The sequence below is a fragment of the Morus notabilis genome, unplaced genomic scaffold, assembly GCF_000414095.1.
Source record: "Morus notabilis unplaced genomic scaffold, ASM41409v2 Scaffold245, whole genome shotgun sequence".
NCBI lineage: Eukaryota > Viridiplantae > Streptophyta > Magnoliopsida > Rosales > Moraceae > Morus > Morus notabilis.
Window position 1 is genome coordinate 169,793 of NW_010363297.1, and position 72,089 is coordinate 241,881.

At 34.4% G+C, this 72,089-nt stretch overlaps 6 protein-coding genes across 7 annotated transcripts; 3 read left to right on the forward strand and 3 right to left on the reverse strand.

The window, feature by feature from the left end:
* Positions 1-7,595: 7,595 nt before the first annotated feature.
* LOC21394004 (thioredoxin-related transmembrane protein 2) lies at positions 7,596-10,452 on the forward strand. 2 transcript variants are annotated; one of them, XM_010104101.2, is made up of 10 exons: positions 7,596-7,841; positions 7,946-7,990; positions 8,307-8,363; positions 8,703-8,772; positions 9,112-9,153; positions 9,266-9,339; positions 9,614-9,684; positions 9,821-9,906; positions 10,002-10,111; positions 10,185-10,452. In XM_010104101.2, the coding sequence occupies exons 1-10, from the start codon at positions 7,683-7,685 to the stop codon at positions 10,248-10,250; spliced, it is 780 nt and encodes a 259-aa protein (XP_010102403.1). In that variant the 5' UTR covers positions 7,596-7,682; the 3' UTR covers positions 10,251-10,452. The 2 variants fall into 2 exon arrangements, with proteins under 2 accessions (XP_010102403.1, XP_024025288.1); XM_024169520.1 differs by lacking the exon at positions 7,596-7,841 and having other exon boundaries at positions 8,251-8,363.
* Positions 10,453-26,534: 16,082 nt separating this feature from the next.
* Positions 26,535-33,569, forward strand: LOC21394007 (homeobox-leucine zipper protein ATHB-8). The gene is made up of 18 exons (XM_010104104.2): positions 26,535-26,807; positions 26,913-27,072; positions 27,594-27,694; positions 27,868-27,958; positions 28,898-28,993; positions 29,087-29,200; positions 29,319-29,402; positions 29,535-29,690; positions 29,791-29,865; positions 30,217-30,323; positions 30,410-30,602; positions 30,705-30,890; positions 31,021-31,101; positions 31,246-31,380; positions 31,496-31,821; positions 32,027-32,126; positions 32,660-32,809; positions 33,257-33,569. The coding sequence occupies exons 1-18, from the start codon at positions 26,572-26,574 to the stop codon at positions 33,401-33,403; spliced, it is 2,538 nt and encodes an 845-aa protein (XP_010102406.2). The 5' UTR covers positions 26,535-26,571; the 3' UTR covers positions 33,404-33,569.
* Positions 33,570-43,855: 10,286 nt separating this feature from the next.
* LOC21394008 (probably inactive leucine-rich repeat receptor-like protein kinase At2g25790) lies at positions 43,856-48,112 on the reverse strand. The gene is made up of 3 exons (XM_010104105.2): positions 48,020-48,112; positions 45,036-47,720; positions 43,856-44,214 (listed from the first exon to the last, which is right to left on the reverse strand). The coding sequence occupies exons 2-3, from the start codon at positions 47,602-47,604 to the stop codon at positions 43,856-43,858; spliced, it is 2,928 nt and encodes a 975-aa protein (XP_010102407.1). The 5' UTR covers positions 47,605-47,720; positions 48,020-48,112.
* Positions 48,113-58,515: 10,403 nt separating this feature from the next.
* LOC21394009 lies at positions 58,516-58,929 on the reverse strand. Its single transcript, XM_010104106.1, has one exon. The coding sequence runs from the start codon at positions 58,927-58,929 to the stop codon at positions 58,516-58,518; it is 414 nt and encodes a 137-aa protein (XP_010102408.1).
* A 6,227-nt stretch (positions 58,930-65,156) lies between these two features.
* Positions 65,157-65,974, reverse strand: LOC21394011. Its single transcript, XM_010104108.2, has one exon. It carries the CDS (start codon positions 65,903-65,905, stop codon positions 65,255-65,257), a length of 651 nt encoding a protein of 216 aa, XP_010102410.1. The 5' UTR covers positions 65,906-65,974; the 3' UTR covers positions 65,157-65,254.
* Positions 65,975-68,612: 2,638 nt separating this feature from the next.
* LOC112092707 lies at positions 68,613-69,902 on the forward strand. The gene has a single exon (XM_024169503.1). The coding sequence runs from the start codon at positions 68,613-68,615 to the stop codon at positions 69,900-69,902; it is 1,290 nt and encodes a 429-aa protein (XP_024025271.1).
* Positions 69,903-72,089: the final 2,187 nt, after the last annotated feature.

Sequence of the window (72,089 nt, forward strand, 5' to 3'; positions counted from 1 at the left end):
CAAGATCTCCCCAACGTGTTGCCCTCTTAATTCGGTTCTCACCTTTTACCCCACGTAGGACAAAGAGCGAGTCCAATGTAAAAATTAAAAAGGGTCCCATATATTATTTTAACCATGCACTCATTTAAACCTCATACATGGAAAAGAAAAAAGTATTACTAATATATTAATTCGTTAACTTTTAATTGGATTCGGTTCAATTGAAATAAGTTAAGAGATATTATCACTTTAAGTATTAGAAGCTATTATTGATTGGATAATCATAATGTTAACTTACGGAGTAACGGTTGAGTTAGACATGCAATATAATCGTACTAGCCATTTTAAAATATAACAAAAATTTTAGAATATATATTACAAATTAATAGTAAAAATTAAAATCAACATAATAATTACAATTTAATTTTGTAGCGTCAAACGTTATAAAGTTATTACATAAGTTTTTGTATTTTTCAAATATTTTAAAAATTAGAAATTACTAAAGCATGTCATGTATATTTAGTGAATCCATTATTTAATAGATGCGATTATTTATTGAGCAAGTTCAAATCCACTTAAAAAATACCCATTTAATTTATATCCTCAAATAGGTCACCTTAGCTAGCTAACGCGTTATGCTTGATATAAAAAATTAAAATCTTGACGTCCTTAGTAATATAATTTATACAAAATTAAGATTAACTAAAGAGAAATACACGCTGCCAATGAGTAAATACAACCATTTGATTTATAGGTTTAAACAGAAATTTTAATGTGAAAAAATATTATAGTAAAGATTTAAGTGTAGTTTAAACGGAAGAATCAAAGAGGGGCAAAGTTGACTTGAAACTTGTTGCCTCAAATAGATTGTAACGTTTGAAACTTGTTTTACAACCAATATAACGTAGAAACACGTTTTAAACTTGTTAATGAAGTTAGGGCTAATTTGCATACATATTTACATGCATGCATGAACGTAAGATAAAACCTACTGTTAAATGTCGGCTACACCACCACCACCACGTGGCAGACATCAAGTGGTGCAGACTGATCAAATGGGGCCATGTTGCCATGAATCAATCCCTAGGTGAGTGAGGGTCTTCTTCCAACAACGGATAAGGTGTTACTGTTCTTATTTATTGCCGATAGATACTTGTAATATCCTTCCTTCTTTTTTTATTTTTTTTCCCCCTATATATGTAATTCTTTACTTCATTTTATTTTTCTTTTTCTTTTCACTTTTTTGCTTGAATTAAAAGAAAAGCCTGAAAAAGAGAAGGTACCTGAGGCATTGCTTGGCTCAGAGGTTTTCATTTTCCAGAGATTTTTCTTTAAAAATGGGCTCTCTGATTTTTTTAGTGATATTTTAGTATAGTATATATTATAAGCTTTTGGGGATTATTATTTTAGTGAAACTTTCGCATTAGTGGGGTCCAATCTGCACGTGATGGAGTTGGGCTGTGGTGTCAGCATCCCATGTGAGTGCTTGGCTCGTGTCGAAAGCCAAAACTGACGGTGGTCAAATGCCACGTGGCGAGAATCTATGGCGCCATGATTTGTTTTTCGACCCTTTTCTGGGATGCTTCGACCGGGGAATGGAGAGTCTATGGGGGACTTTTTTGTAGTTGAATATAACGTGAGAGCACGTGCCGGAGAGTTGTCACGTGAGTCGTGGGTCGTGCACGTGCTTCCTGATCCAGTAAAACACTACTATGAGCAAGTCACGTGGAATGGGAGCTCCTTTTTTGCTTGATTGTTGGGTTGTATGTATGTATTTGTGGTTTGCTTCTCACTTCTCAGTTTTGTGTACTTAAAGCCCGTTTAATTCGTTGATTTGAGTTTTTAATTCGAGTTGATGTGTGATTTTATGTGAGAGTTTTTTACTGTAACAAAAAAGTTATATGTGATTGTTTGTGAGAGTTTTTTATTGTAAAAGAACTCGAATTATAAAGTCGAATCAGCGAAATGAACGTGGCCTTAAAGAAGCCCATTTTGGAGTCAGATAGGTCCACTGTCTACATATATATCTTTCTTCTTAGGTCAAAATGAGAGATGTTCATGTTATGATCCCGATAGAGCCCCACATTGTTAAAATATGAGCTTAGCATGTGGGTTTATAACCACTTGGGTACCCTCTCCCTACAAGCTAGCTTTTAGAGATTGGTTCTACCCAAGGGTTATAACAATTGGTATCAGAGCATGCTCCTCCTCAAGCCCACGTTGCGGAAGGGGCGACCTGGAAAGGCCAGAGTGGGCCATCCAAAGTGGGCCGCCGTGGACGTCGGTGTCGGAAGCGTGGTGGTATGTTAGGATCCTGGTTGAGTCCCACATTGCTAAAGTATGAGCTTAGCATATGGGTTTATAACCACTCGAGCACCCTCTCCCTACAAGTTAGCTTTTGGGGATGAGTTCTACCCAAGGGTTATAAAAAAAAAAAAAGAGATGATTAGAATTCTAATTGACAAACTAGTTTGAACAAGGAGAATTCCAAGGTAGACAGATTCTAAGTAGCAATTTGAAACCCTTTAATACTTTTCTTAATCTAAAATGATCCTGATAGTGTGATTTAGAATTTATGTGGTACCATTAAGTTAGGTAGAATTCTCACATTCCCAATTAAAATTCAATTATTTGATTTTTCTTACAGTAACGTTTAAGTAATGTCTTTTGATTTTACTTGTTTCAGCCTATACTTTATAAATTGTTTTGGCACAAAATAACAAGCAGTCTTTTTAACACATAAATGGCTGGGATATTCACGTATCTCATGATCATGTTTGGTAAAATCAAGTCCACTGTGAAGATATTCATAACTCATGCTCTATCGTAATTCTTACTGGATCATAACCCCAATTTAGGTTTAATAGTGCAACCATAGAGGCCTAGCCATACATATATATATATACAAAATTAAAATAAGCAAAGATGAAATATAAATAACAACTAAACTCAAAGTCTTCTTCCGGACAAAAAATAACCCTCAAACTTACAGTCATTAAATTAACTTGTTCAATATCTTGTATATTGAGGATTTCACGAAGGTATTTCAAAATAAAAATATCCCAACATAAACATTGAAAACTAATGTTTTAATATCTCACTAGCTACCATGATACTTAAGTTTCATCCATAATAAGTTAAAGAAACTAAAAGAAATGATTGCTAGTACTATAAGTAGGAAGCTTTCTTCATGGATGTATACTAGTACTATGGGTGTGTTTGAGATTATTTTTGAAACTTCCGAGAGCATTTTGCACAATAAACGATACAACTATAGTGTTTGCTAAAAGTGTACAAAAGCATTTTACATATAAATCAATGCACTTTTTAAGTTATTTTGAGAAGTTGGAATGCGTAGCTTTTAAATTCTATTTCTGCTTCTGCTTTTACTTTAAGTAAAAGTAGTGCTTCTATTAAAAGCACAACAATTATTTTAAAAGTACAGCAACCCCAAACTAGACCTATAACTAATTTGTGAATTGAAAGTGCTAATCCAGAAGCCTCATATGCCCTAAGCCCTCACGCCCCTGTCCTCTTTTAAATTAGTAAAAGAGATTGAACTCTAAACTCTAACACTTAAGTCGGAGTTATGAATTTACCATTAGATTGTACTTACAACCACATATGTTGTAGGTTTTTTTTTATGATGAATTCCTCCATAAAGAAAAGGGAGGAATGGGTTTACTCTGGTAATTATGGTGGTGTGGGACAATTTGAATTCTTGTGTTGCCGGTTTTGTTTTTAGGCGGTAGAACTTGCGTACTTGCCAGTTAGAAAGTAGGCAAAGGTGTAACAACAAAGGGAATAAAAGTTATAAGCTGCTTAACCACAAAGGGAAAGTGTAACTCAAGAATTCTTTTGGGAAACAAAAATAGAAAAGGAAAACAAGGAAATGGCGTTGAGCAATATAATAATCAAGTATAAACCTAAAACTTGGCCACCTTCCGGCCAATATTAATCATCTTCTAAGGACAAAGTTAATATTGCTAGTTTATAGGCCATTGAAACTATGAATCAAATTCTATTTTGATCCATAACCTTTAAAATGTTTGCCAACGAGTCTAATTTATAAAATTGTCAAATTTATTAATCTGTTTATTGGAATGTTTTAAAAGTATGGATCAAAATAAAATTTGACATATAATGAAAGACTAGAAATGAGTTCTACCTTATTTTCGCTAATTGTAGTTTTTAACTTTTTTTAGTTCTTAAGAATAACATAAAAAATTAATTGCGATATTGTTATAAATGGATCGTGATATTGTTATTTTATTTATAATATTATACATTATTTTATTATATTGTCATAATATAATTATCAATATAATTATAATACTAATCAATATTATGATAGATAATACAAAATATGTTACAATTAGATATTATAACTATAATATATTAATATTAGATATAGTGCTTTTATATATTATATATGTTGTAATTACAATAATGTTATATATTATGTATCATATTATATCATTTGCTATAATTACATAATATGTTATTTAATTATAACTATGATATAATATAACATATATATTATATGATATATAATATAATTAGAGTTTTATTTTGTAGTCATATTATTTACACAATTATTTTACACAATATAATATATATGATATAATATAACATATGATATAATATAACATATATATTATATGATATATAATATAATTACATAATATGTTATTTGAATAATTGTAATATTATTTTTTACACAATTATACTTTAATATAACAATAATAATATAACTACTAATTTTATTATAATATTATAACTAAATTAACCACTATTACAATATTTTATATAATAAATATATAAATATATATTATAATTATATGATATATAATATAATTAGAGTTTTATTTTATAGTCATATTATTTACCTTTTTAACATGAAATATTCATATTTCATTTCATAGTATTTACAAAATTATAACCAAATAAATGAATAAACTTTTTTTTTCATTCTATTCTATTTCCTCACTGCAACTTAACGTACCCTTAGTTCTTATCAACAGAAAAAAAAAAAAAAAAAAAAAAAAAAAAAAAAAAAAAAAAAAAAAAAAAAAAAAAAAAAAAAAAAAAAAAAAAAAACACTTCTTTTAGTTCTTGAGAGTGAGTAAATGCAAAGAGGAATATAAGTTTTGTTTTGTTTTGTTTTTGGGTTGAGAAATGAGGATTATATTACTGGCTCTCAGTGAGCAAAAGGGCCATCATAGAGGGCATGACCATCCTTGGAGATACAAACCCAGTAAAGCTAGAACTAAGGGCCCAAGCACACGAGCCACCCTGTTGTAACATCTAGGTACACTCTTATAAAATACAATTGTCTTCCAACCAAACTTATCGTGGTTTAGTAAATTATCCGTAAATTTTTAATTTTAAAAATTAACTGCCTAAATTTTAAAAATTATTATAATATATCCTATTTTACTAAATTTGTTCAATTTTTTTATTAGATTTAAGAGATTAAAAGTTGAAGAATTAAAATATTTGGGTTAAATTTGAATTGAGATGTTGAAATTCTTCATCGAACATGTCTTTTCGACACTAATTTAACACAATCATCGTTAAAATAGAGCACATTATAATAATTTTATAAATTAAGAAGGATAACTTGCTAAAATTAAAAATTCAGGATAAATATGTAAAATATCTAAAAAAAAATAAAGCAACTATTGACAGCAAGAAAACAGTTAGCCTCCAATCTGGACAACTCCCCTTGTTAGCTATGGCAGTCACTTTCAACTTTAATCAGGCGACAGTGAAAAGAGCTACTTTGAACAACCCAACAATTGGATTATTGGACAATTGACAATTCTACCAAAACTGAGGCTTGAGAGCAAGGAAAATAGGTTCAGAGTTTAATTCGGCCCTTGAATCATTCTGGATCGGAATGTTATGTCTTAAGGAGAAAGAGAAAATGAGATGAATTAAAATTAATAGGTTAATAGTTTACATAAGTTAATAAATATATTAAATTACTATTTTCGTCTAAAATTTGTCTGGTTATGAACTATGATCAGTTATTGTCTATAATTGTTCATAACTTGTCTTATTATGAACCATAACTTGACAAGTTTGTCCATAACTTATCTGATTATGAATCATAACTTGACAAGTTATGATCTATTAATTTCTATAACTAAAAATTAACCTATATATTTTTTTAAACTTTTCATATTGGTATATTTTCTACTATTTTCCTGTAGCTTATTACTCATACTGGATCCATTTCTAGCCCACGACCAAAAAAAACAAAAAAAACAAAAATAGAATTCCACTACAAGTACATTTCTTCGTTCCTTCCTTTCTTTCTCTTGATCGTGAATTCGTGATCTTTTTCTTTTTCCTTTTTTTTTATTTTAAGGATGCAAGTACAATTTTAAACCATTGCCATTAATATGTAATGACAATTTCCAAAATTCAGTCACTTCTATATTTAGTTGGACAAATCATTCTTATAATAATATTTCATCAAATTCTTCAACGAATCAGTTCAGGGATCATTCTATTTTAAAACTAAAATAATTAAAATTTTCTCTTCCCAAAATATTCCTCCCATTGTTCTAAAATATACATCAAATACTCTTTTTGCCATCTCAATATAACTCTACTGTAACTCATTCGTCAAAGTTAAAATTATTTGAATATTAGTCATATATCAAATATAATATTCACAACATCGAGAAAATATTAGATTTTGGTTTTAAAACATCATTAACAATTAGTTAAGGGGTATTTCAGTCAAAATATATACCATTCCATTTCATTCTAATGACTAACTAAACATAATAATTGTGTTTCTAATATTAGTTTTAATGCTCAACTAAACAAAGCGAAATTTAAATAAATCATTTAGTTTATTCTTATTCTCATTCCATTATATTTTTATTTCTATTTCGTTTTATTAAACTAAACGTCACTTTAAAATTTTAATAAGCTTTTAGTAGAGTGAGGAGAAAAAATTATACTAATAAGGATAATTTTAAACTATTAGAATTTTATTAAAATTTTCTTAATTAATATATCATTTTTAATTTGACATAATTGTGATATGATTTAACATTTATAAATTGTGATCTGGATACAAATTATTTAAATTTTATGTTTAAAGAGCTTTCTATAGTGTTTAGATGTATTAGAGCATCTATAGAAATAAAATACGAGAGACTTTACATTATGGTTAGTTATCCTAGTAATAAATTCGTTTTTTTTTCTTTTTGAAATGGTAAATTAACATTCTACTACACTATAAAATGAGGCATTTATTTTATTTATTCTAGAGCATCTATAGAAATAAAATACGAGAGATTTAGGCTCCTTTTTTTTCGCTGATTCGAGTTTAGAATTTGAGTTTTACTATAGTAAAAAGCTTTAAAAAACAGTCACATTTAACTTTTTTGTTACAGTAATCACACAACATCACATTTTAACTCGAATTAAAAACTCGAATTATCCCAGTGGTAATTTTTTTTTTTTTTTTTTTTTGTGTGTACGAGGCATTTATCTATTGATAACAGAAAAAAAAAAAAAAAAAAACCCAAATCAAGTGTAGTTATTCATGAAAAAGAATTAAAAAATAAATAAATAGAGTGTTGAGTGAAATATACAGAATTGATAGAATACAATTTTAACTGCATAATATTCGTTAAATTCAAACAGCTCCAGATCGAGATTCGAGAACGACAGCTGCCATGGAGTCGGAGCGCAGTAAGCCGGTGCAATGGCTGAACGCTATGGTATCTGAGCCCTATTACTTGTTCCATTTCCTCGCTTTCTTTTCCTACTTTGTCGTCCGTACACCCGCCGCCAAAGTTCTCGTCCCTGCCATCTCCGATCGCTTCCTTCACCGCGTAATTCTGATCTCCCTTTCTCTCTCTATCTCCAATTTTTATCTCTTTAACTCCATAATCAAGCTTGTCGTTATTAACATTCCTTCGATTTTGTTCGTGGTCAGGAAATTCAAGCGGTTTTAGCATTTGGAGTTTTGACTTCTATCAAGGTACTGGCTCTTTGCAGTGCTTGAATCATTTTGGCTAGATGTTTATCCCATGAGGAAAAGATTCGTAGATTGAAAACTTTCAATAATTTATCAATTTATGTCTAGTTTGATTCTATTAAATATGCTGAATTCTAGAGTGTGAATTGAGAATCAGTGACTTAATATATATATATATATATATATATATTTGTATGTTTGTTGTAATAAATGTTTTGGTCTGTCATTTTGGGTGATTTGATTTTACTATATCAAACATTTAGCTTGGGCATGGATTCTGCAAACTGGTTCATTCAAGCTTTCTCTCTCATTGCAACAGATGGTGAGAGAAGAAAATTGGGAAGCCTTTATTGGTGACACGCTGTTTTTTGCAAAGGTAAATCGCCTCGCCACTGGTTCCGGTTGTAGTTTGTTTTGTTCTTTCTGTGAATGATTTTTTAATCAACTATGAGCAAATTGATGTTGTTGTTAGTAGCATTAAGCGTCAATTTCATCATATATGTTTCCGATTTCGAGCAGATGATGATATACAAGTTATTTTTAATGATAATTTGAATGCTTCTAAGGAAAGATGAATCGCTAGGAATGATTTTTATTTTCCCTTTTTATATCAGGTTGCTTATCATGCATCACATTGTCTTTCTTAGCATGTATTTCATAAATTTGGCAATTCTTCTCTCTTGTGTCTGACTCATGGTATGTGTTTTTCATGTAGGTTTTTATTGTTGCCCTTGCTTTAATTATGGATTACTACCTCGCTCTATGGTACATTGTTGTTTTTTCAGGTAGATAATGTATCTTATCTCTTGTTTTCATTTTTTCTGTTAAGCAACATGTATGGTAGAAATCTTGGACTGCAAAATTATTCATAGTTTCATCCTAGTCTTAAGTTCCCGAGTTAATCTTTCTTTATATTCCGTAAGTACAATCCCTGGTAACTGGATCTCTTAGGAAAGCTCTCTTCCATCGTTGTCATACTACTTTTATTTGCCTGTTGGATATTTGACGTAGAAAAAGTTTGAGTGAGGTTTAAAGTTACTACAAAGACTTTTAATGTTGGACATTTGACATGGAAAAAGTTTGAGTGAGGTTAATGCAATCTGTTGTCATTTTTGTTTCTGCAGTTATATATATTTTAACACAACAACCGGCATTCCAAGGACTAGGTATGAAGTAATTATTATTATTATTTTTTTCTGCCATAAGTTTCTGTTTTATTACTGTTTTCTTTTACTTGTATCATGTGATCTGAAAATTTTACATTCACTAATCTCTCAGGTACTTGTAGTAAATTGACACCACTGCAGTTAGAAGCCTTGCTGACAGAAGGGAACACATCAAGATTCTGGCTGGTTGGTTTGATATGATAGACTTTCTCTTGAACTTCTTGTGATCAATTCAAAAATTAACTCTTCTTTAAGAAACTATTTCCTAGAAAATGGAATTAATAATGATGATAATAAGCCACCAAAATTACAAACAAGAGACACTGTACTTGGGCTCACGAACTCTTGCTCCAGAAAGTAAAGATTCAACATTTTGATGTATCGTTGCTTTATGTTTGATTCTTAAATTAAATTCTAATTTTATTTTACATTCTTTTGAGCACATACTGAAATTTGGCAGGTAGAATTTGGTTCCTCATATTTGTCTGCTTGCACACGCTCAAGCCGGTGCTTTCCTGAGCTCTCAATTACGTATGCTTCTTGTCTAATCAAAGGGCAAACCATTGCTTTTATTGTGATAACTTCCCCCTCTTGCTCTCGTTGATTCTTCTTGTTACAAAGTAATAACTCTCGTGATGTTTAAGCTCACTCGTGTTCTATTCTGCAGATACTCGAACAAAAGTTTGTCTTTCGGAATAGTTGACCTTGGACTGTTCCCAAATGCTGCAGAGAAGTTTGGAATCTATCTTGGTGGTAAATGATAGACTTATAAAGTTTGATATTTTCCAATTTCAGTGTCATATTCCTTCTTAGTAAAAGTAATTCATTGGAGGACTACGTACTTGCAGGTGGCATGGATCAACTCCCTGTATACATCTTATTCGAGAACGCGACTGGAATTGCACGTTTTCCAGGATTGGATCTTGAAGCGAAACCTTCTCATCCTGCCATTACAAAGGTATTGATACAAACTACATAATTAGACGACACTCAAGTCTCTTTTAGTAAAACTGATTTTGTTTATGCTGCAGAGACTTATTTCAAGATACTTTGAACTTGACCTGCGCCTTCTTGAATATGTAAATGGTAAATGGTAAATGGTAAATAGGTAATCGGCCCTAATGTTTGTCGCACAAGTTTAGTTTTCCTGCTTCCAATTTTACTTCTCCACTCTGTTTTAACGTTATTTGAGGTGTAAAGAATTTATATCCAATTTTTGTGATCGACTTGATTTAAGTGTAAGCTGCGTCTAGCTCAACTTGATGCTCCATTTCATGGTTCTCTTAAAACTAAACTCAAAATATTTTCTTATGTTTCCTTTTCCCCTTGTGATCAGATATTTACATCCTAATTTCATGTCTCATTATGGTATATAGTTTTCAGTTCTAACATTATTGGCTCCGTAAATTTTATGGATCATACTGACTGCCAACACAAAGTTTTAGGACCTCACTTTGGTCGTTTACATTTCGTGTTTGATGATCAAATACGGATGAAATTCATACTGCTTAAAGCATTTTCACACCATTTAAAAAAAACCCCGCAGAAATACTTTGAGAAAATTTCAAGTTTAACCATTGTTTTTTCCAACTGTATTATTTATGTTACTAAATAAAATTTTGATGCCACTATAAAAAATAACTTACAGGTTATGAAAGATAATCTCCAAATTACGTAAGATGACTTACAGGTTACAAAAGATAAGATGTAAGTTAAGAAATATAACCTGCATATTATGAAAAATAATCTATTAGTGACAGATAGATAAATTTATGAATAAAATAGTGTTGATGATATTTTTAGTTTTCTCTCAAATGCTTTTCAAGCAAAAAGCCCATTTGTTGGGGTCTCATTCAAGAGGCAACCATATAGGTTCGGAATTGGATGGCTTTTTTCGAGGCCCACGACAAACGAACCAGAAAGTGAAACTATGAGATTAGTGCCAATCCTATCCAAAAACTTGCCAAGATTTGTAAAGGTCATAACATGCCCGTCTCTTAAAGTGAGTTAATTTTGTCAAGAAACAAAAGAGATTCGAGTAAGAAGTAAGAACCAATTGAGTCTGTTGAGAGATATATCACAAGAATTATAAAGTAGGTTATAAAAACTTATCAATTATGTGGTTGCATAACATACTGGTACGACGTAGACTTTAACTTAAGATCTTTGTCAAATTCAATCATATTATCGTACTTTTAAAGTTTCAATATAATTTTGATAACGATCTGACGGTTAAAAATTGTGTTTTAACAAGTATCCCAACTGCAACCCTCGGGATGCTTTGATTACAGCTTCTCCAAAGGCATATGTCACTCTTGGTAATGGCTAATCGGATAGTGGCAAGTGACGAAAATGGGATATTGGCAAGTGACTTCTTTTGACTGATTGGGTCATGTTAGATCCACGCCAATCAATGTTTAATGTTGCAAGATCTTAGACACGGATCTGAAGATGAGATAGAAAGAAGGAAGTTGTCGTAACTACAGTTTAACTAGTTTTATGAATCACTTGTGATGCTCAACATGACAAAATTTTAATATTGAGTACATGATATGCATAATCTAAGATAAAAATTCGTGGAATGATATTGTTATCATGTTAGATTAGATAAATGATGATTCGCAATTTGCCCTTTATTAATGATGCTTAACATCAAAGGAAAGCTAAGAAAACCTTTGTTGTCTTGTTTCTGATGAGAACAAGAAAAGCTAGAAAACCTTGTGAGGGAAGGCATGATAGAGAGTCATTGTGTTGATTGAAGAGCATGTTCCTCAAAAATAAAAAGAGAGTAGAGAGGGAAAGGAAAGGAATTATGGTAGGTGTACCTCACGCGCTAGAAGAGAGCGCGTGATTATTCGCGAATCACCTACAAGTGCCACGTTAGAGAGGCAATGGGTCTCATACCTTAATATCATGGGAAAAAATATTTAATAATAATAAATAAATAAAAGAAGAACGTCATATTAAAGGTGGCGCCGCCGAATATTCTCTCCTTTGAAAATTTAAAAACCAAGAAGATAGTGATTAGTGAAAGGTGGGGTGGGAGTAACCAAATCATGATCGCCCAGCTGGGCCTCGGGCCGGGCCCCACGAGCCTCTGTTTCTACGCTGCACACGTGGGCCCCGCCATTTCCTTGTCGGCCCACGCTCGGGCCGTTCCACTGCCACTTTCCTCACTCCCATTAACTTGTGCTCTGCGATGCTGGCTTTGCCCGATTTTCCTTTTTTTTTTTTTTTTTTTTTTTTTTTTTTTTTTTTTTTAATAAAACTAAAAATGTGCTTGGCGTGCTTTCCTTTGCGTTTCTCAAAGGAAGATTTCCTCTCGTTCTCTTCTTTTTTCCCTTTCATTTTCCTTTTAATTATTATTTATCTGAACGTGGTTGCTGGAAAGTGGTTAATGGGTGGTGAATGTTGATGTATCAGGAAACGGCATTATACTTGCAAAAAACGAAACTTGTTTTCTACTAAAGACTACAAAAGTTGAGGTAAAAAAAAAAAAAAAAAAATCATGGACAAAATACAATAACTTGCTGTAATATTCACCGACACACTTTGCTTTATATATCTTTGTTCAATTCTGTCACCTTATCCAACACAAGATACACTATTGTCCATTGTCCAAACTAAAGATAAAACTAATGTAGTACAAGATTAAGGAATTATTGTCTAATGTGCTTTTGTTTTAGTAAGACATTCAATTACTTTTTTTCAATATTATACCTTTTTTTTTTTTTCGAAGTGTTTTTTCTGGTAGTAAATTCATAAATTTTTTGGATGATAAATGATTTAAAAAGAGGAGGGAGGAGGAGAGGGGAGTATGTGAGAGATCAGACAGACAGGAAAGGTACGTGGTGAGAGGGACAGACAGAGAGATTTTGGGTGTTGGAAGGAAAACAGTAGTAAATAAAAAAAGAGTAAAAATCCGTTACGTTGACGAAGGCGGAGGCAGAGGCAGTGCACAAATTTCGCGCTTTCCCATGAGAGAATGTCTCTGTCTGTCCCACGCCGAAAGATAGCGACACGCCTTCTGTTCCTAGCGGTCCCCACTTTCATTCTCCACTCAACCAACTAAAAAAAAAAATAAAAAAAAATAAAAAAATAAAACGAAAACAAAAAAACAAAAGCAAAAAAGACAATGGCGGTCCCCTAATTTCTTTTATGAGATTTTTAACATATGGTATTACATTGTATAACCAGTTTTGTCAATTTTTTATACATTTTTTTAAAAATTTATTTTGATGTGATTGTGATTAAATACGAGGTTTTGTACTCGTTTAGTGTATGGATTGATTGTGATCAAATATGAGGTTTTGTGTCGGTTTTGTTTATCCATTATTATGTTTTGAACTCATCAATAATATTTGGTCCTTGTTTGTGAACCTTAATTATGAATTTAGAGAACTTAACACCCTTCCCGGTAAGTTTTTGTGGTTTAAAATTATAAGTAAACATTAATTTAAACTTTATTCACATTCAGAATTACATTATCAAATGCCAATTGGGACTGCAGTTTAAACCATAAAAGTTTTTAATCACTAGCTGAAACTAAAAGGGTTCAAAACCACTCTATTTAAACCCACAAAGCGAAACGACACATCCACTATATTATAAACTTTGAACTTGAAAGCACCTTTGTTTCTAGATTTGGAAATCACTCATACTTGTTAGGGGTGCATAAAAAACTACCGAACCACCCCTATTTTTTGCCACATAACCAACTTTTTAAATAATGATTTCAAACTGCGCGCTCGGTCATGCATAACGAGCGATTCCAATTTGTGTCATGCATAATATAATTTTTTTTGGCGTTTTTCTTCTTAAAATTAACTTCTTTTTTTTTTCTTTTCAATTTTATGTATTTTGGGATTTTACGAAGTATTATTAACTAGGTTGCTTGTTGAGATTTTATTACATATCTGTGATGGGATTTTACTAACTATATACTTTACTAATTTATTGCATGTACTATTGTTGGGACTTCGTTAAATATTTATATTATTAATAACTATCATTATGTATGTTATTTTGTTGTTTGATATTGGCAATCTTTTTTTTAACCTTGGAAAAGAGTGAATAGATGATAATTTTTCTAAAAACATACTAACAAAATTACTTTTAAATATATTTCTTTAATCTTTTAAGCATTTTTCGAACAAAACATGATTAGGTCCAAACCGTCCAACCCGCCCGCAATCCATATGCCAATTGCACATCCTAAATTGTGCTCTTCAGTCCTCACCATTCAAAATGTGTGCTCTGGTTTATTTGAGTTTTTTTTTTCTTAAATCTTTTTTTTTTTGTAAAACCGCACTGTCTTGTTACAAACTATTAAACTGCTTGTTTGTGCTGTTGTGCGTCCTTAATATGTTTGTTTCATAACTCAAGTTAAGAATTTGAGTTGTGTATGAGAGAGAAAAATATTGTAGTAAAAAGTTGTATTTGAGTTTTTGTAAGAGAAAATACTGTAGCTGTGTAACATCCCGCTTTATATTTCAATAAATAAAGCACTTTTATAATGAGAAAATTACAATAAAGTACAATATAAAAGCCAATCTTGATGTTCCCGTACAACTCGATGTTTTTGTACATGTCGATCTCATGCTCTAGTGTCGTAGCGACATATAATTACAACTATAAGTAAGATGATGATGATAGCTAACATAATAAAGTTTATAGTTATTAAGAAACTATCATCATAAAAATTAAGAAGAAGGATATTGTTGAGGAATAATTTTAAAGAGTGAAATTTATGGATGAACACGAAGGTTAGAAAACTAAATTATTTATAAGGTAAAAACTAGCTGCTTTTTACCGTTGGAATAGTAATTGGACGATTTTACCCTTAGCCGTTGTGAACGGTATTTTAACCGTTGGAATAACCGTTGGGATCAATGATAGGGTGATTTTTGCCTTTATTATCTGTTAGGAATAATTTTCTGACTGTTTGAAGAAAATAACTGTCAGAATAATATTATCTTGTCACAATCCTCATTGGGGACTGAAAGCATGAAACGGGCTGCCGTTGAGGTGAATCAAGAAAGAAACTGATGAGACACAGTGCATGATCATGTCAACAAAATTATCTGCAAAACCGTTAGCACTAAGGACTCTCTCCAGAAAGCTCCACTCAATTCCATCATACACCTTTTACTTATCGAGCTTTACTCCTAATAAACCTTTCTTGCCTCTCTTTTGCTTAATAGTGTGCATCAGTTCTTGGGCGAGAACCGAATTCTCCGTGATATAATGAATTGGAACAAAAACATATTAAAAAGGCGAGACAAGTTTGTCAAGGACTTGTCTCAGTCGGTTAACAAGTAACTTAAAAACGATTTTATATGTAAAATTGCACAAGCTTATAGGTCAAAATCTATCAAAACAATTTGCATATCCCGATTTGAGAATCTAGCATATGAAGGTCTGATTCGTAGATTTAACGAAACACCTCGAGTGGAAGAATTCTTGGACGAAAGCCCCAATTTGAGGGCTTATAGTACTCCAGTGCTCCTTGAAGAAAGATCATGATGTTCCATTTGGGCCCGGTGCTTTGAAGGGGTGCATACTCCACACCACCTTCTTGACCTCCGCGGCACTTGAGATTCCAGAAGCTTGAGTTTGGTTCTGACAATGACCAAAATGCAGCTTGTTCCATTGCTTCAAAGATGATCGAACATTGCCAATCCAGACGGCTAATTTAAAACTTTCAAAACCTTGAACATCAGTCTCCCATGCCACCTTAACCACCTCTCTACACGTAGGATCTTGGTTTGAAACATCTAAGAACCTGAAAGGGCAAGAAAGGTTTTCCCACTCCATGTAGGAATCAAGGAGTAAGGGTGAGTGATCCGAACCTACCATATGAAGGCTTGTAACTCCACCTTAGGAAAAAATAGGCACCATTGTAGGCTAACAATAGCTCTGTATAAGCGTTCGCTGATATTACTCATCACACCTCTCTGATTTTCCCAGGAATGGAACACCTCGACACACACCCTAGATCAACACCTCTCATCGCTAAGCAAAAATCTCTGAGGATATTTCCATCTGCATCTCGAAATGCAGTACCTTCCACCTTCTCATGAGATTCAGCTATGACATTCAAATCACCCACACACATCCAACAATCACCGTGGTCTAGAATATTGGCTTCAAGGTTGTCCCAAAAAGCTCGTTTCTAAGATGCATAAGGAGGGCGATAAAAGAAATGCGTAATCCATTCTGGTTCCTTAAACCTAGCTTGGATCACTACTGAAATCCTATTTGGGCTGGAAAACGATATATGAAGATCAAACACAGACTTTCAAAGCAAAGAGATAACTCCAGCAAGCCCCCAGAAGAGACAATCTCGTTTCTATCAAAACCTAAGAACCGCACAACATCAAGTACTCTAACGTCTACCAATTTTGTTTCTATAATAAATAAATAATCCGGGTTTAATTTCTGAACAAGCACGAAGCTCTTGTGTCGCTGCCAGCCTAGCGAGACCCCGACAATTCCAAGAAATGCAACTCATTGCTTCGGTGGGGGCATGTTTCAGCCCGCCTCCTCGGCCACCCCAAAATCCTCAATCATTTGAACCGAAACATTCACTAAGTCAAAAGGAGTTAGTTCCAACTCTTGGATTACCATTCCTGACTCCGTCCATACACACGACTTCTAATCGATCCACCCCGCTCACGGGAACTCAACTTTCGCTGGTGTTTTGGCCTAGGAGGGTGCAGAGTTGCAGAAAAGCTGCCCATACCAAAAACTAAAGAACCCGCAGAGGAGAGAAAGTTGACACCATAGGGAGGGACTGGTCAAGAAGCGTGGTAGCTGGGGCTCTCGAAATAGATTGAGAGACCATCACCAGCAGGGTCTGGGCTTTTCTCTTCTTGGAACCAAGAGCTTGGTCGATCACAGTTCCTAGAGGAACTAGTTCTCCCAACAAAGACGGGCCAACCTGATAAACATTCCCAACCTCAAGAAGCAACAATTCCCTTATAACCTTGAATTTTAAAGGTTCATCAGGCCAAGGTATTACAACCCTTTCTAGGAAGACATGGGGGGTACGAGACTTGTAAACTGATTGGTGAGGGACTTCTAGACATTGCTGAATAATCGGGGTCAAACATGGTAGCTTGGCGGAGACATAAACTTCCCCTTTCTTATTAAGTTCTCCAATGGTACCTATGTCATTGACAAAGACCAGATTCCAAAGCATAATATATTTGATCTCACGACCATCCATGCTAAACACATTATCCCTCCTTAGCTCAACAACATTAGCCATTGGGGTTTGAGGAGATGGCTCATCAGCAGGATCCGCTCCCTTAGCTGCGGTAGGCTCTTCACTCGCATTACCATCAACCCGATTGCACTTGTTAGAAACACCATTATATTCACATTCATCACTCAAATGAAGCTCATTGAGTCTATTAGCCTGAGACTCCACATCCGACATCCTATGAGGGGAAGCAAAGCAAGACTCAATCACATTATTCGCATTCAGCCACGAACCATACATAGCTATCATGTTTCCCAGAGGAGAGAAGACCAGAGCTTCTGAATCCGCACACCTGTTACAGTTATGACCCAATCTCCCACATCATAAGTAGAACAAAGACAAATTTTCATACTTGAACTGAACCCAAAGCTCCTCTCCTGGGCCACATAGCTGAAAGAAGCACGTGGGAAGAGGACTATCGACATAGAGGTTTGCCTTGAAGCGTATATAACCCAATAGCTGAAAATGTTCCTTCCCCTTCTTCGGGACCCCCCCTAAATTTCCCCACCTTTTCTGCCACAACTTTTGCATTTTTCTCCGAAAGAAACGATGGGGGAAGGCCATAAGGTTGAACCCAAAGCAGAGCTTTCGAAAACTCAACCTTTTTCCAGTTTCCATCAATAGGTCATTCCTTAAAGTTAAGTAGAGTATTATTCACAGTCTAAGGCCTGCTAAGGAGAATCTTTTGGCAATCCTTTTCGAAATGAAAATGAAGCGCAAAGATACCCTGCCTAAGCTCCTCTATAGTCCAACTTGGTTCCACTCTCCAAATCCTATTCAAGACCCCACGAAGCGAAATTAGAGTGACCGATTTGGGAGAAATCAACTTACCCAAAATAGCAGTCTTTGAAAGCTCGTCAGCAATAGCCAAGTATGGTTGGAGGTTCAGAACCAGTGGCCCTTTTCCATCCAGGTTGGCGTGATTCCCTAAAATGTCCCACCGAGGTGCTTTATTCTGGTTCAGACTAGGACCATTAGCCATGGTAAGCAGAAAGAAGCCAAACACACACATGGGTGGTTGGTGGGATAGCCCCACGAGGACCCAGATTAGGTCAAGCCGAATAGATCATGGAAAGAAAAAATGTAGCAAACAACGTTAGCAGCAGAGGAGCGCTCGAATCAGTGATAGTGGCGGCTAGGGTTTCTAGAGAACGAAAGCAACGGGAGAAGAAAAAGTTAGCGAGAAGCGAGAGAAAAAAACCCTACAGCCTCAAGCTCCATTTCCTATATCATTTGAGTAATCTAACCTATAGCATTTGAGTAATCTAATATGCACTTGAGTATCAATAATTAGTACAGTTGCATGCATGTATGCTTACGAAGCATATAATTTAGAGAGAAATTAAAAATTAAATGTGTCCACGATAATTATAAGGAGATCTTTAAATAAATACATACGCCAACAAGGATGAATGATGTATATACAGTTCTCTTCTTTTAAAATGACAAGTATATTCGACTAATGGGAAATCATGATACTGAATGTCTAAACATATTATTACCATGATATTAGATTTTCTGACCACATTATAAATTCTTACTTAAGTGCTCTTTTCTATAATTTCAGTCACTTGATTTATGACTTGAGTTGTGTATGTGAGAAAAAAATATTGTAACAAAAAAATTAAATTTAAAATTTTATAAGAAAAAACACTGTGAAATAAACATATCTATTTTTAAATAATTGATGTCAACCTCTTTTTTTGGTAAGCATGTATTAAATCATAGGATAAGTATGTAGACAAAAAAATAGATTTGCCAGTGTTAAAAACAAAATTTTGTGGGAAAATAGTCATTGATTTTTTATGTGTGTTTTTTGTTTTGTTTTGTTTATGTTTCTGTTTTTGCGTTTTTGAGTTTTTGTAATTGTGGGTTGTTGTTTTTTTTTTTTTCTTTCGCTTGTCGGTATGTTGGTTTTCTCTAACATTGCAATTCAAACACATAAATGGAGATTCAGATTTTAGATTCTTGACGTGTCTTAATTTTGTTCAATATTTTAGTTATTTTGTGCATCTTTTTTGTTCCTATTTATTTGTGGGATAAAGAATGGAAGTTTTCTTCACGTTTCCTTTTAGAATATTCCTCCCTAGCGCTAGGAATGGGTGATCTAATCTTACGTCATTAGATCAAATGTCGCCAAAGAGTCTGGAATCAATGGCCATGAGTACATGCCATTTACGTAAAAATTGTATTCACCATACATCACAATTTTCGTTAAATTATAGAAATCTTACGAGTTCTATTAAGAATTATAATCTTATCTATCAAATTGTCATTGGAGATTTCAGCAAAATATATATATATATATATGTATGTATATCTTATTGGAGTCTCTTCTAGCTATGTTGTTAAAATCTCTTAACATTACTAGTATATAAGCTATATAATTGACATATTAATTTGAGTTTCATTTGTTTTCAAATTTAAAAATTAGGTTTAGGTGAATTAAAAAAAAAAAGAATTATTGTAGGAGTTATGAATGAAAAATATATATTAGAGTGTGCTTATAACTTCACATGAAGAAACCTGTCATCTTTTATTTCATATTTTTATTTAATATATTAGAAATGGTAGATTTGTGAGCTTTATATACAATATAGAGACGAGGAATCTTAGAAGGGACTCTCACTTCTTTTTCCTTAGTGTTGATTTTCTAAAGGAATGAATTTTAAATTTACTCATATAGCATTAATCAATGCATATATTATATTCATAATCTTAATAAACACTATAAAGAAATTAGATTGTTTCTTATTTCAAATTCTAATAGGTAAGTGTTTTTAGGAAGGAAATTGACGATCCCCTCTTATTCTTATATATATATATACTTTCTAAATAATTACTTTTCTCATTACATTTCATTACTGCAGTTTGGTAAGAAAATGAGTGAATGCATGCATGTATGTATGTGTTTATATATATTAGACACAAATATATATGTATCCCAATATGTAAAAATATAAATATGAGTGAACGAGACGATGTTTCATTATGAAGAAAAATGTCCTTGCAGACATCTATTTTACGTGCTCTGTTTAATTTTTTATGCTGAGACAGTTTGTCTTAGGGTACGTTTGGTTCATGGATTCAGAACTATGATTCAGAATCATTTTCGTTTTACGTGTATTTTTTATGAGAGAAAATACTGTAACAAATTATGAACTATAATTCGAATCATAACGCGAATCCCCATTCTAAACGTCCTCTTAGTCTTTTAAAATTGACCTGAACCAAGGAACATAAACTAACTAAAATCGATTTGTTGTAAGATTTCCCTTTCATGATTTGGTAGTCGATTTTAGAGTTTTTTTTATAAAACTGGTGGGTCGATTTTGATGACCTGCCCGGCGGAAAACCAACGATTTTCCACATGCGAACACCCCTAAATTGAAAAAGAGTTGGGGTTTGCATTTAGTAACTTTGTCTTGATTGTTAATCCCTCAGGAATCATTAATTAAAATCTAAATACGAAAAAGAAAAATAATTTTATTCTATTCTACCGGCGCGTGGCTATTTTACACACTCCTTTTTTTGGCCCTCGGAAAAAGGATAATATAATTTTTTCTTAATTAAATAAAAAAGAAAAATTTTAATTAATGGAAAAGAAAGAAAGAAAGAAAAAACCGGTATACATGGGGTTGGCTCATGGCTCATGGCTGGTGAGGAGCACGTTGTAAAGCTGAGAATGGAGTCTTCACGCGTGCCGGACCCACACCCTTTTTGGGCCCACACGTGTGGACCACACCCAGATATGGTCTGCTGGCGTCAATTATACGCTTCACTCCAATCGACACTTATCAAGCTGTCATCGGTCATTAAACAATTAAACTTCATAATTAACTAAGTAAAAGAAAATTATAATTATAATTAAAGAGATTATCTGATACGTTTAATGTGTCAATATATTAAGTTCTTTTAATCATTAGATCTACGTATTTTTTTAATTTTACGTGATTTTATACAACTGTGATAGATAGAAAACTTAGGTCTTATTTATTTTACCGATTCGAGTTTTCAATTTCAATTTTTTTACTAGTAAAAACTCTCACAAAAAGTTAAATCTAACATTTTTTACTATAGTTAAAAATTCTCACATAAAGTTACTTATCAGTTCGAATTGAAAACTCAAATTGGTGAACTGAACAAAATCTTAAGCCCTATTTATTTCACCGATTCGAGTTTAGAATTCAAGTTTTACTAAAGTAAAAAACTATCAGAAATAGTCTTATTTAACTTTTTATTATAATAAAATGAGTTTAGAATTCAAGTTTTACTACAGTAAAAAACTATCAGAAATAGTCTTATTTAACTTTTTATTATAATAAAAAAATTCTCATATAAAATTATATCTTAACTCGAATTAACGAATTAAATAGACTGTGAATTTACTGGTATATTGACGTATAAAAAAAAATCCCTTATAATTAATTAAAAAAAAAAGAATATCTTAAGCTCCATTCTTCGGTGGCACGCTTCTCTATAGTCTATTCTACTAAGCGCGAGTGGCGGGGTATGTTATCACTTTTACCAGCCCACATGCTGGTATTACAGCCGTTGACATATTGTAAGATAATTAAAAATAATGGCAATAATTGGACGAAATATACAACATATAAAATGGTAAAAATTTGCCATGATCACCCTTTTTCTTTCATCTTTTGATAAGTTGGCCCATTTGACGTTGGTTGATTATCTTTTGTGAGCCTAAGATTAGGACTTTGGTAAACTTTTTTTTAGGCCTTCTTGTAAAATAATGTATGATTAATTGGAGGGTGGGGGTAGGGGCAAAAAAAAAAAAAAAAGTAAACCATTAAAGGGGTAATTAAATTAAATTAAAAAAAAAACAAAGTGTTCAAGTCTTATCTTTGAGGTGTGGAACATTGGCTTATCAAACACCCACTTAAGTTGGTCTGCCATTGCTAATTCTTAACCAATTAACTTTTGTTTTTCTTCCCCTCCTTTTGATCTTATAATTTTTTTCCCCTTTTGGCGGCCAACTTTGAAGAGAGATGAGATTTGGAAGGCCATAGAAATGGATGGGAGGACCATCTATTGACTTTTGTGGTGTTGGGTAAAACGTTTTGACCCATTTATCATTGTGATATGAAAAATTGGCTACATGAGAGTAAAAAGGCGTATTCCTTTGTGAACAGTCTTAAAATGACCGAGTCTTTGGTAAAGTTGGGTGTGCCACTCCCCAACTTTTGCTTCTAATAAGTGTGCCTACGAATTTCAACCCTCTTATGACCATGTCATGAGAGCTCATAATCAAAACGACTTAATAATAAAAGTATTTTTTGTTTTTTACATTGTATGCGACCCGAACTTTTGGTGGATACACGCATATTTACTCAACTACTTGAGTTAGTCTGAGTGGTTAAAGGAGTTGTTCTTTTGGAGTGTAATTTGAGTGTAGTTTTTGAGTTAAATTTGAGTTATAACTTGAGTTGAAGTTGTAACTTGAATAAAGTTGAGTAAAGTTGAATAAAGTTGAAACTTAAAAGAACGTGAACTTGAATAAAGTTAGAACTCGAGTTGTTTTTTTTTTTTTTTGAGTTTTTTGGACAAAAAACATGCCGTAATTTTTGTTATTTATCTAGTTGTAATGAAATTTTAGACTCACTTTAAGGAGTACTAATGTACTATTCTAATTCTTAAAAGTCATGTATATTAGTCATTTATACCGACGGCAATGTATTGTTCTTTTCTAAGCCGGTTTTCAAATTTACAAACCGGTTTTATGCTTAACCAAGAATATTGCAAACTTGTTGGCTTTTGATACGCACACATTTTTTTAGGGATATACACGAACTATTGTTTTTTTGTTTTTTTTTTTTAAAGTCAATAATTAAGGCATAAAACTTGAAAAAAAAAGGTTAGCACGTGATACATTATACTGACTACATAGGTCGAAATTAACCAAGATTAATGTGCACGAGAGAGGAAGAATTAAGTTGGAACACGTAGACAACTTATAATTCTCATTTTACACGATTTTGGACAATTCATGAACGAGGACACGTTCTTTTGATGTGAGATCATGATATTGACAAACCCTACTCTAATTTATTAATTAAAAGGAAAAAAAAATCAGAATTCGACCACAATACTAAAACTAGCTAGTAATGTTTATATATATGTCAAATATATATATATATATATAAATAGTTAACTTAATAGGTTGAATCATATGAATATGGGTGGCAAATACTATTGATTAGAAGATTGCTAAGTAGTTTTACAACATGCAAAACACGTAAAAGCCACATAAACGTGCACATTTGCTAAATTTTGTAGTTCTATCTATATATACTTGTAATTGCTAGGGTTTTTTCAAAGGAGTATACAGAGGGATATCTAAATCGTGATAGTTCTATTCACACTTGAAATTTGACATTAATTAGTTCCGAGGTTGAATATATGTTTGTATTCACATAATTAACTGTTTGTTATATGCAAACAAAAAAATAATAATAAGAAAAGATCAGTTCTCTCGTAATTTTTTCTTTCCTTCTACAGTACTTCTACTATTTTTTAGAACCAAATACACCGTATGGATTCAATAATCCGTAGTTCCTTTATTAGTCAATATTTTTGTTTGACACGAAAAAATGAGTCAATATTGAAACAAAAAAAATCGTAATAAAACTCCAAAGTACCAATAGTAGTTGAATTTAGAAAATTTAAGCTGGCTGTTTCTTATGAAAAACGCAAAATTAATGAATATCTGTACTTTTTTTTTTTTGACCCGGAAGGAGATATTTCTAATTTACTAGTATTTGTGTCAATTTTTACGTATGTTAAGAATTCTGAGGATTGATAACAACATATATAGAGTCGGACTCGATATGCTAAGAGATGCTCATTCCAATACCGATAGTCTATTCTCTTAAGGATAAATTATATTAATGTACTCTGACCCGTTTATTTTACCGATTTGAATTTAAAATTTGAGTTTTGTTACAGTAAAAAGTTCTCAGAAACAGTCACATCTAATTTTTTTTGTTATAGTATAAAAGCTCTTATATAAAGTCACATCTCAACTCGAATTAAAGTTTTTGTCATTCTCATGTCACACCCTAAACTTTAGCATTTTATTTCTTAAATTTTACAATCTTTAATAATGCAGTCCAATTAATAATAGACGTCAATTATATTGTTAGACGACAATTAGATTTAAAATATCAAAATATAAGAAGTTCATTGTCCAACTTGCCAACTAACAAAAAGTTTGAGGGTGAATTTGTGTAGATATTTTGTGCAATTTCCGTCCAATAATCAACATATGTTAGCTATTGGAACATTATTGTAACAAATTTTTAAATTTAAGGTCCTATTTGATAAAAATAAAAATTCAGGATCCAAATTGCCAAACATTAATAGGTCGACATGCACCAATGAATTCATCCTTGCTTTATTGTTTTACAAGTAAGAAAAGAAATGCAAGGTAGAACTAATACGATACATACAAAAATTTTGAGATGTATATGCATCTTATTTTTCAGTTATCAGATGATTAAAAAAACAATCAAAATTATTAAATTGAGCTGTCAACTACTGCTTAATGAACGCTTCAAATATTTTAGTGAACAACTCATTTAATAATTGAGATTTAGATTGCATATGCATCCTGAAAACAAGATGTTTTTTTTTAATCCTTATTCTAATAGATATGCTCTAAAAATAAACAAATTTGGCTGTTAAATGTTGTTACCAAACTTATGATTTTATCCACTTAATATATCTTTTTAACTATTATTGTATCCAATGAAAATTGCCCATGTAATTTGCTGTTATTCTGGATTCAAGCTAAAAGACAAAGCTGAGTAACAGTGATCTTTTTAAGGCTTTGAAAAGCGCGTGATGGCACGCGCTGTTCAGAGGGTTCTGGATTTGCTTTCCTCATATTCTTAACCGGAACAGAAGAGAAATAAAATTCTAAAAAAAAAAAAAAAAAAGTGAGAGAAATAAAATTCTACCACAAAAAAGAAGAGAGATAAATAAAAGAAAAAGAGATTAATTTAAATTAAAATGTGATTTTATGTGAGAATTTTTTTATTATAATAAAAAAATTAAATATAATTTTTAATAAGAATTTTTAATTATATTAAAATTAAAATTAAAAATTTAAATCAGTAAAATAAACGAATTCTAAAAACATATTTAGTTTATCAATTTGAATTGAAATAATTTTTAATAATTTTTTATTATAATAAAATTTAAATTTTAAATTTAAAATCGATAAAATTAACGGAGTTACGTGTCGCGGTAAAAAAAACTACCCAGTGAAAAATAATAAAAGCAGCGACAGCAGCAAAAGCTACAGGGAGAGAGAGAGAGAGAGAGAGAGAGAGAGAGAGAGAGAGAGAGCGAGAGAGAGAGAGAGAGAGAGAGAGGGAGAGAGAGAGAGAGAGAGAGAGAGAGTGAGAGAGAGAGAGAGAGAGGAAAGTAAAAGGAAAAAGAGAAAATGATGTGAAAACGAGAAATGCTGGTTTTATACTTGAGGACTTCTGTTCCACTTTGTCGCTCGCCTTGTGTCTTGGTATTTTTGTAAGCTTTCCTCTAATAAGCAATTCCCATCCCAACAAACACAGCAATCAGCCAAAAAAGAAACAAAAAAAAACTTTCCCTTTGAGATCGTTTGTGTTTGTGTATACACATATATGTATATATGTATCTATCTTTATCTAGCATATTATCTTGTTTGATCGCCAACATCTCCTCAGAAGATCATCACAATTCAACATCTCCAGAATTCTTCACGTTCATGGCATGACTTATTAGCTTATCATTCTCCTCTCGTTGAGTTCTCCATTTTTCAATCGCAACACATCAACACAAAACAAAACCAAAAAAAAAAAAAAAACAGAAGGAAAGAAAGTTTTGCTCTTTCGGTTTTTCTAAGCTTGATGTGGTTATTATTATTGATCGCCACAAGGCTACTATCTTCTCCACTAGCAACCAAGACTTTCTAAGGGGGTAATGAAAATAATTAAACAAGCAAAATCTCTCTCTCAAGTTTTATTATTATTTTTCCATGGAAAAAATTTGAATATGTCTTAATGTTGTTTTTTTTTTTTTTTTTTTTTTTTTTTTTTTTTTTTGGAGGGGGGGGGTGGGGGGGCGGGTGAAAGTGAAAGAAAAAAATAATAATGATGGCGGTGACTGCTGGATCGGGGTGCAAGGAGGGAGGAAGCAAGAGTAGTAGTATAGCAATGGACAATGGAAAGTACGTAAGATATACGCCTGAGCAGGTGGAGGCATTAGAAAGGCTTTACCATGATTGTCCAAAGCCCAGTTCCATGCGCCGCCAGCAACTTATCAGGGAATGCCCCATCCTCTCCAATATCGAGCCTAAGCAGATCAAAGTCTGGTTCCAGAACCGAAGGTTCGAGTTTTTTAATGGTCATGTTTCTTAGTTTTGGAAAAAAGGGTCGTAATATTTTTTATTTTTGGTTAATAATAATTAAGATGGTTGGGGGTGTTTTTGCAGATGTAGAGAGAAGCAGAGGAAAGAGGCGTCGAGATTGCAGGCTGTGAACAGGAAACTGTCGGCCATGAATAAGCTTTTGATGGAGGAGAACGACAGGTTGCAGAAGCAAGTCTCGCAGCTTGTCTATGAGAACACCTACTTTCGTCAACAGACTCAGAATGTAATATATTCTATTCTACATTTTTTTTTATAATCTTTTTTCATTCATTTCTTCATCAAATTTCCTGTCTTTTGACCGGACCTTACTCCGCCAAAATGCATAGAGTTCAAATCATCCCACTCCGAGAAAAAAAAAAAAGTTCCAGTCATTTTGGTTAATTAAGTCATAATAAGTATTAACTACGAAATGGGTTAAATCAGCTTAACAAAATCAATCTTCTTCTGTGTAAAAAACAAATTATTTTTAAAACTGTCCGTTTTCATCAAATTTTTTATCACCGAATTATCCTTTTCAATGTTTCATCAAATTTAGTGTCACGTAGAGTTATTTAAATTGATCTATCAAAAGTAACTTCCGTTTTCATCAAATTTTTTATCACCGAATTACCCTTTTCAATGTTTCATCAAATTTAATGTCACATAGAGTTATTTAAATTGATCTATCAAAAGTAACTATGACATATATATATATATGTATATTGAGTTATGGGATATTGAGATAGTGGCTTTGTTGCATTGCAGGCGCCCCTTGCTACGACAGACACAAGTTGTGAATCGGTAGTGACAAGTGGTCAACACCATTTGACTCCTCAGCATCCACCAAGGGATGCCAGCCCTGCAGGGTTGGTGATTTTTTTTTTCTCTCTTTTTGGTTATACTTCTTGATGCGTCCTTTTCATTCCTTGTTGTGCATCAGAAATCAATTGCCATTGTCCTTGTTTTTGTCTTTTGATGTTGTCTTATTTTTACCAATGGCTAAACGAGATTGATTGCTCTCTTTGTTGTTTTTCTATAGACTTCTGTCCATTGCAGAGGAAACTTTAGCAGAGTTTCTTTCAAAGGCCACTGGAACTGCTGTGGAGTGGGTCCAAATGCCTGGGATGAAGGTCACTCCTCTCTCTCTCTCTCTCTCTCTCTCTCTCTCTCTCTCTCTCTCCCTCTCTCTCTCTCTCTCTCTCTCTCTCTCCCCCCTTGGCATTATTTCATTGTCTTGAAACACTATTCATTGCTCTTCGTTAATTTCATTGTCTTGAAACACTATTCACCCCCTTGGCATTATTTCATTGTCTTGAAACACTATTCATTGCTCTTCGTTAATTTCATTGTCTTGAAACACTATTCATTGCTCTTCGTTATTATCGAGACATTTATTGAAGGACAGTAACTTTGCTAATCTGCTAAGCAACATGCACAGACAAGATATCATTTCTATACAATTGTTTTTTCCTCCCCTAAATCGCAGCCACTTAAAAATTCTAATTGTTCTCTATTTTTTTATTTTTTTTTTGTGTGTGTGTGTATCATAATCTTATTTCTTGGTTTTGTTGGTGGCAATGAGAACTTGGATTAATCTCATCTTTACGTCCTGAATTATAAGCAAAATCCTTGCACCGCTGAGATTTTAATAGTCGAATGAATGAAACAACTAATTTGTCATAATTTGGTAAATCGAAGACTCGTTTTAAGACGTTTTAAAAGTTGAGATTTATCATAATTTGGTAAATTGAAGACTTGTTTTAAGACATTTTAAAAATTAAGGATCAAAATGAGATTTGACTTATATTAGCGACTAGAGACAAGATTATTACAACTTTGTTCTCTTCGCTTTATTTTACATCACTATTTATAATTTGTAACATTCCATCATGAAAGTACAAACATTCAAGCATCAGGATCTTTTTTCCTGGTACAGATCAAAACAATCATTTTATAGCTTCAGTTTGTTCCTTTTCTTGACATTCAATTTGAGAATTGTTCTGATACAAAGTAGTCTTGCAATTCTCTCTTATTATGCTGACATAAAAAGTACAAACATATATGTGCAGCCTGGTCCGGATTCCATAGGAATCGTTGCTATTTCTCACGGTTGCACTGGTGTGGCAGCACGTGCATGCGGCCTTGTGGGTTTAGAACCTACAAGAGTAAGTTCTATCAACTTGGTTATGATTTGTGCTACTTTTGGTTGAGTTCTTTTTTTTTTTTTTTTTTTTTTTAATCAATGATGTCCTCTGTAGGTCGCTGAAATCCTCAAAGATCGGCCTTCATGGTTCCGTGATTGCCGAGCTGTGGATGTCATAAACATGTTGTCCACCGGAAATGGTGGAACCATTGAACTGCTTTACATGCAGGTAAGCTATTATTTGTTCTATGGTGGTTACTCACACTCGAAAAAATTGCGATTAATAGTGTGTTGTGTTGAGTGTACCTTCTTACAAAGTTCTGCATTTTCCTTTTGGCTTGAATTAGCTCTATGCACCGACTACCTTGGCACCTGCTCGCGATTTCTGGTTGTTGCGCTACACTTCTGTTTTGGAAGATGGTAGTCTTGTGGTATGTAATATGCATAACTCATGAGTGTTTTGATTCTGTTGTCAATTTTTCTGCTGTAGTATCGTTTCCAGTCCTGCCTTGTTGCCTTTCAAGCTTATTTTTAGGACCATTGTGATTGTGATTTTGTGAAAGGTTTGTGAAAGATCATTGAACAACACTCAGAATGGTCCGAGCATGCCACCGGTGCAGAATTTCGTTAGAGCAGAGATGCTCTCAAGTGGGTATCTCATACGGCCTTGTGAAGGTGGTGGATCAATCATTCATGTAGTCGATCACATTGACTTGGAGGTACATGATTGCTTTTCTTTTTCTTTGTATATCCGAAACAAAATTAGCGCATTAGCTTGTTATATTTACTAGATTTGCTTGATCTGATTTCCCAAACTAGCCGTGGAGCGTGCCTGAAGTTTTGCGCCCACTTTACAAGTCGTCAACCTTGCTTGCCCAGAAGACAACTACAGCTGTAAGAATACTGTTCTCCACTCAATATTTTGTTAGTGACATTCTCTTATCTTCTTATTTGAAGCTCATTCATCAGAATGCTAATTTTGCAAGCTGCGAAAATTCCTCCCCTTGGAGCAAGCATTAGTTAAATCTTTATTATATGCTGACTAAAAGAGTAGTGCCCCGTGTCTGCGTTGCGTGGGAGGGAGAGGTCTTGTGTAAAAATATTTTGTGGAAAACAGAGAGGCAGTAATGCCAAAACATACCAACTATTAATTAAGAAAACTAAGCACGATATCTCAGCTATGATAGAATAAGGTTGGAATTTCAGGATTTTAAACTCTAATGCAGACTCATCTTTTGCAAACAGGCTTTACGCCATCTGAGGCAGATTTCTCAAGAAGTTTCTCAACCGAATGCCACTGGATGGGGAAGAAGACCTGCAGCCCTGCGTGCGCTGAGTCAGAAACTAAGCAAGTGCGTTCATATTAAACTTTCATATGGTTTCTTGAAACAATTTGTTGATTTTTTTTATGCTCAACTTTATACATTTCATGATGTAGGGGTTTCAATGAAGCGGTCAATGGATTTACAGACGAAGGATGGACTATGTTAGAAAGTGATGGCATTGATGATGTTACCCTTCTTGTAAACTCGTCGCCAAGCAAGATGATGGGAATGAATCTTCCTTATGCCAATGGATTCCCATCCGCAAGCAACTCGGTGTTATGTGCCAAAGCATCCATGTTGTTGCAGGTAAAGTTTAAACTTTAAAGTGTGTTTAGGCGAGTAAGGCCAGCCATACTACTTAAGTAAGTAAACATGTTCTTTATTCTTTCTGTTCTTTTGTTCTTGTAGAATGTGCCACCTGCAATACTTCTAAGATTCCTGCGAGAGCACCGGTCAGAGTGGGCGGACAGCAACATCGATGCTTACTCAGCTGCTGCCATTAAAGCTGTTCCGTGTAGCTTGCCGGTACCTAGAGCTGGAAGTTTTGGTGGTCAGGTTATTCTTCCACTGGCTTACACAATTGAGCATGAAGAGGTGAGAAAAATTATTAAGGGAATGTTGCCATCAAATTTCTGAATGTTATCTACCCTTTTCTTAAGCTCATTCAAGTAGGAAAAAACTTCCAATGCTGGCTTATCTTTAACAGTTCTGCTATTTGTAACAGTTCATGGAGGTCATTAAGCTTGAGAATATGGGCCACTATCAAGATGATATGATAATGCCAGTTGACATTTTCCTCTTGCAAGTAAGTTTATTCCTTCTTTGATCAGAGAATATACTTGAATCTTACATTTATTCTGAGCAGAAAATGTTATGTTCCTTTACAAATAGGCCTTTATTTTTTTCTAGTCATTTTAATCTCTTTTTCCTTATTATCTTTTCTCCACAGCTTTGTAGTGGAGTGGATGAGAATGCCGTTGGTACCTGTGCCGAACTCATCTTTGCTCCAATTGATGCTTCCTTTTCTGATGATGCACCTATTCTACCTTCGGGATTCCGCATCATTCCTCTAGATTCTGGGGTGGTAAGCCTTTAAACACATATGACACAACAACATAATCTGCTTTTCTCTTAAGGCTTTCCTTCCTGTCTTTGTTTGAGAAACGAATTTCTTGACTACAACATTAAATAACATGCAGGACGCCCCCAGTCCGAACCGCACACTCGATCTTGCGTCTGCTCTTGAAGTTGGCCACACAGGAAACAGGACATCTGGTGATAATGCTGGCAACTCTGGGAACAGAAAGTCTGTGATGACAATAGCATTCCAGTTTGCATTCGAAATGCACCTTCAAGAAAGTGTTGCTGCTATGGCTCGCCAGTATGTTCGGAGTATCATAGCCTCAGTTCAGAGAGTGGCACTCGCTCTCTCCCCTTCTGGCTTTGGCTCCAACGTCGGTCTCAGGCCGCCACCTGGCACTCCTGAAGCACAGACGCTCGCTCGTTGGATTTGTCAAAGCTATAGGTGAGTCACATGAGCTGTTCTCTCCTAAGTACCTATTTATTATTTTTGTGTATGCAATACACCGATGGTCTAAGAGTGTAGTAAGGTCATAACCAAGTTATGATAGTATAAATTTATGCATGAATAATATGAAACATATAGTCAGCTATTTGCTCCTGAAATTGAGCGACTGAGTTATGCCATTGTTTGCTTTTGATCTTTTTAGGTGCTATCTTGGGGTGGAACTACTTAAAAATGAAGGAAGCGAATCCATTCTCAAGTCCCTGTGGCATCACTCAGATGCAGTTCTGTGCTGCTCCTTGAAGGTATATGCTTAACCCCTTTCCTAAGAATTCCTTCATTTGCCCACGCTCATGGGCAGGGACGGAGCCAGCATGGTTCCGGGGAGCTATTTTCCTTTATCTTTATTTATTTATTTATTTATAATTTTGTTCCCCTAAATTTTCTAATTTTAAACTTTATGAGAGAATGTTTGAAAAGTTTCGTCTGCACTCTTAAATTTTACTTTTAGTTTTATCCTATTATTCTATTATTTGCTTGAATTCATTATCTCAAATTTTAAAACTCAAATAAAGAAAAAAATATATTATCATGAAGTTTTTAGTATTTATTATGTTGTTTTTTTTTTATTATAGGAAATAGTATTTATTACACTGTTAATTAAGTTCCACATTTTGTTTCATGTCATGATCCTGAAAAAAAAAAAAAATAAATAAATTCTAACTCTGTCGCTGCTCAAGAAAAAAAAAAGTTTAATTTAGTTCAAAATTTTGTTTCATGTCATGTACTTTCTTGCCAATGTTCTCACCTATAATCTATTACATTATGGCTTCTGCAGGCATTGCCCGTTTTTACATTTGCAAACCAAGCGGGACTGGACATGCTGGAGACGACCTTGGTCGCGCTTCAAGACATTACACTGGAGAAGATTTTCGACGACAATGGAAGAAAGACCCTTTGCTCTGAGTTCCCTCAGATAATGCAGCAGGTATATATATTAGTACAAATTTATAATCCGTCTAAAGACAGGATACATCATAGTAGATAAGGGAAAGTTCCATTGGTAGATAAACGGAATTCAAGCAATAGGGTATGATTTGTTTTACTCACAACAGCTAGAATTTAGAAGATTTGGAAAGCAATGTTAAAGAAAATATTACAATGCAGTTATCTGGAAGCACAAATGGAACTTAAAACTTCTATCTTAGAAAGATCAACCTGTTAAGTGGAGTGTCTTAAGATTTTTAGAAGTTACGATTTCCATTTATATTTAAACGATGTGGGACTCGGGTTTGTTTTACCTTTACCTACACAACTTAATAATGATATACAATGTCAAATTGAAGCAAGAGATGATAATGTATCAAGCAAGACAAATTAAAAAGACTTGCAAGTACGATACTGATCACACATGTTTTGCTTCTTTGTGGTTTAGGGTTTCATGTGTCTTCAAGGCGGAATCTGCATGTCGAGCATGGGAAGGCCGATTTCATATGAGAGAGCAGTGGCTTGGAAGGTCTTGAACGAAGAAGAAAGTGCTCACTGCATCTGCTTCATGTTCATTAACTGGTCTTTTGTATGAAATTACTAGAACTTAGCTTCAGTTACCAAAGTCTGCTAGGTTAGATTAGGCCAGTATTTTTTTTTCCACTTTTTTTTTTTTTTTTTTTGGGTTAATTTGGTATGGACAAACCTGTAGCACTTGGATATGCATCATTTGAATGCATTGGAGCCCCATTTTTTGTTCTTTTACTCGTTCCTTTCAGTTCTATTTATATATACATAGTTTATATGACTTGTTACTTGTTATGTTTTCTATTCTTAGAGGTCAACAAAATACAAATATGATTTTATACAAGGCACGTTTCTGACTCACTGGCCACGAAAAGCAGTATTATACTTTGAACTATAGGCTTTTTAACGTATAATTCTATTTGGTCTTCCTCAGAATGTATTCTACCCCAAGTTGTGGTAGTGGAAAATAATCCTTTTCTAAATGACTTATTCTTTGACGGTGACGTAGAAGGGAACAATGACATTTAGATAATTAAACGACGACGTAATTCCAATTTACGCAGAGCGCGAGTGTTAATAAGATCAAAGTACTTGAGGTCCTAGTGCATAGCGAATGATCATATCGATCGGAAAGAAATAATGAAAAGGTAGAACGACCAATAAACATCAGAAAGACTGGTTTTTAAATTAGCATGCGTTGCTAATTCTAATCTAAGGGCTAAGGTTGGGCCGTTTGTGAATCAACGGTCAAGGTTAATAGGTTTAACCCGTAATCCGTATTCCAAGAAAATTTTCACACTTCCTAGCAATTAAGGAAAGGAAAAAAAAAACCAACAAAAAACTTCATCATCTTATTCTCATGCTGAAAAACAGCCTCTTAAGTTTTTTATACTCACGGAAGTTCTTAAGCATTTGACAGATTGGATTATATATACATATATGTATGTATGCATTGATTAATCATAAATAAGAGGCTTTAGTACTTACACTTCTAAGTTGTTTGTACGTTTATATTTTGAAATGTCTCTCAATAGGTTATTAAAAATGAGACATGTTAAGGAGTTATTTATTATCACGACGTAAACATCATAAAATGCTCTCAATTGCTACGTGAAATTGCTTAAATTCTTCTATAGCATTGTGAGGTTTAGTGTGGGATAGGTTTCTCAAGCCTAAAAAAAAAAAAAAGAAAAAAAAATGAATGTGTAATAATGAGACCACATTAAAACATGCAGTGGTATTATATCCAATAAGCAGCGACATCTGAAGAACCTATTTACAGATTCAAATTCTTTTTCTATGTAGTATCTTAATATTTATGCAGTCTAATATCATCTTAAATTTCTAAAAATATAATTAGTCAACCAGTTTAATATTTCATAAGCTTATCAATATTACTCTCATAATTTAGAATTTTAGGATGGCGAAATTGAGACACAACATATATTTGAACTTGGAATTCGTAGGAGTCGAGACTTGGTTAACCTCCTTTGTCTGATTTTATCTGAATATGGTTTTTCACATTACTCAGTATATGTGCATATAGTGATAGAATCCGATAATTAAATTGCAAAGAAATTGTGTCTGGTTAATAGAATTAGTTGTGATATTGTTTGATGCATGCAATTTTTGAAACCTTGATAGTTTTTGGATTTGGCTTACAACAGTACTGTGCCTTTCGGGTCTCCTTTATAATATGTTGTCATCTCAATTACAATATTTTAAGTGGTATGATTTTAATTGATATTAACATAATTAATATTTCTATTAAAATGACATTTTATCAATTGACCTCACATGATATTATAAGAGAGATTTTAAAAAGTATGGAACACGAGAACACGATAGTCAAATTCATCAGTTCGATCGTGGCAAATGCCACCTAATTTTCCAACCAATTTTGGACTTTTGAAAATTCTATGGTGCAGATAATCATAATCCTCTCATTCACGACCTAAGTTTCACTATTCCAGTACTGCAGGCCCCTTATACCCACCACATAAATAAACATTGTCAATTTTAAGATTGGAACTCTTATTTGAAAGGACGTGGAAAATCGAACCTTGATCATAATTCTATCAGTTGAACAGGGAATTTAATGAGGAAATATAGACCCAGAGAAGACGGAAATGAGGAAAATGAAAAAGCATAAAAAGCTTTTGGACGTACAAATGTTTTGTTTTTGTGAAAATACGTACAAATGTTTTTCAGCGCTAGCCATTTTCTAGCTTTTGACTGGCTCTACGTACACGGTACATGCACCACCTTTCTTGAATCAATAAAGACAATCAATCAGTTCCAAGAATCAATTGGTTATTTCAACGAGTTTGTTGTTTTGTGTTACATCTTATATGTACTTCAGACGATCAGCCTTAAATTGATACATTCCACAAGGTTATTATGATCTATGTTACGTTTTTTCGCTCTTGGTTTATTGATCTTATGCAAATATACCTTATTTTCTTTTTCTAGAGCTAGCTAGCTATAACTAGATTAGGGGTGGCCGTACGTTAATTCGCTTTAATCATTGAATGATCACTTCATGAAATAGAATAATCTTGAAAAGTTATATTGAAATAATAAGCTAATTTGAGTAAACAAGGTTCAATTAATCAAGAAAAATTGGAAAAAATAAAATAAAATAAAAGCAATCTCATGAGCTTGATAATTAGATTTTAGAGTACTGTTTGGTATGGGTAGGGAATCTCATGATGAAGACAGAAGACCCATATTCCTCGCTAACCAAATTCTCATTTTCAATGGAATTCTATATATTATATCAGTCGTCATATATAAAGCCATATTTTAAATTTCTCTCTAAAGATCAGATCGAGGTGACCAATGACAAACATAACTTGTACTACACAAATGGAACCGGTTACAACATTGATCATTCCTTTTGTTTTCCTCTTTAATAAAGATAAAAGGGAATATTCTTCCTTATTCTGGTAAGCACATAGACCATCAGATTCAATAAATTTCTTTAAATGTCCATTCAGAAAATCGCTCATCTTTATCTTAAACCATGTTGATTTTTGTCTAATTCTCATCGATCCAGTAATGAAGCGAGCATATATATATATATATATGTGTGTGTGTGTGTATGTATGTATGTACGTACTTCTGTTATTTTAAAATTTTGGCATGCGTGATCTAATCACTAATGGGATAAAAATATGAAATAGAAATGATGTTCTCTCTCTCACACACAAATGTTATAACTCAAAATAACTGTACGTGCATGATTGTATAGTCGTATATTTCCTTTGGCAACTTTTTTTTTTTTTTTTAATTTTTTTATAAGGGGTTTTAGCACAATTGCCTTCTGAACTTAGCGTAGTTTAGCAAATTGCCTCTCAAACTTTCAATTTTGACAATAAACTCCCTGAACTTGTAAAATTATTGCAATGGGATAAAAATATGAAATAGAAATGATGTTCTCTCTCTCACACACAAATGTTATAACTCAAAATAACTGTACGTGCATGATTGTATAGTCGTATATTTCCTTTGGCAACTTTTTTTTTTTTTTTTAAATTTTTTTATAAGGGGTTTTAGCACAATTGCCTTCTGAACTTAGCGTAGTTTAGCAAATTGCCTCCCAAACTTTCAATTTTGACAATAAACTCCCTGAACTTGTAAAATTATTGCAATATGCTCTATTTTACTAAATTTGCTCAAATGTTTTATTAAATTTAAGAGACTAAAAGTTAAAGAATCAAAAAATTTATGTTATATTTGAATTGGGATGTTAGAATTTTTCGTCGGACATGTTTTTTCGACACTAATTTAACACAACCATTGTCAAAATAGTGCATATTATAACAATTTTACAACTTAATGAACAATGTGCCAAAATTAAAAGTTTAGTGGTCAAATTGCTAAAGTCATACAAGTTGAGAAAAGTAAATGTGTAAAATATCCTTTTAAAATTTAGGATGAAGAAAAAGTCACTTTTTCAGTAACAGTTGTTCCATATATTTAGGACATTAAGAAGCCTAACAATACAAACATAATGACTACTTGGGGAGATGTTTTACATGGCCCTCAACACATGTTTTTTCGACACTAATTTAACACAACCATTGTCAAAATAGTGCATATTATAACAATTTTACAACTTAATGAACAATGTGCCAAAATTAAAAGTTTAGTGGTCAAATTGCTAAAGTCATACAAGTTAAGAAGAGTAAATGTGTAAAATATCCTTTTAAAATTTAGGACGAAGAAAAAGTCACTTTTTCAGTAACAGTTGTTCCATATATTTAGGACATTAAGAAGCCTAACAATACAAACATAATGACTACTTGGGGAGATGTTTTACATGGCCCTCAACGAGCTACTACCAAAATTAATGATGGGATGTTTATATATTTATACCAGTTTTAGGTTTATTCAAAATTTATATTTTCAATTTTTAATCTTATTAAATGTATACCTTCGAATTAGATTTAATATACAAATATGTAGCTTATCTCAATCAATAATTGAGTTTGGCCTTTAAAATGACCAAAGTATCCTTAAGAAAAAAGAAAAAAGAAAACTAAAACTTTTCAATATTATAAAAAAATAAAAAATAAAAACACAAAAAAAACACGATTTCAATTATATTTTGCATATTTTTAAGGTTAAAACATAAGTTTATACTTTTTTTTAGTTTTCTCTTCTTTTACTATCTTTTTATTTAAGGGTATTTTAGGTATTTTTAAAGTTAAAATCGAGAGTTAATTGAGTAAAGGTACAAATTTAGATATTAAATTTAATTTGAAGATATACATTTGACGAGATAAAAAATTAAAGATATAATTTTTGAATAAATCAAAAAAATAAGATATAGAAAGGTAAATATCCCATTAATGATTGCTCTAGAATACTCTGCTACCCATCATTGAATAGTAAAGATCTTAACGGCGTTTTCTAAAAGTCCAAAAAAAAAAAAAAAATGGCCGGTCCTTTTTTTCTTTTTCTTTTTCTTTTTGTTAATTTCATATCAAATTCAACTTTATATTAGAGTGCCATGTTATGTCTTTTTGTTTGGAGGGGATGCCATGCCATTTGAAAATTTCTACATGAAAAGCCTATGTCAATTTTCATATTCATGACTTCCGTTATGATTATCATGCCAGATCCAGATTTTAGTATGTACATGCTCGAATCAACAGATATACAATAATTATTCTTCATATAAGCATTATAACATTATATCATTAGATTTCTAACAAATTTTTCTTTTTCTTTTTTCCTTAATATTAGTTTTTCGCGTATCAACAGTTTTACATCATATAATATATTACATACTATTTATACCCTAAATGCTAAAACTAGATTTATAAATTATATATATATATATATATATATATGCTACAGATTAATTTGTAAAAAAGTTACAAACTAATATAAAAGAAAAACATTTCATTAATAAAAAATTTGAAGCAAAATGTTATAAAAAAAAAAAAAGCTTTCTAGTTTCTGAATTCTGCATAAAGATCAGGATGTGTAGCAGTCCATAAACCATGTGATAATATGGATCGATATGTGTCTGAAATGGTCCAATTCATTCTCCACTCTACAAGACGGCCATATATATATACACACACATATATACTGATACTATCTTTGCACTTCCAATCCCATGCGTACCAGTGCATAGATGTGAAAATATAATTTAATGCAAAAGAAAAAAAAAAAAGTGAAAGAACTTTCTTTTACAAAGGCTAGGTTGTGCATCAGTCAACCAGAAAACTGGCTAGCTAAAAAGTCTTACCTTTTTTTTTTTTAATCTTCTTTTTTCTCCATACAAAACATCACCAATTGTGTTAAATTAGTGGGTTGTTGTTACGGTGAAATATGCTCTATGGAATGCACGTGTATCCAATTATTATTTTTCACATTAAAATTCGTAAACTTCAAACCCACTTGTTTCAACTCAAAGAAACAAACATATCTACATTGACAATTTTTAAAACGTTTTCTCATCTGCAACAGTAAACTCAGAAGATCAAAGGGAAATGGGGAAAATTTGAAGACATGATCAGAACCCTTTTTCATTAACCCCCCACACCCAAGATTCGAGAAGAACAAATATATATATATATATATATATATAAATGTATATATATGAGAGAAAAAAAAACGAAAAAAGGAGCTTTTTTGAATGGAAAAAGGAAGAAGCCAAAGAACCTTTTTGCATGGTCTCCAAGGACCATCATTGTAATATTCTCTTGAGGGTTTCAAGATCAATGAAACCCCACTTCTGACTGATATGATCATGATTTCCTTTGCCAGCAACACTTAGCTGGTTTGCTCCTTAAAATGTCAGCTAGTTTAGATTTATGCGTTTAGACTCATCTTTAGTGATGGAATCTTCTAACATTTGCTTTGCCTGTTCTGAATTCTGATAGAGTATAAAGGGAAAAGGGATTCCTGGACTCACTTTCCATCATTGCTTAGAGCTAATAATAGAATTATAATAGTATATATAGGAATTAAAATAGAAACTATATATATGAAAAACACTAAAAACAAACTTTATTACACCATAATTATGATCATAATATAGAAGGAAAAGTAAGTCTCGAGAAAGGTTGCGGTAAAAAAACCTGCAGGTTGGAAGCAATATTTACATAGAAATTGGGAATTAAAAGGGCAAAAAAAAAAAAAAGGACAAAATATGGTAATGTATAATATTGCTTTAGCTATGTATTAATTTGATTGTCACTCCTAGAATTTATAAGAAAAAATGTTGTTATAAAATAAAACCTAACGCGGACAATGTTAATTGGTATAGTACTTTTAATCATGAATATTATCTTTTTAATTAAAAGATTTAATCAGGTAAGGAAAAGTGTCGTTGTTTATTAACGTGAAGCCACAATTCAAACTTTTTTTTTTTTTTTAATGTGAAGCCACAATTCAAACTTTGCTTCCATATGATTCAAAAAGTTTAGTTACGAGCCTCCAGGAATGAACAAGTGCAATGATTTATCTTTGGTCGTGATCACGGCTGATCTGCTAGCCATTTGTAATGATTGTGCTTAGACATATATAAGTCTCCTTGTATCCGGTTTGTTATGGGAACACACATATATATATGATCAGCAGCATGATATGTATGTGTGCGTGTATATATATATATATATATGTATACATATATATATATATATGCTGATGTATATATGCATGCATGCTTGTATGTGTAGTATACATATATATATATATATATTTGGTAGCATCACTTTTTTATTATTATTTGCATTAGTTATTTGACACGTGAACTTCAGTATCTCATTTCTATTTAAATAATAATATCATTTTAGTAAAGTTCACGTGTCAAATAGTAAATATAAAAAAGTGATAAAAAATGTGAGAGAAAAACTGGTGTTGACATATTTTGTACATATATATAATGAGGTACAAAATACAAAGCCTTTTGACCTTTATTACTATTTTGCAGGACAATAAAAGTAAGACGAGATAGTACTCTTTTGAATCTGATTTATGTATAAAGTCTTTGCTTCTTCAGCATCTAATTTAACTTTTCTACACGCAACTTTGCCATTGTAAACTAGTTCTTGTCTCCTTTTGTTTTCTTTTTTTTTTTTTTCGCCAGAATAATAATTTTAAATGACTGACCGACAACGCTGGACAAAGAGAATCATCTAGCCATCAGATATTATTAGTACAGTGGTCCCGTATTTATAAAAAAAAAAAAAAAGAAAAAAAAAAGAGTGCTCATTGTGGCTGTCACTCTCTCTGAATTTTTACCCAACTCACATCCAAGGGCATTTGATCACTTGCCTGCCAATTGCGATGGTCTCTTCTTTATATATTATATGCAGACACACACACACACAGAGAAGAAAAAGTCGCTTCGTGTTGTGCTTATTAAGATGTCCAATTCCATGTGCTCTTGTTGGTGCTTTTGCACTGCTAATTAGCTCCTTTCCTTAAGCCTTTATTATTTATTTGTATTCACAATATTCTTGATTAAAAGCCTAGCTAATTGAGGTAAAATTTCTCACACCTATATTGGTTAAACAGAATTATATCTAACATTATGGAGATCCTAACATTCCATTAATTAAAATGCTATGATCAATGTATGACGAGCATTAGAAACAAATAGCGTTTGTTGTGGTTATTGTTTTATGGGCGCATATTATAGATATCTTATATATGTATATACATGGACAAGTACTTAATACGTTTTTGTGTTGAACAAATTATAAAAATAAATGTATATCTTAATTACATTTAATAATGTGCTGTTCTATATCACCTGCTATAACAAGTTAATAAACACTTTAACCTTAATTATTAATTAAAAAATTACTATAAGATCTGTAAATTTAATGCTCATTAATTGTCATAAATGTTTTTTTTTTTTTGGTAAGCTATTCAATTCATTACATAGGTCTTGTTCATATTACATGCAGGCTAAAACAACGATACTCATTAATGGATAAATATTGAGAAAACCATTTCTAAACTATGAATATTGTGAAACTAATTTGGCTGCTAAACTCTAAATTTTTGACAAAATATTACTTAAATTTTTGTTTTTTTTTTTTGTCAGTTTTGGTCCACAATACTAAAATTGATGAAGTATTTATGAAATTTAACATGAATAATCACATCTCTATAACATAATAACTAAATGTTTTACATAAACAGGTATATTGTGTGCAAACGGATCTAATTTTTGATGGATTCTTACAGCAAGGAACATTTTTCACATAATGTAACTATCTATGTTAAATTTCAAGTTATTACATGATGGACACATATGCCTCTAGGTTAAATTTCAATGCATGAGTTGACAGCCAAATTGATAGATTGACCTATCTAAGGGACGCCAAGAAAATACAAGTTTGATATCAAGTATTCTAAATGATATGTCTAATTTATGTCAAAATATTTAAGCTTTTGAAATTGTAAAAGTAACTTTTAATTTCTAACTAATTTGAAAATAAGATTTGTTGTAATTATTAAATGAAAAACATACCCAAAATTTGGCATATACTAGATTTGGTATCAAATTTGATATTTGGGATAATTTTTCTATCTAAATATTAAAATTTGATATACACATATTAATTAGCACTGCATTAGCTATGCTCTTATATATACTCCTCATAAAGTCAAATGTTATATTTTTTTTCCTTTTTTTTATGGTGGGATATAGTTAGATTTCTTAGCAAAAATAAGAAGAAATTAGCCTTGTAGACGTAATCCCTTAGCATGGATGACCATTTTTGACCACAAGTACGTAGTACTTAACATTCTTAAAGACTTCTTCTTGAAATTAGGGGATACAATACTAGTTGATCGGTTTGCTCTAGCTAAGTTATGCCCTCTAGTTGTCCTATACTTGGGCAACAGTAATAATTAAAAGATGGATGCATGTCGTTTTTTTTAATCATGATTAACGTACAAAAATATTGTAAAGACATAAAATTGGTAGGAAATGAAAATACGCTGATGAATCTCTATCTGATATCGTTTCAGTATTTGGAAGCCACATATTAGTCTACAAAACCAAGGAACCAAGTGTATATCCGCAATAAAAAGAGTAATTAAACGAGGAGTTATTTTCACTAATGTCTTTATGGATATTCATTAATTTGTCTCACTTTAGATCCCAAAATGCATTTTTAGAGGTCTTTTGACTCCTTCATTAACAACCTATCTATTTTCATACACAATATAGCCCCGGGATGGCACTTGAAGGCTTTAAAGAGGAAAAAATGCTGGGAAAAAAACTCACACAAAAAAAAAAAACAAATATGAAAAAAATAATTCTAGAAAAATAGATATGTGTTGTTCAACATAGTTTGTTTTTTTTTTTTTTTAAATTTATTTCAGACTTTTTTTTAACCTTATGCATCTCTTTTTTATTTTGTCTTTTTAACTTATGTCATTTTTCGTGTTATACTTTGTTGTGTGTATATATGAAACGTAAGGATAAATATTAGATCTTTGTAAATGTTTTGTGCCAAAATTAGATAAGCTTATATGATCGAGAGCCATTCGGTAACATGCATTTTAATTTAATTACATATATATCATATCATAATATATATATACATATATACTCTTACGTAGGATATGCCGTAGTATACTGTATATATCATAATAATCAATAATATAAATATTGCAGTACAATATACAATATGAATTGCAGGTAAAGGAGCATAGAGTACAAACGGCATTACTGGCCCAAAAAATTAAGATGTAAATGATGTATATTAAATAGCATTTAGTTTTTTTACATTTTTACACACGAAAGGCTAGGTCAAACATTATACCGTCAAACAAAACATTTGAGATGTTATAATCAATTAACGCCTTATGTCATAAAAACACAACATAAGGAGTTAATAAACACCTTATGTTATATAAACCAAAAGAAAAAAAAAGTTAAAAAAATATTGTAATTATATAATAACAAAAAAAAAAAAAAACAAGAAAGAAAGAAAACCTGAACAAAATTACCAAAATCCTTGAGGGAAAAACTAAATTAAGAAGTGAAGAAACTTTTGAGGCCCGAAGCACAAGAAGCTGTCCTCATAACAGAGTTGAGGGTTTTGCAAAGTTCAGTAGCGCATGGCCTGGCCGTGGGGTCACCTGCGGTGCAGTGCAGGGAAAGGTTCATGGTCTCGACGATCTCGTTCTGGTCGCTGGACACGTGTCCCCTGATGGCCTCATCTATCCACGTGTCGAGATGACAGTCGGAGTAGCAGTATCGGGCCCACTCAACGAAGCTCTCGTGCACGCCAAAATCAGTGTCGGCTGGGCTCTTTCCGGTGAGCAGCTCGATCAGGATGAGACCAAAAGCGTAGATGTCGCTCTTCTCTGTACTTATTCCTTTGCTTGCTTCTACAGAAAATAAACGTATATTTTTAGTATTTTGGTATACGTGCATGGACATGAATACTATGAGTTAATAAAATGGTAATTATGTTGAGGAATGTTAAACTTTTTCAATTAATAATCACAGCTAACCACGTGAGAAAAATTGGAAAGTGGTTTAATGCAAAAGCCATTGTGCTCTCCATAGGATACTATAATTTGGTTACATATTTAACTTAATTAAGTGATAAAAAGAAAACACATATTGACTATATAATAAATAAAAAAGGTCTTCAATTGATAAAAATATATAAATATTGTTTTCAAGTAAGTCCACTAATTTAAACGTACTAATTACTCATTTGTTATATTACTTTGTACTTTAAAACTTGATAAATAGATTACCTAATTACCATTCATAATTAATAATAAGATAACTAGTAATAAAGTTTAGGGAGAAAGATACATATAGGTTTGTTTTGTCGTAAACGAAGGTTGACTAATACACGCATTAGTTAATTATTTAATCGCACACTTCTGCATAACTATAACTAAGTACTAGCTAGTTCGAACCCAAAAACAAAAACCAAAAAAAAAAAAAAAAAAAAAAAAAAAAAAAAAAAAAAACAGAAAAACAAAACAAAACAAAAAAAAAAAACAAAACAAAACACGTACTAGCTAGTAATTCTTTTACGTCTACCATGTTTCAAGGTATATATCCTAAGAAACGAAGCAATAATACCAATATGTGAAAAAAAAAGAGCATATAATATTAATGTCACAAACAACGTATTAGAATTAGTATTAATACAAATAAAAAGGGTAAATTAGTCATAAATGTAATGTACCTGGGGCGACGTATGCAGAAGAAGTGAAACCCTTAGACTCCGAACACATCGATCCCGGAACTCTCAAGCTCAGGCGAGGCTCATCTTTTCCGTCAACCATGATATCCTCCGGGGAGAGACGACCAACAACAACCGCCGGCGAACAACAACAGTGCAAAAACCGCAGCGCTTTCGCGATCCCGACCGCAATCTTTCTTCGTCTTTCCCAGCTCAAACTCCTCAAAATCTCACTCAACAGTTTCCCTTCACAATACTCGTAAACCAAGTACCCACCTTTTTGTGACCTGCACATTCCGATCAACTTAATCACGTTTCGATGCCGAATTTTCCCGAATTCCCCGATATCGGACCAAACACTCTGCTGATGAATGGAATTCACATGATTAGCACTAATTTTCTTCACCACTAATTTTGAATCAATTATGGGATTTCCTTCTCTGGCAGATAATAAGATATCCTCAACGGTGACAGACTTAGCGAGCTTATTAGACTCAAAGAACTGTAATTCCCATATTCCATTTTCGTTTTCGACTCTTTTAAGCTCCAAAATACCCTTACGACGACGAACAAAGACGACGACGAGAACGACGACAACGAGCGCAACAAGGAAGCACGTGATCGGAACAAGCCACCACGTGGGACGACGAACAAGAACGCTCTTGATCAAGCTCTTCTTGCATGGCGGCAAACCAGAGGCAGTATCACCGCCGCAGAGGCTGTTTCCGGCTACTGCGCTGGCGTTTATGGCGAGGAAACCTCCGGTCAAGGGCAAACTCCCGTGGAAGTGATTATGAGAGACATTTACTTGCACCAGGGACTCCGATCGACCGAGGTTTCGCGGAATTTCACCGGATAGCTCGTTATCAGACAAATCTAGCTGACCGAGAACCGCCATTCCGGAGAGACTCGCCGGAATTTCGCCGGTGAGCCGGTTGTGACTTAGGTCAAGACTCACAAGCCTTTCACACGACGATAATCGTCCCGGGATTTCACCGGAGAGCTCGTTGCGGCTCAAGTCTAATTGCATAAGCTTCGAAAAGTTACCTAAACTTGGCGGGATTTCGCCCGAGAACTGATTCTCTGATACGATCAAGTTCTCGAGCTTCTCGCTTCCGAACAACACTGGCAAGTGGCTGGAAAACCGGTTTCGTGCCAAATTCAGCATTTGGAGCGAAGGCATATTCCATATCCGGTCACCAATTTCTCCCGATAAACTGTTTCCCGAGATATCCAAGAAGTATACGAGTGGTAACTTCGTGAAATCCTCCGATATTTCGCCGGATAATCTGTTATTCTGTAAACGAACTCGGCGTAAACTCTTGCATTCGCTTAAACTCTTCGGAATCTCGCCATGGAGAGAATTGGAAAACAATATGAGCTTAAAAAGCCGACCGGAGTAGCACAAACCGTCCGGCATTTCTCCGGTAAGACGGTTCGTCGAAAGGTCCAAGACAGTGAGATTGTTTTGCTTTCCGAGATCTTGTGGAATCTCGCCCGAGAAATAGTTGGACCACAATTGAAGAACTTGAAGCCGAGGTAGAGAAGCCAAACCCTGCGGAATCTTTCCAGTGAAGTTGTTGGAGAAGAGATGAAGAATCTGCAACTGCCGTAACTGACTAACGGCCTCGGGAATCTCACCGGAGAGGTAGTTATCGCTGAGGTCGAGCGAGACCAGATTTCTCAGTCCGAAAACCGACCGGGGGACCGGTCCAGACAACTTGTTCTGGTACAGGAAGAGGTACCGTAGGTCGGTGAGGGCGCCGATCGACGGCGGGATTTGCCCCGTGAGATTGTTGTAGACGAGATCGAGATGTTGAAGAGATTTCAGCTCGCCGATTTCTCGCGGGATTTCTCCCGAGAAATTGTTGTACCCCAGGTATATCCACTTCAAGCTCCTCATCAAGCACAAATCTCTCGGAATTTCCCCAAATAGTTGGTTCGAAGCCAAAGTGAAGTACTCCAAGCCCGAAATATTCGACATCGAAACGGGAATGTGTCCCGACAAGATATTCCCTCCGAGATCGAGGAATTTAAGGCTCGAGAACCGGCCGATGTCTCGCGGGATTCTTCCCGAGAGCATGTTGTTGGAGAGGTCGAGCGTCTCGAGACTGGAGATCGAACCGGTCGGGACCGGTCCGGTCAAGTTGTTGTTGCTGAGGTTGAGGTACTTAATAAAATTGAAAGCAGTACTGAACATGTCACTAGGGATTTGGCCAGTCAGCTGATTACCGGAGAGATCAACGGATTGGATACCAGGCAGTCGGAATATCGTCGAAGAGATTTTGCCCGATATGTTCTTGCGGAAGAGCTCAACTGAGTTCACTCGGGACGAGTTGTTGTTGCAGGTGATGCCATGCCAGTTGCAGAAGTTGGTGTTGTTGGGAGTCCAGTCGGAGAGGAAGCCAAGCGGGTCGTTTAAGGAGGCTTTGAACGACAACAGAAGTTGGAGTACTTCGTCGTTGGCATGTAAAGCTGAAGCATTGGAGATCAACAAGAAGACGGTGATGAAAAGTGTTGGACATGTCGTTTGAGATGATGATGATGATGATGGTGATCGTTTCCTGGCCATGATTTTTCTTCACCTTGGAGACAAGGACTAAATCAGCAAGAACCCAGTACTACTGATAAACTGACATAAGTTCTTCATAACATATTCTTGGTGTGTATTCCTCCCACTGTCACGAGCTGTTCCAAAAATACAAAATAGAACAATCAAATTGCAACGAACTTATTTAATTATTGTATATATTTCTGAACGTCAAATTCTATATATTGCATATCTGATATGTTAAAAATACGTATACATTAATGATATATTTGGGTGAATTTACATATACCAAAAACATTTCATGTAACGCATTTAAAAAAAAAAAACAAATTAAATAAGTTCATGAATGATTAATGCTAGAATATGTATAGGTTAAAAGAATACGCTTGATCAAAGTAAAATGGCAAAATGTTTAGGTAAAACGTCTACAACTTACCTAAATATCATAATTAAGGTTGTACTGAAAATTCAAAGGCTGCCGAGGATTTGTAAAACCTTAATAATTAAAGCTTGGATATGAAGAAGTTAAGTTTAAAGATAGGAAAGGAAGTTTTGTGAACTATTGGAAAGAGGCTGATCGATCAGGTTGAAAGAGAGTAGGGAGAATTGAGTGTTTAAATAGATAAGAGGACTAAAGGTTGTGGAAATGGGCAGAGAATTTGGAAATAATTACGAAACTGCACCTTTACCTTCTTTATATTAATACTATTATTGTTGTTTGAACACGAACGGTTGAAAGGGCTACAAGGACAGATGTTGGAAAAGCCTCTGATTTTGTCGGTTTATTTACACAAAATGCTCTTTTTTGACTGACTCACTGACTGGGTTCGGATAGGGACAAGGATTTTCAGTAACCGTTGAAAGGCTCCAAAGATTTATATGACCATGTGTGTATATGCCTTTGATCTTGTACTTATTTACAAACACGAGACAACATGAGGGTCTTTTTTTTTTTTTTTTTTTTTTTTTTTTTTTTTTTTTTTTTTTTTGGCATTTCTAGAAAGACCTCTTAAGGTATTACCTGTTTACCGCATTGGCACACACAATTATAAATAAGGATTGACGTTTTTTTTTTCCCTTTCATTTCTTTGTAAGATAAGATTTTCATTAGCCGAAATTTTAGCTCAAGATAACCAGTTGAGAAAATAGCACACAATTTGTCGTTATAATTATGTTGAATAACCATATTATTATGTACATGGATGACCATATGTAATTATGTTTTATAGAACAGCATGTTTGGTGCCAACAATCATGGTGGAAGTAATACATATGTATGAACTAAAATTACGCTTCACAGAATAGTTCCTTGACAACAAAGTTATTACAAGTTGAGATATTATGGTTGACAACTTATTATTCAACCATTGACTCTCGCTTTTTTCATAATTCTAAAAGCTTAAAAATCTTCTTTATTTATAGTTAAATATATTCTAACTGTTGTTTTTTAGCTCTAGCTAGCTACATGTTAAATTTTGTTTGGACTGAAATGCTGTAAAATCTATTGATTTTAGAGTTCTTTGTCTGGAAGATGTTTATAACATTCAAAAATTATGCAGTATTAAGTTCAGACAAGTTGACCAGTACTGTCAGATCCTTTCATGATCGAAATCTCTCTTCTTTTCAATCAAAAGACCAATAATTATTTCTCTTCAAAATTTCTATTTCAAGGCTCAGATGGAATTTTGACCAATCATTAATACATCTGCCTATGTGTTGTCATTGGTTGCTTAATAATTTACTTTGTCAGACAAAATTATTCAACTCAAATCATTTATACATTCAGATTAATTATCATATATATATATATATATATGTATATATGTATATCTATATATATATTCTTCAAACAGTCGCTTTTCCCGTCGTATCCCCATACACAATTCAATCCAGCGAGGGGCAAACAAGTAAATTTGAATCAAATGAAGTCCCTAATTTCACTAGTGTAATATTTTTTTTTTCAAAAAAGCGATATTCTTCGATCCCTTTTGTTTGGACTCTTTATTATTATCTTGGATTCTCCCTCTCAGTAGAGCGAGAAAAGTGAGAAGAAAAAAGAAAACTTTTAGAGAGAGAAAGATGAGAGAGAGGCACAGAGACATATTGGAAGGAGAACTACTCACGAAGTGATCACGAAGCAAAGTGGAATAAGAATTAGAAACAGTGAAAAGTGCTCATGAGCGAGAGAAATGAAAAGAAAAAGTTATATGTCTTTTACGTTATATACGGTAATGCTCGTGCGCACACAGTCTTGAACTCAATTCACTTCTCTCTTATTTTTACTCGGTATATGTGCCTTTTGTGGGACCCACAGTCTCTTTCTCGAAGGAATATACAGTGAATGGTCCTTGTCATACCCGGCATGCTTTGCTCATCTCCATTTTCTAGGGTTTTACAATCCCTATATTCTCGTATATATAATCATCTATATCTTCCCACGCTCACCCTTTACAGCCCCAGCCAAACCACTTTATACATTATATATCTATATATACATTGGCAAAGCGAGAATGTGGACTCTACACTTGGTCTAGATAGTTTATTTAAATGTGACCCTGATTGATATTCTAAGATATTCCTTGCTCAAAAGAAGCGTTCAATCTTATGTGGTTGAAATTCCATTTATTCTAATACCTTTAGTTCTCTTTCTTTATTAATTTTTCTAGGGTGATATATAATAAACTAGGGGTGACAATTCGTATCACGTATCGTGTTTTGATCATTTTTTTTAAATTTGCAGTCAACCCGAACACGACCCGTGACACGAAATTTTTTAAAAACCGCAACACGAACATGACACGACCACTTTACGAGCTGACACGACACGACCTGAAAATGACCCGTGACACAAAATTGACCTGTGAACCTGAAATTGACACGAAAATTGTATACTTTTATTTAGTTTTTTACATATTAGAAATAACTTAAAATTCATACACACTAAATTACAATAACATCCATTGAAATTAAGCAAATAATAGTATAAGATTTTGAGTATAACTATCATGATATCACAAGTTCATAATAAAATTTAAAATATAAAATGAAAAATATATGTATTTTTTAGTTTTTTACGAGTTTCGTGTCGTGTTCGGGTTAGGCGGGTCCAATCCAAAATTGACCCGTATTTTTCGTGTCAATTTCAGGTCAACCCAATTCTGACCTGAACCTCTTTTTTCTCAACCCTAACCCGTAAAATTCGTGTCGTTTTCGAATCGTGTCGTCGTGTCGTGACTCATATTGCCGGCCCTATAATAAACTACATTATTCTTAATCAATTAAGAACCAAAGAACTAGTATTTTGGTATAAGAATAGTTGAGCTTTGTTGCATTAGTTTCGCCATATCCCACTTATATATATTCGTTGCTTACCTATTCTACAAGAAGATCATCATAAAATGTAATGTTAAAGACCAATATCTTTGGTTATTAATCATAGCATCGCAATAATATCGATAATGCGACTGCTCATACATGTACAAATACATTTTTATAAGAATAATGCTTAATAACTTTAACGATATCTTTGACTTAACATAAGAGTAGAGGAAGCACCACTAATAGTACTACCTAGCTAGTATGTATTGCGGTTTAGAAAATTAGAAGCCCTAGGAATCTGTAACTGTGTCTCAATGTTAGGGAATACAGTGTACAATTATTAACACGAGTAAATTTGATCAACGGAAGAAAAATTTGAAAGAAGAAAAAGAGAGAGAAAGAAAAGACAAGAAAGTTGCTTCAAATAAAGAAGTAGGGACTTTTTCAGTAGGGCCTCCTTACAAGTAAAGTCAGTTTATGATCGTTAGATTTTATCAAAATCACATCAGATTAAAAAGTATGAAGAACAAACAATTTTTTATATGAATTCGACGGCTAAAAGTAAAAAAAAAATACCGATAATTAATTTTATATGATTTTACAAGAAGTGATTCATCCACTCATCCATCGAACTGGTACCCCTAACAAATTGCACGTACAGATTGGGCCTCTATCATGTATAGTTGTCATGCACTCTATATATACCCCATGGCTACAAAAATTTATACCAAACTTTGAAACCTATATATAGCTTCTTCATGTAGTATATATTTATGTTCTGTAATTCTCGATATTTCATTTTATATAGTCACTAATAAAGAATTTCAAGAAGGAAATATATATATATATATATATATATATTCTGAAATAGAAAATCCACCTCCAAATAAAAGGTAAAATAAGGAATGCATCATAAATCAGCATATATATATATTTGTTGAATTAAAAAAAATTAATGGTTTTCTCACACCCTCAAACCAATGGCCACTTAACAATCTATTGAGATCAGGGGCGGAGGGAGATAAGGCCAGGGGCATCCCCCTCCCTAAATTCTTGATTTTTTTTATTTTCACCCTATATATTTTCAAGTTTTTTCATATATGCCCCCTTATGCCCCCCTTAATTTTTAGTTCTTCAATTTTCACCCTATATATTTTCAAGTTTTTTTTTTCAAATATACCCCATTTATTAATAAAAATGTTATAATATCTCCACTCATTTTAATTTAAATATATTTTTCCTACTTTTTGCTTTTTTATTGTTCTTCTGAGCTTTTCATATTAAATCTTATACTAATTTTTGGTGTAATTTAATTGAATTATTTTTTTAATTTACTCTAGTTAAAACTTTTTTTTTCAAATTTGTCCCTTCTAATATATTTTTTTCATATAATCTTTATTATATATATCAAAAGTGAGTCTCACAAGAAAATTTTAAATGATCCTTTAAAATTACCCTTCCTAAATGTCTCTGATTAAGCATTTTTTTCCCAACAACCCTCTCAATTACTATTTTCACATAAATATCTTTTGTCTAATTGCCATTGTTGAAGTAATAAACACTTTTTTTTTTTTTCAAAATCTTTTAAAATAAACTTTAAAATTTTAATTCACGTATCAAAAAATTTGATAAACTGATAAATACACAAGTATAAAACGTGATTCCAACTGGCTAACAGTATTAGGTGTTGGTGTTGATATTATTAGCATTTATAGCATTTTTCACATTTTTAGTTTATGCCCCCCTTAAAACAAAATCCTGATCATAGATAAAACAAAAATGAATCTGACCCGTCGTCAACTAGCACCCTGGTTCAAAGCCAATAAACCAAAATCAAAATAAAACACACAGAAGGAAAAGCAAAAACAGAAAACAGAAAAACTTATCCTTAAGTCGTATGTTTTTTCCACTCAACAAGCTTCCACTAGTATATAAACAAAAAAGATATATGTTTATATAAATATATATGTATATATATATATATATATATTGTTATCTTCTAGAAATCCTCCACCATAACCAAACGTGATCTGCAATTGCTCAAACTCATCACCCACCCTAGTAATCCACTTCTAAATTTGATGTGGATGCGTGCACCCATACGATCGATATGATCCAGATGTCCAACTATATATTATATACATATTCATATACGTACGAATTATAAAACTGTTTTTTCTAGCTAATTTAGTACTATGTTTATAATTGCTTGTTGATTCAGTTCATTCCCCATGTAGATAGCATTTTGAAAAGCTAATTTATTCCAACATAAAGAACATTCCTACATATATTATCACAACACCCGGTTTAGTGCTTAATTTGTTTGTACTAATTATATTAATTAATAAAACTCCCACTTTATGTTGCATATACATAAACACTTTTTTTCACGATCTTTTTAAGTAGCTTCTTATTAACTGTCCTGTTGCTTAATAATTAAATAATTAATGAAGTGATGAAGTGAGGCCGTACGTATGCATGACGTGGAACCGACCCAATTCCCTTGAATAAGGGTCTTCTCTATCTCTTTTGAAATTTTGTAGGGCTTCATGTTCTTAGTAGTGGACGTCCAATTCAATCACTTAGACTAAACTTTAATGATACTTTGCACTGTTTTATGACAATTTTATGAGAAAACTTTGGCCATATTGCACTTCTTTGTATGATCTATTTTTTTATTATTATTATTTTTCATCTTTTTCCTCTTACTTTCTCTTCTTTATAAACTAACTTTTTCCATTGCATTATGAACAACAAATGTCGGGCGCAAAGGTCCACTAAGGTTACATAATGGTTAATTAACATATGGCTTATTGGGCTGCTTGTAGCAAAATTCAGGAATTCAAAAAAGAGAAAAAAGGAAAAAAGAAGCCCAAATATTTTAGCATCACTTGAGTTCGTTTGGTACGAGAATTTAAAGTAAGGTGATTTTAATTAGGATTTTGGAACCAAAATTATGATTTATGATTTTGTGTTCAATTTATGATTTTGAAATCATGATTCAGAATCAGGGGTTTAAATCACCTTGAATCAAGAGGGGATGGTTTTAAAATCATGATTTGAGTCAGTTTAAAACATCACATCAAATTCTAAATCATGATTCAGAATCATCCAAACCAAACACTGATTCTGAATCATGATTCAGAATCACTGCCATGGTCCAGAATCATGATTCTGAATTCAACTACCAAATGCATCCTAAGTTAAAGGGAAAATTTGAACCCATATTTTAATCCTGAACTCAAATGCAAGTGTGAATAAATTTTCGTTAAAGATGGAAAAATATTCGTAGAATTTATATAGTACAAAATTTTGTTGCTCTCCATATGAGCCCCATTGTTAAGGTTTTTTTGGGATTTAGCTGGCTTCGAACGGTGGAACCCATTAACGAACAGATGGTATAAATCGAATTGAGACAGAAAAAAAAAAAAAGATAAAAAAAAGACTAAAAAAGTGGAGTTTACAATGGTGCATTTATAATTCATTAATTAGTTTCTTTAGTTTTCATATATATGTTGGTGAAAGTCTGTCCGTGAGAAATGAGAATCTCTTTTGCCTGCTTTTAAGATAGTGTTAAATGTACTTTGGTGGACTTGAATTTCAGTTTATTAATTAGTGCTGCAATATAGATCTCACTTATCTATTTTCAATACTTAATCATGTCACGTTCTCCAACAAATATGTTTAAACGACAATCCCCAAAATGCTTATCCGGCCCCCTCATTCTTTTGCTCCACAGCAATGGTTTCTTTTTTAATAAAAGAATCCTTTCAAGGAGACAATCAGAGCTATCTTTTGTGAAAAAGAAGGAAAGAAGAAAGCATCTTGTGTTTATCTCATTAATTAGTTCATTTTTGTTCTTTCTTTTGTTCTTTATTTTTTTTGTTTGCAAGTATATACATAAAGTATTTTTGGCTTTATAAATAATCCATACAAATATAGTTTATATTATGTAGCCTAATAAATACCATATAATTAGACTTTGGTCTTTAAATTTGTGGAAGTACTTGTAGGGATTAATCAAGATTTTAACTAATTAACACCAAGTTTGTTGGGTCATTTTCCTTAATAAATAAACATATGAATTATTTGTGGACGCTCATTTTGAATTTAGACGCCACCCTATCATTGGCCTCAAACTCACATGCAATATGTTATTTATGATATAAATGTGCATGGTCCATTATTCATGCTTTTAAATGCCAAGATAGAGTGTATTGCACGTGTGAAACTCACGTGCTATATGAGATTTTGGACCACAGAGCAGCTAATTACACGAGCTTTGATAATATGCACAGCCAATTAGGATTAACTTTGGGCCCATTTCACAATTATTGCACTCATTGACAAACATGAACATACATATATATCTCACATATCTCTGTAGACTCTGAACCATCAACGTTTTAAAAATAAGAAATACTAATATCATTTTTTTTTTGTCGCTCTCTTATCACTTTATATTCACTGTTTGACACGTAAATTCTACTATCTTATTTTCTATTTATATAATAATATATTATCTCAGTGGACATGTCAAATAGTAAATATAAAAAGTGATAAAGAGAGTGCTAAAAAAAGTAATTTTAACCTTTCTCTTTTAATAATATATGTATTTTCATTTTTGTTTTAATATACTTTATTTTGTTTTTGGCTAAAGAATACTTAGTTCATCCTTAATTTCTCTCAACTATATTGCAACGTTCGGATTAATTAGGATAAGGCTAGCTTATGGATGATAGATAATGCATTGGAAAACCCAGAAAACTTAGCCCAGTTTACGGTATGGACTAGGGCCTTCTCCAATCTCCATGTATTTAACTAACTCCATCTCAAGAAAAAGTAAAGGGAAACTTTTGAAAATGTCGTCAAAACCTGCTATCAATTTTAATTTTATCATTTATGCTATTAATATTATAGTAGGATATTTTTCATATTCTACCAGAATTTTTTTTGGCAGATTATTGTTTGTATTCTACCAAATACGCTTCATATTTGCTCACTGGTACTAGCCCAATTGGTAAGGGTGGAGTGGCTATTAAGGGAGAGATTCTAAACCCAATTCAGCTCATATATCCACAGTGGTATGTGCGTTCGAGGAACTTCGCTTCACCTCATTGACTTGTATTAAAAATGAATACATTTCATATTCTACTATAATTATTTTCAATGGTAAACAGGGGAAGGGATTTAAATTGAGAAAATAACAGTTATCTTTCCTTAAAGATTTCTCGTTTAATTTGAGAACATATAATTATAAGCAGCAGCCAGAGATGTATTCTAAATTTGGCGCTCTCTTTAAAACTTATTCTCCTTCTTCTGTCTAAGTTTCATTGCTGGCCTTTTCTCTTTGGTTGATGGTCTGGCGCGTCGATGAATCTCTGGCCATAAAAATCTCATCCCTAACCTCGTAGCTAGACGATCTATAAGGTGATGGGTTCCATGTAATCAGAGAAGGTGACGCTTCATCAAATCTAGTCTGTAAAGGTATTGAGTTTCTCAGTGGTTTTACATGATTTTTGAAGGGTGTTCGCCGGCCGTGGACTCTGGAAACTCATGGCAAACTTAGGGGAGTTGCTTGCTTGTGGTGTTCACACTATCTCCAACCAGATCTCTCTTGTGTAGGTTGTGGATTTATGCATATATAGTTTTTTGTATTTTGTTCTTTATTTTGCTGTAATAATGGCGATGGTTTCTCCATCTCCCAGTGTGTTCCTCCAGCTAGAGGGTGGTTTCTCCACCTCTCAATCTATGGTGTTTTCTCCCTCAGTCAGTGGTTGGCTTCCCCACTGCTGCTAGTCTGAGGTATGTGTGCATGTGTGAGATCCATTACAGGACTAGGATTCAGCTCATTTTGAGTCGATCTTCCGTGGCCAAATGTTATAGAGCCACTTTTAGGAGTTGTCCTCCCCGTTATTGGATTAGGGGTGCGTTTCTAATATCTAGTCTTGTGAGTGGTACCCGTTCTTATGACTTTGGTGCAGTCATATATTCTAGCCCTTTAGTGGCTGTATTTACCTTTAAAAAAAAAGATTTCTCATTTACATTATTATTTTATTTTTTATTTTTGTTTTTTAAATGGTTTTTATTTCCTTATTCTTAGATCTTTAATTTCTTTGGTTTCTTAGGACTTTTCTCATTTTTTTTTAACTTTTTTTGTTTATTAAAAAGAATTGTACATGTACCTTGACTAAAAAGAATTTTAGGTCTATTGTATAATACCTAGCTAATTCAAAATTTTTTACTAAAAGAAAGAAAAAAAATTACAAATTAAAACATGCAAGACTATGCAATACAGAAAACCCCAATAAAATAGGAAAAAGAAAACCAGAAATACCACTCTAAATGGTAAAAAAATATTATTTTTGTCACTCCACTTAAAAATAAATAATTTTCATTTAATTAATAAAGTAAACAAAAAGTCACTGTGATACTCTGTTATTTAGAATGACATAAATAATTAATTTGCATAAAATCATGACAAATATGTACTTTTATTAAAAAACAAACAACACAAAATTAAGTAACATAAGAGAAAATACTAAAGATTTTCTCATTTTAAAACCTTTCCTACAACAAGCTCTAAGTTTGTAAAATAACTTTTTCTTCTTCGGATTATTGTTCAATTTCTTTCTCAAAATAGTAAGATCTGTCAGTTTTTCCCCAGAACCCGCAGCAACAATAATTTCAACTCTTTCCAAGCGAGTATGCTATTATTGATTTCTTGTGCATTATCCGCTTTCAAGGCTTTGATCTTCAAATGAGTCCTCATCCATTAGATTTGTTCAAGATTGTCTATTCATTTCTTTTAGCTCATCTGGTTGATGAACTGTAACTACTTTTGAAGAATCAATACGAATAACCTCCAAACCCTAATAATATTCGAAGACACTAACCTAGTCCTAATAGGAGTAGTACTGTCGGGAACCAAGTTTTCTTCACTCAATAGATTTCTCGATTGAAGACCTAGCTAATTCAAGCTAGATAGCTTCATCGCTCAAGAAAAAAATGACTATAGCCTAATTAAACTGCTACCTTTATAGAACACAAAATTATTCATCTTTACGTTGCAAAACTGTGTGTATGTATTCCTCCAATAAAGAAAAAATGTAGGTATATGTGTAAGAAAAAAATAATATATGCAGACATATGCTTGTATGTTAATTTTGGGTTAAAGACAATAGTAGAAGCTGGCACACTATTGATTCTTTTTGGGATAACGGGAATTCCATTAATTCTGATCAAGTCAAATAATCCATCAATTAATTATGCCACCATATAATGACATAATTTATAATGACGGAAGATCATACACGTACAATATTCCTGAATTGCTATTACAAAAGGATCAATACCGTAAAGAAAATTATTTGATACATTATGGACTTCCTATTAGCGGAGTTATCTCCTAATTCTCAGTGCAGTACACAAAGTCACACACACACATATAGATATATACAAGTAGAACAATAGAATTTGTTATGTATATACACACACGCCCCTAATGATGAGGGGTTGATATTGATTCCGGTTTGTCTACGGAATTTTTCGGATTCTACAACTTGCCTAGTAAACTTTTGATTTTGACAATGTGTCCCATTTTCCCAACCCCGATTAGCGAACAGAATTAATACTGGCCAAGTTCTTTTTAGTACTATCTCGGCTCTCACAGCTTCTTTTTGCAATCTCCCTCATGTCACAAGTGAAGGAGAGCTTGGGATTGAGCCTAGTAGTAGTGTTGTACTTGTTGCAGAAATCCCTGTGACTGCTCACGGCTTCTTTCATGGCAGTTTCCGGCGATCTTTTCATCGTCTCCTTGACAGCTTCCGAGCAAAGTCCGCAGACCCATTTGCCGGAATAACTTGTCTCTATTTGTGTGATGTAGGCTTCAGAGCATTCCTCTTTCAGTCCACAACACTCGCACTCTGCTTGCTTCATGATGATCAGTTCGCTCATATTATTATTATTAATGCCTTCCAAGGATATTTCTAATTTCTTACGAAATTTGTTCATGGCTTCAACGGACATGATATCGGCTGCCACGACCTCCTTTTCAACTCTAATTTGCTGATCATTCGGCTAAACAATAGAAAATTTATGTGATTTTAGTATAACGTATATTTTGAGTTTTAGAAACTAGTCATACATCACTAGCTAATAGAATTTAGGGAATTGGAAAATAATAGTACGACTTTTGCATTGATAAATAGAGATATGTACAATTAGTACATGAGGTATTCATATTTGAATCTAATACTTATTAATCTCATAGAAAATAGTTGCATTTTAAATATTTACAGATAAATACAACTATTTAAAATTAAATCTTATCCTTATTACGTTTCTCTTGAAAAGAAATTGAATTATTTTATGAATCACTCGCTAAGTCATTACAAACAAAGCAATACTAATAAAAGCTAGCAGATTTAAGCCAGGCAAAAACATCAACAGAAATCGTAAGAGCTTGATTAGCTAACGTGTGGGCCATCTCATTGAGAAAAGTGTAACAACGAAAACGACAACGAGTTTCTAAATGATACTCATGATATCTTATCCTTATTACTAGCTGGGTAATTTTCATCACATAACGGACCATATATATTATGTCATCATGTAAAAAGTGAGAGAAGAACTCATGAGTACAAAACTAGTTAGAAATAAGAAATGAACATTACCGCCATGCATGAGATCGAGGAAAGAACTTTAAGTAGATATCTGGCATCAAGTGTTTCTTTGTAGTGAACAGTGTAGTTTGGCGTTTCGATAGAGTACAGTATTTATACAGATTTTAGCTGAAAAAGAATCACATAGAAGAATACTTTTTTGGTTTTAGTGGATGGAATCTTTCCAATTAGAGGTTGAATCAACACTGTAAAGTTTTGAGAGTTAGGTATGATTTTGTAGAAGGTTATCTTTATCCTTGTCAGCTGTCATGCCGAAAGGTCACTTTACAGCCAAAGATATCCAATAGTTTTTAAGGCCGTGAGACTCACTTTTTCATGCAACTATATTGCAAATTGCGCCACTTGATTTAGTTAGAGCTCGTGTTTGCAAGCATCTTGCCAATATGTAACGATAAAAGTTTCATGTTACATGATAAACATATATATTGTTGGAAAAGGAAATATATATTTGATTTAATTGCAACACAAATATTAATAACAAAATTAAGAAAATAATAATTTTTAAGAAAAAAAAGAAAACATATTCTACTTTGATGTAGGACTAACACAATCATTCCTTTCAAAAGTTGTAATTTGATGAGACTAATGCAATCAAATCTTTTAAACATAATACATAATTAGACTCGTGAATTCACGCCAAGTATTACTTGTTTAGGCCTTAACTTCGAGTAGTCTTTTTATACGAATCTGTGGGTGCACCTAACAGTTGGACCCAGACACTTATACGAGGGCCAAGTCACATAGACTGCCTTCTAAGTTCAAGGACATGGTCTTATATCACTCTCTTTCTAACAGAAAATGCCTCATCTAAGACACATTTTTGGGGACTTGAACTTAAGATCTCATTCTCTAATACCAATTGATATACGATTGACGCAACTATTCATCTCAAATGTTACAATTGATCAGAAAGTCGTAATCAAATCCTTTAAACAACATCAAAAACTAGACTCGGGAATCCACCCTTAGAACTAGTTGATCCTCAACTAGTTGTTACAACTTACACCTTTCGAAAGTGCAAGACGTAAATGTAGTATTAGAGTATAACATTGGTTCTGCTCAAAGAATATGGGACAGAAAAGATGGAAAATCGGACAATTTCAGAACGGCGTATTAGTGACGCTTGTCGTCGCCAAAAAAATATGTCGTCGCAAATATATTTACGATGACCTTGTGTCGTCACAAAAAAAGTTTTTGCGACGACATATCTGCGACGACATGTCGTCGCTAAAACTATTATTTGCGACGACACAGGGGTTTTTGCGACGACAAAAAGTCGTCGCAAAAACACCTTTTTCTTGTAGGATCTTTATTAACATTTTTTTGTTTTGTAATTTTTAGGACAAATTACACTTGTCCCCCTGAATTATTAGCGTTTTACCAAAATGCCCCCTAAAGTTTAAAAATAACAAATTTACTCCCTGAACAATTCACCGTTAGCACGCATTCTCTTTTTCCGCCCCCTCGGTTAAATTTTAAACATTAAGTGACACGTAAAAGTTGTTGAGGCATTTAATTTTTATTCTATTATGAAATGATGATTTTGCCTTTGAAACCCAGTATATTATTTCCCAATTTATTTTTCGTTAATCGTCTCAATTTTTTGCCTCTCAAAATCCAAATCTACAATTTAAATCTGTTGCTACGTCAAATTTTGAATCAATTCTGAATTCTAATCTCCAATTCACAAACTCATCATTCATGTCTTTCTCTAAAACCCAACATAATGGGTCTCTCAGATCTGCACAAGAAGAACAATTTTTAAATCTTGTAATTTTCAAAATCTGCATGAGCTCGTCGTTTAACAAATTCAGATAAACGAGTTTCTTGTTCAATCACACAACTAGTGCCTTTCAATTACAACTACTGAGGTCCAAATTTTCAGACCCAAACAAAGCAATAAACGAGTTTTTTCTTCAATCACATCGCGACGGAGAGGACTATCCTTGCCGGAATCGAGTGGGTCTTCGTCAAGAAGAGCTGATCAGAGCTGGACCCAAGCCGGTGGTGGGAAATCAGGACAATTAGAGGCGTGGCGGCAATCCTAGGCGCGATGAAGTGGGCGATTTCGATCAAAATGCTCAGATCTATGAGGGCCCACGTCACGAAGGATAGATTAGGGCTGGGTTTGGTCTGGAGTATGAATAGCAGCCATGAGTGATGGAGATCGTCGCTGGGTTGAGGCTGGATGTCGAGATGGAGCGTTAGAATCGTCATTTCATAATAGTATACTGGTTTTAAGGGCAAAATCGTCATTTCATAATAGAATAAAAATTAAATGCCTAAGCGACTTTCACGTGTCACTTAACATTCAAAATATAACCAAGAGAGCGAAAAAAAGGGATGCGTGCTAACGGCGAATTGTTCAGGGGGAAAATTAATTATTCAGGGGGAAATTTTGTTATTTTTAAACTTTATGGGTCATTTTGGCAAAACGCTAATAGTTTATGGGGACAAGTGTAATTTGTCCTAATTTTTAATATGTTAGTGAAAAGGCTTATTAGGCTAGCTTTACTGATTTCTGTCTTATCATTATCTTAGCGTCAGAAAAACTCAAAAGGTTGTTTTAGCTATTTAATGTGCAACATGTATAATTGTCTTAAAAGTTGAAAAAAAAAACACCAACTGGCTAGGAACCGATCAAAGAGGAAGATAAAGAAAAACTAACACGAAAATCACGGGACCTAGGAATAGATCAAATTAAACATAGCTTGGTCCCCTGCAATCTGCATTAATCTATCCAAGACACATCGATCACTGAAGATTTTTATTTTGAATCATGAAAATAAATTTCACCAAAATTTTATTTTATTTCTTTTTTTAAGAATTTGGGGACACATAATTGAAGCTTAAGGAATTGAAGAAACTAGAAAATCAAATCCATGATTTCTTCATCTAATGGTGTCTTCGCCGTTTATGGTGTTCCGAAAATACACCACTTTATTCTGCGTCATTCCAAACTCAACCACTTTCGGTTCTTTTTTTTTTCTTATTCTTCTTTTTTCAATTAGATCACATAAGTTTTCTCTGAGTTAAGGGGGAAAAAGATAAAGATGATACGTATACTGGGACAGTAAGTTAAAGAGTTCAACTTCAATATCCGAAGTTCTTATTGATCGTGTCCTAGTAATTATACTTGGTAACTAGTATCCTGGTATGGCTTGGTACTCAGACTTTATGTGCTTTTTTGCTCATCTCTCTAGTTCTGATCTTTTCCTCTTATCTCTGTATACTCGACGAGGCTAATTTTTTTGCTGCTCTGATAATCATGGAAAAGACAGGGCTAGCTAATATGAAAAGCTAGCTCTAAAAGAAGCTCGAGCCGGTGCACTTTATATGAATAATAAGGTCCAGCGCCTTGTTCCCAGAGTAAAGTGATCCTTAGAACATCAACTAGTGCTTTTGAGCCGAGAATATTTTTGCTCGTCACGCTGTTATTGTGAGATTCGCATGCCAACTAATCGGTTTTGATTACACGAAAATGGTGCTTCAACTGCAAGTGCTCAGTGATCACTAGTATAAACAAAGGCCTTACGTTAGGTGAGCGATGCGAAAAGTACCACTTTAGATGTCGCTTTCAAAACTGAAAAGTGTGGACGGAATTACTTCATTTAATTTTGCAATCTTAAGGCAGGCAGTCAATTTCACTAGTGGAAGCCAGATCTGATTATAATATGGTCAAGTGTTGAACCATTAGTGTACTATGGTACCTACTAAATTCACTTCTAAGCACGTATAGAGGAAAGTGATTGTGAGAGAACTTTGAATGCGCTTGAAGATAATAGATACAACGTAGAGGGGTTGTTTGAACGTATCAAATAAATGTAGCTGCTGAGAAGGTGGACGAACTATTGGTTAAGCTTGAAAGAAATCCATATGATTTGGTACATATAATTAAAAACCATCTTTCTGCTTTGAATATAAGATGAATTGATCAACTGTATAGCACGGCGTTATCTACTTTCTGAAAGCTCTCGTGATCAATTTATCTGTGAATTTTGTGTGTTCCGTTTCTGTTTGTTTTATCAAAAATTTATATAATACGGGTTGGATATGATAGAAATATTACATAACACCAATCAAGTTTTATGTCGGTTGACAGGAGAAGGAGAAGATGAAGAAGAAGAATATGCTTCTTTTTTTTTTTTTTTGCCAATGCATGCAGTGATCAATATCAAATTGAGCATGGATTGATTCTCGTCAACCATTATTGTCGGTAGCTAGTTATTTTTTTAAATAAATAATTCCTACAGTGATTTATCAACAACTATACTCGTACCTATATATTGATTTATCAACAATGACATTAGTTATATATATACGCACACATGACACATGCATATAGTGCATATATATTTGAAACTTTCTCGATCAGTTTTGGTTCCCACACTAACAACTGAATTGCACCAGCATATAAAGCAGTCCGTCCAATAAACGAGGTTAGTACTTTTGATGTGGCACATTCCGTTCATTGGCGGTTGGCTGATTTCATTTAAACAACCCTTGTTCTTAAGTACTTTTAAACTTATAAAGGTTTTTCATAAGCTCCCTTTGAAATTCTCGTAATTTGACCTTTACGTTGTTGCGATATTTGTTTTCTTGACAATTTAGCTCCTTGAATTCTTAATTAATTAATTATCAATTAAATCCATTCGTTACTACTGTAAGTAAAATTTTTTTAACGAATCATTATGGTCTTTTAATAGCTAATACCCGGCTTCTCATGGTTTGCTAAAATTTAGTTTTGCGACTAAATCCTTGAATTAGTCTCAAAATTCTCCAAAAATTTCGTTTGAATTTTGTTGCCACTATTTAGAAGCCAAATTTTCAAGTAAAAAATGGGACAAAAGTATATTAACTAAATCTCAAGAAATTAATATAAAAAAAAATATCAAGAAATTCATAGAACATGATATGTGTTAAAAAATCAGTAAATGTGTATATATATATATATATAATAACTTGAAATTTCAATTGTAAGTGTAATAATATATCTTTCCAGTTAAAAGAAAGAGTAACGATGTAAATTAATCTGGAATTAGCCATTATGCAGAAGCAAAAGTTATATATATAGGCCACTACATCCTTAGTCCACTCTTTTTTTTTTTTCCGGCTCAACTATCCTTGTTCCGCTCAATTTCCTCATAATATATTCAGTCCAACTCTATGCGCATATGATATAGATAGGTCTGTTAAATTAAATACAACAATAATTGGGGATTGGAGATCAACTGATTTTGTGTCATATATACATGATAAGACCCTATATTTATGTATAAACCATATAAAAGCAAAATAAAATATCCGAGATAGCAATATATAATATGACTGGATGAGAAACTACGGAAATGCTAATGAGGAAAAAGAGCCACATACATAATTGACATATATCATGTAGTGGTAACATATAAAATAAATAGCAGCAGCTGGTAAGTATATTATATCAAAGATTAGACGTTTATACTCTTATATTATTCGTGTCATTTCATGCACGCCCTTGTAGCTTGCAATGCAACTTTATTCTATAATGATGAAGAATATCCTCTAAAAGAAAAAAGAAAAAAAAGGGCGTCATTTACACTATAATTAATATCCTTTACAATATTGAAAACACTGACAAACTTACTTATATCTTGTGTATATTCTCCGCTTTAATTCATATGTTTCTATCAATCTAGCTCCTTCCTGATCGCAGGAATACAACTAGAGCTCCTGGCAAGTCCTCCAGTAGAACCTAATTTTCTTTGACCAATATTAGTACTTTTATAATCTCTAGGGCTTACAGACTTACCCCTAGCACTAATACCAGTATTACTACTCTTCTTCAGTATCTCTCTGATGGCATCAGCTTGGAACAAAACAGGATACGCCCTTCCAAGCTTATTGAACCTGGAACAAGCGCTCATGTGCTCCTTTAGCGCCTCGTCGCGCTTCGCTTTCTTCTTCTCCATCTCCTCGTCCACTGCCTCCGCGCACAGCCCGCAGATCAGCTTGCCAGAGAACTTGCTGCGGACGCGGTTCACGTAGTCGCTCGTGCACTCCTCCGACATGCCACAGCACTCGCATTTCACCTCATCGACCTCCACTATGGCTGGGAGATCTTGATTATCATGCTTTTGTTCTTGGTTGTCATGCTCCTCATCTTGGTGATCTAGGGCTTGCTTGGTTATGAGCTCAAGTGAGATGTCGGATATTGTTCTCTGAAGACTTTCCATGCAAAGCCTTGGTAAATGATTCTTGTGGGTAATCTTGTTTTCTTCTTCTCTTGATGAAGAGGAAGTAGAAGAAGAGCCAATCAGGTTTTCCCTATTTGGTGCCATTAGAGATTGATGGGGGAGCTTTGGGGAAAATATTTGGAGAGAATTGTTTTGGGTGATAAATTTTGGTGGTGAGGGTTAGACTATGAGTTATGGAGCCTATATCATCTACGTGCTAATTTATATTGTTCTCCTATTATGTTCTAGAAGATTTGGGGAAATGTATGTGGACGAGAACAATCTTCTTTTTTTTCCTTTTAGGAATCAATTAATTGTATAAAGAAAGGGATAATTAATACTAAATTTCCAAGCTTTTTCATGAAGATAATAGAAGTTTATAGTATTTTCTTTTGCCTTCTTTCTATTTTCATCACTCTTTTTTAACCTGCTTCTTCACGTCATATGCATGGTAGTTCATTTATATTCATGTGATCATTCCATGGACACACACACACACACACACACACATATATATATATATGTATATATATATACATATTAAAACTGTCTTGAGTACTTACTCAAGAAAAAATAAATAAATCAAACTTTTTTAATTAGTACAGTACTCTTTTTGGTAGCCTGGTAGGGTTCGAAGTAAGGACTCTATGAATGTTTGTCATAGTGAAGTATGTAAATACAAATCATTTTTCTTTTAAATATGAAAGAGAGGGCTCTAAAAGCATCAATTAAAATATAAACCAAATTATGAAGGTTAGTCACCTTAAAATAAAAAAATAAATAAATAAAACCTCCAAATTAACTTGTGTATACTGCACACCAGGATTCAAAAACGATTTGTCTCTTTTTCGAAGAAGAGTGCAATTAATCAATTAATTAAATTCTTACTTGGGTTTGTTCTAATTTCTTAATTTCTCCTGTCTTTTTTTTTTTTTTGGGAGGAACTTAGGTTTCTTTTCAGTTAGGAAAACAAAGTTCAATGTTTGGATTGATCGACACTTGTCTCAGATGGGGTATTTGTTCCTGAGACCTCCCAACTAAAACTTTTACATATCTTTATGCACCAAAAGAAAGGACATCTAAAGAACAATTATTATTAATGCTGAGAACTCCGAAGTAGGACTTCACGAGAAACTTAACTAACCATGTGATGAGAGAGAGTAAGTTGAAACTATAAAGACGATATATAAATGAGAAGATATTATGATCATCACAGGAATCACGGACGTGGAAGCAAAAGTAGTGATCTTATCTTGCGAAATTAAATACTGTGCAAGATTATATATAAAAGCAAAAACAAAAATAAATAGTTAATTGAAGAAAAAATAGCTTTTGATGTGGTAGATACGTTTAATGGGAAAGATATTACTCATGGCTTTCATAACTTTTTATGATAAAGTTTTTAAGCAAAAAAAGGCAAAATTAACTTTCTAGCATAAGTATTTATAACTGTTACACCACAGTCGAGGGATCGATCGACCCTCTGAGTGACAAGTGCTGAGGATTCCCTGATGAGGACCGGTTGCTGACGCCGAGAGAACCATTGTGTCCAGAGTGCCCTTTAGACGTCGAGAAGTCACGTGCGCTGATGCGCGTCGAGGGCCTAGCCTATGTGGTGAGGACCCGACGTCGAGACATTAGCCCAGTGAAATCCGCTGTTAGTCCTGGGAAAGATACACTGTATCACCTACCGCCACTGTTGGAATCAGGAAATCAGGCTTTGGGTAAATAGTGGTTAACCTAACCGGGAAGCAATAATCAGGGAAATCCAGCTGCCAAATCCCTAAATTAAGGGATAGAGGTTCATTTCCTCTGGAAGTGCAAGGGGTTTCTCATATATATAAGGCCTATAAATAGAGCCACAAAAGTTCATTACGTTTTTTAGACACACAAAAAATACTACTCCAGAGAGCTTGTAATCTACAACATATTAATGCATGCACAAGTGGATTAGGCAAAGAGATTTGGCCGAACCACTATAAACTCTTGTCTCATTTACTTATTCAGCACCATTAATTCCCGATTAATACGCGAGTGATTAGTGCGAGTGTTCTCGAAGAGTTAGTAATTTCTTGGTGATCAAAATCCACCATCAACAATTGGCGCTAGAATGAGGGCCTAAACCCAGAAATCGAATCCAGCAAAAAGCAGTGACTATGGCTCCTCCGAGAAAGACCCGCAGTATGACGGCAACCCAAAAAAGCCAACAAGGCCATACCTCAACCCAAGGAGGGAGGAATCCGGCAAACCTACCTAACGGTGGCCAGGAACCCGCTAGGGTACGGCCTAACCATAGGGCGCAGCCACAGGCCGCTGGAAACCCCCCAGACCGCCTTGACTAGCTCCAAAGGCAAGTAGAAACACTTGTTGTGGCCGTGGAAAGGATGGCCACAGCCCTCGCCGGACGGGAACAAAGGCCAGACTCGATGCCACCGCTAGAAGACGCGCCGATGAACCCGGTGAACGCCACCGTTGGGAACCAAGTAATTGGTAACTGACGTGGTGATGCCGAGGGGGTTGGTGATAGTGGGGCCAACAACCCCGCCCAGCCAGGTCGAATAGATCTGTGGGGAGCAGGCAACGAGCTGCCAAGAGAAGAGCCCAGGAGGGGGCCGCGGTCGAAGCAGAAAATAGCCAAGGGATACCCCCTCGACCGCAGGAGAACATGAGAAGGAGGGACGCGGACCCAATAGAATCCTCGTCCGTATGCGGGGAAGACCTGAGAGAACGACTGAACACTCGACGTGAGCGAGACGTGTAGCAGTCCAAGGAAGAAGAGCTTGTGGCCGAGAACAAAGCCCTGGCTGAGAAAATGGCTAAACTTGAAAAACAGATAGGGAATCGGTTGAACAACTTCGAACGAGTTGTGGGAAAGGTGGCCGAGGCTGTAAATGTTAACGCCAAGATGTATACGTCTCACGACCACCCATTCACAGAGAACATCATTCGGGTACCACTGCCCGATAAATACAAGCCACCGCCTATCCCATTGTACGACGGAAGAAGTGACCCAGATGACCACTTGGAAGTCTACACGGGGCACATGGTCCTACACGGGTACCCCGAGGAGGTCATGTGCTGCGCGTTCAAACATCATCTCTCTGACTCTGCCAGGAGATGGTTCAGGTCCTTAAAGCCGAACTTAATAACCAGCTGGGATGACTTGAAGAACGCCTTCCTGACTCAGTTCATAGGTGTCAAGAAGTACATCCCACCAAAACATAACCTCTCGAGAGTGTATCAGGGACCAAACGAGTCCCTAAAAGATTGGATAGCCCGGTTTGGGGAACAGGTGGCTGCCACCGAAAGGATCTCCGACGAGGTAGCCTTGATGGGGGCCTTGTCAAGCATAAAGAAGGACATCACATACAACACAGACCTCAACCGGAGGCCACCCCAAACCTACCAAGAATTCATGGCAAGGGCCCAGGGATTCATTAACGCAGAAGAGACCAAAAAGGCCTTAAAGAGCAAAGTGGTGGTTCCCACCAAAGAAGAGGTGGGACAGTCGAGCCAGCAAAGCAACAATAAGAAGCGCCAAGGTAATCCTCAGGTGCAAGTTGAGCTGAGGTACAACCCGGCCCCAAACAACAGGGACGTCAATGCCTCGACGGGGCAGGGGGACACCAAGCGGGCCAAGCCACAGAAGTATGACACCTACACCCTATTAACCATAGGGATTGAGGACGTCTATCATGAGATCAATCACCTCCAGGTACTGCGTTGTCCGCCGCCGCTAAAGTCCGACCCAGCGCGGAGAAACCAAAATAAGTATTGCAGGTTTCACGGCGATAGTGGACACATGACCAGCGAGTGTTTCGACCTAAAGGATGAGGTCGAGAGGTTGATACCTAAGGGATGGGGCAACAGTAATCAGAGGAACAACGATCGACGGGAGGATCAAAGGCAATTCCAGCCCCCCGAGCCCGTCGGCGTGATAAGGATGATCTTTGGAGGGCCCTACCTCGGCGGCGCCTCTCGCCGTGCACAGAAGGAATATGCGAGAGAAGCGAAGGAAAAATTCAACCGGAGGATTATGAGTGTGTCCGGTAAGGAGTCAAAGGCCGCGAAGTTTGAAGAGGCTGAGATAACATTTTCATAAGCGGATGCAAACGGGGTGCATTTCCCCCCAAAGCAACGCTCTGGTGGTGGAAGCCATGATTGGCAACCATACGGTCTGCCGCATCCTGGTGGACAATGGCAGCTCGGTGGACATCTTGTACGCCGATTGCCTCGACAAGATGGGAATCCCTCAGACGAGACTGCAGAATAGCCCGCAACCACTGTATGGCTTCACAGGTGAGGGAATGATAGAATTGCCAATGACAATTGGCGACCGACCACACACCTCGACTGTTATGTCACAGTTCTTGGTGGTGAAGGGAGGCGACCAATATAACGCAGTCATAGGGCGACCGACGCTGAGGGCGTTGAAAGCAGTCACGTTGATCTATCACCAAACAATGAAGTTCCCGACCCCCAGTGGAGTCGGAAGGGTGAGAGGGAACCAATACGAGTCGAGGCTTCCGTATTCGAAGACAGTCTGCCACTACGCCGAGCCAGGGCAGACCAGAAGAGAAATGAGGATAGTGGCGACCAGAGCCGAGGAGGTCGACCTAGACCCTCGACTCTCAGATGGAGAAATGGGGACGGGGCCAGTCGAGGAATTAGTGAGGTCCCCATCGACGAAAATGAGCCTACAAGGAAATTGAGGATAGGCTTAGAACTTGAAGAGCATAGCCGGGAAAAACTAGTAGCATTCCTCAGGGGCAACCTTGACGTGTTTGCCTGGACCCACGAAGACATGGAGGGGATCATCCCGGACATAATGAGCCACAGGCTCAATATAGATTAAAAGTATCCCCCTAAGAGGCAAAAGTGTCGACCGATGAATGCCGAGAGGTATGCAGCTCTACGGGAAGAGATCGACAAGCTAATAAAGAAAGACTTCATCCGAGAAGTCCTATACCCCGATTGGGTATCAAGCCCTGCGTTGGTGTTGAAGCCCAACGGGAACTGGCGGACTCGCGTCGACTTCAGTGATTTAAACAAAGTTTGCCCGAAGGATAACTTTCCACTCTCGAGGATAGATCAGCTGGTCGACGCTACAGCTGGGCATGAACTCCTCAGTTTCATGGACGCCTATTCCGGCTACAACCAAATACCGATGTTCCACCGCGATGAGGAACACACATCTTTCATCACTGACAGGGGCCTGTATTGCTACAAGGTCATGCCCTTCAGCTTGAAAAATACGGGAGCAACATATCAGCGCCTGGTCAATAAGATGTTTGCGGACCAGATAGGTAAAACCATAGAGGTATACGTGGATGACATGCTGGTGAAGAGCAGGAGATCTAATGGTCATGTGGAAGACCTAAGGGGAATGTTCGACATACTGCAAAAGTACAGGATGAAGTTGAACCCCTTTAAGTGTGCGTTCAGGGTTAAGTCAGGAAAATTCTTAGGCATTATGGTGAGCAGTCGAGGAATAGAAGCTAATCTGGAAAAGGTGAAGGCGCTCCTCGACATGAAATCGCCACGAAAACTGAAGGAAGTCCAGAAGCTAACGGGTTCCATTGCTGCACTCAACAAATTCATTTCCAAATCTACATATACGTGCATACCGTTCTTCGACACCCTGAGAGGGAGCAAGCCGTTTCAATGGACATAGGAGTGCGAACACGCGTTCCAACAATTGAAGGAACACCTTGGGAAGCCGCCTCTATTGTCCAAGCCTATGGACGGGGAGGTGCTGAGCCTGAATCTGGCGGTCTCTGAACACGCCATTAGTTCGGTGTTGGTCCGCGAAGAGGAGAGGGTGCAGCTGCATGTGTATTACACTAGCAAGCGCCTCCTCGACGCCGAGACGAGATATCTGCAGATGGAGAAGCTCGCCCTCGCGTTAGTGATTACGTCGAGGAAGCTGCGCCACTACTTGGAAGCCCACGGTATTCAGGTCTTGACGAACCACCTTCTCAGGCAGGTATTGCAAAAGCCCAACGCGTCTAGGAGACTTCTTAAGTGGTCCATAGAGCTCAGCCAATTCGACATCGACTACAAGTCACGGGTGGCCATTAAGGGCCAAGCCTTAGCCGACTTCGTCGCCGAGTTCACAAGACTGCCAGATGAAGCGGAGGCAGTGGATGGGCCCCCTGCTGGAAGCTCTATGTTAACGGGAGCTCTAATGACAACGGCAGCGGTGCAGGGTTAGTGCTGCACACCCCAGAGGGCCATAAGATAACCTCGGTCGTTAAATTCGAGTTCCCCGCATCCAACAATGAAGCAG

Coding starts and splice junctions, on each gene's coding strand:
- LOC21394004 (XM_010104101.2), top strand. CDS start 7,683: ATGGAGTCGGAGCGCAGTAAGCCGGTGCAATGGCTGAACGCTATGGTA. Junction 8,773..9,111: donor GTACATTGTTGTTTTTTCAG/GTAGATAATGTA, acceptor TTGTTTCTGCAG/TTATATATATTTTAACACAA. Junction 9,907..10,001: donor GTTTGGAATCTATCTTGGTG/GTAAATGATAGA, acceptor ACGTACTTGCAG/GTGGCATGGATCAACTCCCT.
- LOC21394007 (XM_010104104.2), top strand. CDS start 26,572: ATGATGGCGGTGACTGCTGGATCGGGGTGCAAGGAGGGAGGAAGCAAG. Junction 27,695..27,867: donor AGGGATGCCAGCCCTGCAGG/GTTGGTGATTTT, acceptor GTTTTTCTATAG/ACTTCTGTCCATTGCAGAGG. Junction 32,127..32,659: donor TTCTGTGCTGCTCCTTGAAG/GTATATGCTTAA, acceptor TGGCTTCTGCAG/GCATTGCCCGTTTTTACATT.
- LOC21394008 (XM_010104105.2), bottom strand. CDS start 47,604: ATGGCCAGGAAACGATCACCATCATCATCATCATCATCTCAAACGACA. Junction 44,215..45,035: donor TTCTGCATACGTCGCCCCAG/GTACATTACATT, acceptor TATTTTCTGTAG/AAGCAAGCAAAGGAATAAGT.
- LOC21394009 (XM_010104106.1), bottom strand. CDS start 58,929: ATGTCCGTTGAAGCCATGAACAAATTTCGTAAGAAATTAGAAATATCC.
- LOC21394011 (XM_010104108.2), bottom strand. CDS start 65,905: ATGGCACCAAATAGGGAAAACCTGATTGGCTCTTCTTCTACTTCCTCT.
- LOC112092707 (XM_024169503.1), top strand. CDS start 68,613: ATGGCTAAACTTGAAAAACAGATAGGGAATCGGTTGAACAACTTCGAA.